The sequence below is a fragment of the Lynx canadensis genome, chromosome D3 (genome assembly GCF_007474595.2).
Source record: "Lynx canadensis isolate LIC74 chromosome D3, mLynCan4.pri.v2, whole genome shotgun sequence".
NCBI lineage: Eukaryota > Metazoa > Chordata > Mammalia > Carnivora > Felidae > Lynx > Lynx canadensis.
This window is the reverse complement of record NC_044314.2, coordinates 21,485,801-21,557,889: the sequence shown is the minus strand read 5'-3', so window position 1 is coordinate 21,557,889 and position 72,089 is coordinate 21,485,801.

Below are 72,089 nucleotides of genomic sequence, written 5' to 3'. Positions count from 1 at the left end.
ATGTACACCACTTTTGCACCATTGTGAAGTCGAAAATTCGTAAGTTTAATTGTTTTAAGCTGGGGAGCATCTGTATATCCAAGAGTAAATGTTTAGAGAAGTCATAGAGACATGTGATTTAAAGACAGTAACCATCTTAATTGTTCAGGGACATGGATTAAAGAGAAGAGGGAAAATGTATTGCTGCACGTATAATTATAGACATTCTTTTCTTCTATTCCTTTCTATACAGAAATAAAAATATCTTGAAAAGATAGAAGAAAAATGTTTATTGCCATGTTCATTATATCAGGTACTTGAATGCATCATTAAATAAACAAAGCCCTAGCTATAGTTAAGAAATGACTTAGAACCACTAGTTATGTTTGGATAGGATCAATGTCTTCCAAGTTACCTGGACACATTTAGGACAACTGAAATTCAATATACATTTCCCAACAATATGTTAATTCATAATCTCCCACTGTCTTTACTCTGCTGTAGAAGTTCTATTAATTGCAGAGTTCCCTCAAGAACTGAAGAAACAGAAAACACAGTATCGTAGGATGTCTTTTTACCTTACTTCAGTCAATTAATACAGTCTACAGATATGGGAAATTCTAAAAATTAAAACAAATGTAATACTGTAAAGTTAAAACATCGGCATCTAAAATTAAAAATAAAAAATTAGGGTCGACACATTTTCTGAAGAGTTATTTGATCCTTCATAGGACATTTCAAGGATTGACAGTGTAGTGAGCTAATTATACATGATATGAAGAAAAACAAAATGCCCACCCTTCCTACCAGTGAAAAAAGTGTTATAAGATTTCAAAGGTTCAAGTTAAAGCACTATAATAAGGCAAATGTTTGTTACATTTCACCTATAATTAATATTTTAGTTGACATTAATTAAGAAAACAGTTGTATCTATCAGATACAGTAGGAGGTCACAAGGCAGGCAGGCTTTGAAAGGAGAAGTGGTTCATGGCATACAGTAATAAGCTTGAAACATTTTGCTCCTATACATCGTCTTGAGAATGTAACTTCCAGCATATTCTAAGTATTAAGGCTTTGAAGTCATTGTATCACTTCTCTAAATGTATTCAATAGAATGGAAATAGCATAGTAACTTGATACTCACCATCAACCATTTTAAATAAATGCAGGAACAATTTTATATTTTATTTGTACATTTCAAAATCATATTTTTGGGGGTGCCTGGGTGGTTCAGTCAGTTAATCGTCTGACCCCTGATTTCAGCTCAAGTCATATCTCGCTATCAATGAGATGAAGCCCTGTGTCAGGCTTTGTGTTGACAGTATGGAGCCTGCTTGGGATTCTCTCTTTCTCTCCCTCTGGCCCTCTCCCTCTGGCTCTCGCCCACTCTCTTCTTGCTCTCTCTCTCTCTCTCTCTCTCTCTCAAAATAAATAAATAAACATTTTTAAAAAATCATATCTTCATTTTACTTCTTCCACAAAATTCTGTTCTAATATACTATTTATACTTGAAAGTGTTTGGGGCACCTACAATATCATATTTCTTTGCAACAACAACTATATATATATCTTTTTTTCCTGTGACCGGAGGCTCTGTGATGTTATAAAAAATTTCATCTGGATTGAGTTTTATTATAATTATTGTTAGTATACTATTATTCAAAACAAATAAATGATACATACTTTTTAAGCCAAAAATAGAATCGGAAATGCTTTTCTTAATGATGTGAGTGCAAGTAGAGATTAGATTAAGGGGGGAGGGTTAAATTATCCCTTTATTTTGTACTTTTTTTTAAGTATCTTTGGGCAATGAACCATAGTAAGATTCTGGACAGGTGAGATGAAAGGGGAAAAGTAAGACGGAATGTGGAGAAGAATTGATTGACATCTCAATTGCAGATACTTTGGGCAAATCATATGGAAACTGAAATTCTGGAAATTGATTGACTTAATATTATTCATGCCAGAGTACCTCTAAGAGAGTTTTCATGCACTCTCAGAGATAAGAATACCTCAGTTTGAACTGTTGGCATAGCGTGCAGTCTAGGAAAGCATTCTGGAGATTTTTTTGTTGTTGGGAATATTTGATAGCAAGGGAAGACTATGTTAAATACAAAAAGATTGAGGAAGGAGAGTGGTGCTGAACAGGAAGAAGGTCTACCAACAAAGAACTCAACCATCATCACGACTTGATCACATATGACCGTAATTGCCATGACTTCCCTGCGTGTTTATCCATTTTGTACTCCTAAACAGGAAACAAATGAGTTCCTTGCAGTCTCTGAGAAGAGATTAAATGGAATAAGCCCAAATGTGAAAGGGGAAACACAAAATAAGGGAAAATTCTGTTAGGGAAGTACTCTGGAAACCTTGTTTAGAGAATCATTTATTAGATTTCATGTTTGCTATGCTAGCCTTATTTTTTCTCCAGCTAAAGAAATACCAGAGGGCTTCAAGTGAATCATCATTTATCTTATGTCTTGTCACAACTAGACTTAATTATCTTTCTGTCAATTATTTTAAAACCACTTTGCCCTCCAGCCTTGTATATAAGTTGTGTTGGCATGGTTACCCAACACATTATTCTGAGTGCATTGATTCTTTAACTCTTCAAAGCAATAAATTCCTTTTCTAATACCAGTCCAATCAAGGCTTAAAATTATAGACCATGATATCAGTTTCTGAGTATAGAAATTCATTAGCCTGATGAGCTTTTTGAAACTAATGGCTAATTTTTCTAAATGGCTATTAAAGATTCAACAGAAAATGTTGAAGAGGGAACATACAGAAAGCATCACGTCTTATAGACAGCTGAATTAATAATGGACCAAGGATGTCTCTTATAAACACATCCACTGTTAAGACCAACATCCCCTAAAAGCCTTGGGCTCGATTCTAAAGCAGATATTCCTTCAAGCAAGGAGTGCTGCCTCATTCTCTCCTTTTCCTAAATTTGCCCCCCACTCTCAGGACTTTCTCTTTTTAGAAAAAACATGTGTTAGAAGCATATCTCTTGAAAAAGGTATGGAATGTTGGGAGATAAAATTATTGCCAGGATCAGATATAAAATTAAGTAAAATAAAAATAAATTAAAATATAGAGAAAAGAAATGGTCCTTTTCAAATAGCACTGCACAGGTAAAGAACTGGGATGGGAACAAAGGTCCTAACTCAACAGCTGTATCATTGCAGTCCAGCCTCATAGTTTCTCTCCATCTCAATTATTTCATGTAGACCAATGGTTCTCACCTGGGAGTGGAGTAAAATGTTTGAAGACATTCTTGGTTGTTACAACTGGGAAGAGAAGTTACTACCAGTGTCTAGTGGGTAGAGACTAGGGATGCTGCTAAACATTCTACAATGAACAGAACAGTCCCTACAACAAAGAAAATTATCTAAACCAACATTTCTATTGTACCAAGACTGAGAAACCCTAATATGGAGGTTGGAGGGGTTCAACCAGCCTTACTTGTATTAAGGATTTACTAGAAGATAAAAGGGAAAAGAATGTGAGTATTTTAGGAATCCATAAAACTATATAATTTATGGTATTATTATTATCATGTTATTTATTCCCATTTCCCCTTAGAATTCCTTCCCTTGACAAAGAGGCCAAGCTTTCATATTTTACCCTTTGCAGAATGTCTCAGCCTTCATATTTTACACTTTGCAGAAGGTCTCAGCCTCTTCTACCCTGCTCCTTGCTCAGATCCTTCTCTTTAGAGCCTGGCCCTCCTTTCCTACTTTCTGTGCTTCATCGTAATATATTTATTAAATGTTCTAGTTTCTGTGGATATTTTTAGATGATTAAGTTTTCTGAGAAACTTCTTTGAATTGATGGCTCAAAATATAATTGTTATTAATAGTTTAATATGAATCCAACTGGAATACAATTTTTTAGACATGAAGAAAGTCTAGATTCCATTTTTTCCAGTAATTTTCTAAATGTGGGTGGTAGAATCCTAGGGTTCTCGGGAAACATGACAATGGAAACAGTGAGGGGGCAAGAGAAAAGGAGAACAGGCTTCTTTCTAAGTTCTCTGCCCTCTTTCTCATTAAAATGACTCAATTTTTGCTTATTTGACATATCATGACCTTTTGCAAGCTTTAGTTTGACAAAAGATTTCCACTAATAAGTAAATATTCCAGAAAGCCACTAATCTCATCTGTTCCCTTTTCATAAAGAAGCAACCTAAGGCTCCAAAAGTCTTAGAGACAGATAATAAGAGGTGAGAAATAAATCACAGTACCAGGTTTTCTGACTCCTAGTTCAATGACCTTTCCAATCTGCCATGTTGGCTCATAGATAATGATTGCATTTGAACATGAAGCTTTAATGGCTAATGCAAAAGGATGAGTGATGTGAGATTTGGGGGGGGTGAGAAGTGAGGGAGGCATTTTTGAGCAGGCTTTTAGCACCTTCAGATAATACAAAACATCTACTGACTTCTGCCAATAGTCTGGATTAGGAAGCCAAGCTACCTTAATAAAGAATAAATAAACCCCCACCTCTCCCTTCTTTTTTCCCAATCATTCCTTTTTGTGACAAAGGAATGAATGGACATAGTAAGGCCTCCCACGTTTGCGTAATGTGTCCCCCAACCAACCCAGTCATAAAAATCACCAGGGGAAGCTTGTTGTAGAGCTACCAGGATCTATGCTCCATGAGCAGAGTCAGACTCTCCAGACCCATGGCCTAGGAATCTGTATTTTGGCTTGCCAATCACCAGTACTACACACAATTGGTTAAAACCGGAAGTTTTTAAATTGGGAGACGTAAATGGCTGACTTGACCAGTATTTTATTGATATTGTCATTGAATCCACTAGTTGTTCTAGTATCCCATAGCCATATTATGCATTGACTGAACTATATAAAGGACAGATCTCACCCTGAAGAAATGTCCATAAAGCTGCCAGTGTGTCCTTCTCCACACCTGGCCCAGTCCCAGATGGAGCCTCAGGGCCATTCAGACCAGTGCACATGCCACCTCTCCTTTTGGCATGCCTCCTATGGAATTTAAAACCTATAACCACAAATGTTGAGCATCCATATGGCACTTTATATCTGCACCGTGTTTAATATTCATTTTTATTGATCATTTCTGAAAACAATTCTCCAGGGTACATTCATGTTATCACCTTAGATGACAGTTGAAGAAACAGAACCACATGGAAGGTCTGGGTCACAGAGCAGGGATAAGACCGATTCAGCTGCTTCCACATAATCTACTCTGCATTGCTTGATTGGGTAGCCTCATTTTGCCCATCTGGATCCATTCTCCTCTATCTGAGGATGCTGACCTACATCAGCGGATTCCTTTGCCTCGGTCTTACATTTGAATTTGGCTATTGCAGAGCAATAGACAGAAATCCAAGGGATGGAGGAGATGATGGTTGAAGCATTTATTTTCCCAGTTCTCTTTCTAGACGTCACATAAGAATAGCTGCAACTCCGGACCAAAATTCACCACTCCTTTCAAGGTCATGACTTTCTCCTTGGGATTTTAGTAACAGCTTTCTCCCATTGCCTCTTCAGGCTTAATAGAGGTAACAACTCCTCCTTACCTATTACTAGTCCCTGGGTGCTGCGTTACTTTTTTTACTTTCCTCAACTCTACCTACACGTTTGTAAATAGTTCCTTGTTACACATTCCAGAGTATGCCACCTGTTTCTTTCTGGAGCCCTACTGACTCAATATGTCCACCTAATGTCCACCTAAGGCTGCTATATGTTTGCAAATATAACCTGATTTAAGCCAATCTGATACATGAAAATTTATACTTATCAAATCATAAAACTTTAAAGGCAAAATGAATGCATCCTTTTTAGAATTTCATGAAAGCTATGCTGCTTTCATCCAAAGCTCCTATGTACAAGCATGCACGCGCACGCACACACACACACACACACACACACACACACACACACACATGCATTTTTGCTTAACAGTGGTTTCACAGACATTCTGAAGCCCATCTGAAAAAGTTTATGGACATAAACTTTTGAGATGGTCTTACATTCAACATCCCCATTTTATGAATGAGGAATCAGAGGGAACTGTCCCAAGTGAAATGGGTAGTTACCAGCAGAAATTGGACTAGAAATCAGACCTGCCCCTGAATTTCCAGTCTAAAATTTTTCTGCTACAATGGACATAAATGTTAAATTGAGACTTGTTATTTAAAAAAAATCACTGAGGGATTTATGTGAGTAGCATACTCCTTAGTATACATTTTAAAAACTTGCTCTTGGTGGAACAAGCTTCATAAAAGAAGGAACACTTGTAGGTATCCACTTTCAAAAGAAATAGATCAGGACTTGGAAGTAAGAATATAAAAATACAAAAAGTTGGCGTTTTAATTTCTGAGTTATTTGGTGATCAGCAAAAACTCAACTGTGATTTTTGTCTTTTTGAAAAGTTCAGGATTGCCCAAGAGCAAAGCACATTTATTTGCCAAAAAATGTGTGGATAAAGCTGACCATTTCTGAGAGCAGAGACCGAGGAAGAACAACAGTGAACTGCTGTCTCTGAAATCCAGTGGCAGCTTTATGATGATTTATAAGAGAGAGGGCCTGGGTAGGAGAAGGTCATCCTCTCCTGTTACACCTACTGTCACCTGGCCACCACCTGCAGCTCTGCATTCCCCAGGGGCCCAGGCCATGGAGGACGCTGGCACAGGGGAACCAGAACACGGAATAACTTTCCCAAGATGGCAGTTACAAGCCTTGTCACCAGACAAGGGCAGCTGCTATTAAGGACTGGCTGATTATCTGAGGCCAATATAAATAGGGTAGAGTAGTGGAGAATTTTCTTATCCATAATTTCAGAATCCAAAGATCTCAGAAAAACGATTATTACTATTTTTCTTTTTTGCAAGTTTGATGCAAACTCATTTGGAGGCAAAATCTGACCTGAATTGACTTGAGGCTATTTATATACTATTTAGATACTATGTTTATCCCACTTAGCATAACTGAGCATAATTTTCACTGTAAATATTATATTGATCCCTGGGTATTGGTTCAGACTCTACTAGTGATGTTATAATAGATATGGCTATTATACTGTATTACCTTTTTAAAAAATAGACTTTATTTTTTAGAGCAGCTTTAGGTTCATGGCAAAATTGAGTAAGAGGTAGAGATTTTCCATATATTCCCTATCTCCACACATTTATAGTTTCCCGTTATCAACATCCAGCACCAGAGTGGTACAATCAATGAACCTGCACTGACACATCATTGTTACCAACGTCTGTAGCTTTATGAGCGTTTACTCTTGGCGTTGTACATTCTTAGTTTGGACAAATACATAATGACAGGTATCCACCATGAAATGACCACGCAGAGTAGTTTCACTGCCTTAAAAATCCTCTGTGTTCCACCTGTTCATTGTATTATCTCTTTCAGAAAAATGAATTCTGAAAAACATCAGGCTCTGAGGTTTCAGATAAGGTACAGTAGACCTGTATTTTCTATGGAATACACAGGTAGAAGTCTCTGGAATGAAAAGGGAAAAGACTCACTGGTTAGCTAAATTTAGGAACAAAAGGTCAGTAATAGGAGCCTTAGAAAGCACCTTATAGTTCAACTATCCATTCTTTTTTTTTTAATTTTTATATGTTTTTATTTATTTTTGAGAGAAAGAGAGGCAGAGCATTGGTGGGGGAGGGGCAGAGAGAGAGAGGAAGACGCAGAATCTAGGCTCTGAGCTGTCAGCACAGAGCCCTACATGGAGCTCAAACTCATGAACCACAAGATCATGACCTGAGCCGAAGTTGAACGCTTAACCAGCTGAGCCACTCAGGTACCCCTCAACTGTTCATTCTTAATATCTGAAATTCGACAAATTTAACTCATGCTTAATTTATTTTAATTTTGCCTGCTACTAAACAGACTCTAAATGCCATAGAAAGGAAACTTTGAAAGCCCATAGGTCACTGACACCTTAATGTAAGTTTCAAAAAGGAGAGGTGTTCAAAAGTAAATCCACTGCTGAAAGGGGAAGCCAGCTCATCCTACCAGCTGAGGACTGGTAGATCTGTCCCAGGCAATCAAAACAATGCCCACTTGACCTTGTTCTGATCAGAATTTTACATGTTAAAACATATATATACATATATACACACACACACACACGTACACATATATATGTATACACATATATACATATGTACCACATATATGTATATATGTATATATGTATATATATGTGTGTGTATGTATATATACATATATTTATAGTATAATTACATAATTATGCTATAATTATAATTGTTATAATTACAATACAATTATTAATAATTATAAATAAACTATACACAATATGTAAAATCATTAATATTAATATATTTAAAGAATAATTTATATTCACAGGTGAACCCTTGAGTTGGAAACAGTATCCCCACCCCCATGAGCTGAGGATAATGAGCCATAAGCTGAAGGAAGTCAGGTGACTCACTAAACTAACAGAAAGACAGGTAAGTCACCTTTGATTGTTACATAAATTCAAATATAAACCTCCTGCATTCCTGGATAACATTTTCTAGGGCCCTCTGAAAATGAAAATCTACTACTAATGAAAGGGCGGGCCTACGCCGGCGGACTCCATCTTGTTCTGTGTCCTTCACCTTGACCACACCTCCTCCCCTTGAGTAACCCCCCCCTCACCTGCCTAACAGGACTCGGACCCTTCCCCAGGACCCTTCCCCAGCCAATCGGCTGAGGCCATAGCCATTACCTCACCAACTGCCCCCAGGCCCCAATAAAACCTTTGTCCTTTTGAAACTCGCTCTCCTTCCCTGGTATCTCACCGCTGCGTCGGTGCAGGTAGGGGATTGCACTCGAGCTAGCTAGAATAAAGGCTCTTTGCTTTTGCATCGGACTCGGCTCCCTAGTGGTCTTTGGGGATCACGAATTCTGGGCATAACACTAATAAAAAGAAAAAAAAAAGGAAAGAAAGAATTCACAGTACATTTCATACCTTTTCCTGTCTGGAACATTTGGTGGAAACAATTAGAGAAAAATCCGCTATGGAGAAGGGATGTCTAAACTGGAAATTTCGGGGTTTCTTCCTCTTGGTCTTTCCTAAGGCACTCATACACCACTGGATGATTCCCAAAAGCAGAAACACAAAGACCCAAGTATTCTTTTATTCTCCCTCTTCCCATCAACCTCAATCTATTGCCTTCTCTTTCCAGCCCACCAGAGAGTCGCATTCTCAAACAGCCTCACCCCTGCAGGCACCACCTCTGAATTTCCTTATTTCCAAACAAAACTCTTGAGCCCTTGAGGCCTCTTTCTGACTATGGAGATTCCTACTAACAGAGAATAACATTCATTCATTCTCAGGGACCATCTGCATTTCCAAGAAGAGCTTGCTAATCAGACTACACTTCTCAATTAGAGGTAGTTTGGAAAAGATTTTTAAGCAAGGGGATTTTCAGACATTTAGTCATTTTGAGCCTCTCTCTACTCTTCAAATTTTTTCTGACAGTGTGTGTCACCAGTAACAAATACAAAAAGAGCTTAACAGACAGAGAGAGCTCAGTCCCCTCCTTAACTTAGTTTCACTAAAAATTTGTGTGAATAGAGATCCATGAAAGAAGGTATTTCTTGGGGGAAGGTGGTTGGTATTGATCCTCTCCTTTATATTAATAAATCCATGGGAGAATTTCATAAATGAGACTATATTTCTTACTAATAAAATTTCCTTGGGGCGCCTGGGTGGCGCAGTCGGTTAAGCGTCCGACTTCAGCCAGGTCACGATCTCGCGGTCCGTGAGTTCGAGCCCCGCGTCAGGCTCTGGGCTGATGGCTAGGAGCCTGGAGCCTGTTTCCGATTCTGTGTCTCCCTCTCTCTCTGCCCCTCCCCGTTCATGCTCTGTCTCTCTCTGTCCCAAAAATAAATAAACGTTGAAAAAAAAAATTTAAAAAATTTAAAAATTTCCTTTCATGTTAATTATGCACCATGATTTGCTCTTTTTATTTAAAAAAAAAACCTCAAGGGGCGCCTGGGTGGCGCAGTCGGTTAAGCGTCCGACTTCAGCCAGGTCACGATCTCGCGGTCCCTGAGTTCGAGCCCCGCGTCAGGCTCTGGGCTGATGGCTCAGAGCCTGGAGCCTGTTTCCGATTCTGTGTCTCCCTCTCTCTCTGCCCCTCCCCCGTTCATGCTCTGTCTCTCTCTGTCCCAAAAATAAATAAACGTTGAAAAAAAAAAAAATTTAAAAAAAAACCTCAAAAGTTCAAATACTTTTTTTTAATTTTATTTAAATTTAGTTCATTAACATACAATGCAATACTGATTTCAAGAGTAGAATTCAGTGACTTATTACTTACATACAACACCCCGTGCTCATTACCATAAGTGCCCTCCTTAATACCCATCACCAATCCAGCCATCTCCCGCCCATCTCCCCCCATCAGCCCTCAGTTTTTTCTCTATCAAGAGTCTCTTGTGGTTTGTTACTTTAACTGAAACAATCAGAGCAGAGTGATAGATTTAAAAGATTAGGACTGTAAGAGAAAGAGTCTCAAGTGGGGATTTTTCCACCTTGACACTAATGACATTTGGAGATGGATAATTCTGTCTTGTGCATGGTAGGATGTTTAGCAGCATCCCTAGCCTTTACTAATGAGATGCCAGTATTACTGTCAGCAAGCCTTCTTGATCGATTATAGACCCCAACAGTTATTCTTATTGAACTTTCTTGAGGCTTTGACAATGACTGGAACATTCCAACTGCCAGTCTGATAGCAATAGAATTCCTAGAAGACCACACAACACAAATCCCCTCCCCTGTCTCTGATCTTAAGCTGAACACGTACCAACCCCCCACCAACCCATGATCATGCACTCCCTGCCGCTTTCTTCCCCAACCCCTCCCTGTACAACTCTCGGTTTCCATCTTGCAGGTAGAGAAGGCAGTTAAGTCTTGAGTCTACCACCTCCCCTGGTTGCCAACATCCGAAATAAATTTATCCCTTTCCCTTTTCCAAACTCTCATCTCCTGAGCTACTGGCTTCTCTTGCAATGAGTTTATCCAAGCTTGTTTGTCAACAGTGTTGGCCAACCCAGCCAGGAGATGTGCTCTGGATTTGTCCAGACCCCAGCAGGATTCCCCAGAATGGAACAGTTGGCCACAAAAGTGCCAGGGCTCACCTGCTGGTTTCCTGAGTTAGCAGCTCAGGAAGATGATAGATCATCTGGAAACATTGCCACCACTCCCACTTGTGACAACCAAAGTGTCTGCAGACATTGCCAACAGTACCCTAAGAGGAAAACTGCTCCAAGTTGAGACCGACTGATACAGACCAGACTCCTCATCTGAAGATAAGGTGTCTAAAATCCAGAAACAGAAGGGGACATCACCACATTTGTACCTATAGTTAGAAGCAGAGTCAGGAGTATATTATAGTTATTCCAGTTCTCAGTCGTGTTCATTCAAGTCCTTATTTCACTCATTATACCCTTGAGAATGATTTAAAAATTTTTTTAATGTTTATTTATTCTTGAGAGAGAGAGAGAGAGAGAGAGAGCAGGGGAGGGTCAGAGAGAGGGAGACACAGAATCCGAAGCAGACTCTAGGCTCTAAACTGTCAGCACAGAGACTGACACGGGGCTTGAACTCACAAACCGTGAGATCATGACCTGAGCTGATGTCGGATGTGCAACCAACTGAGCCACCCAGCCGCCCTGAGAATGATTTTATATTCTCCAATATATTCTCTCTGGCTTAAGCACATTTTATATTTATATCATAAGAGCTGAGAATTTAAAAATGCTTTTGATTTCTAAATTTTAAATGAAGATAAACATTGATTTATATTTGCTGCATAAGGGTGCTAGTTAGGGTTCAACAGAACCAATAGAGTACACACACATACACACACACACTCACACTCATGTGATTATGGAGCTTTTCGAAGTCCCACACTCTGTTGTCTACAAAGTAGAGACCCAGAAAAGCCCATGGTGTATTAAGAAGACCTGAGAGCAGAGAGAGCCCATGGTACAGATTCCGGTTTGAATTTGAAGGCTCGAGAACAAGCAGCACCAAGGGCAAGAGAAAAATCAATGGCCTAGCTCAACTAGTCAGGCAAAGAGCCAATCTTTCCTCCTTATTTTTGTTCTATTCACACTCTCAGGGGATTAGGTGAGGTCCACCCACACTGGGGAGGGCAGTTTGCTTTTTTTAATTCACTGATTCAAATGCTAATTTCACCTAGAAAGAGCCACACACACACACACACACACACACACACACACACACATACACACACCCAGAAAGGAGTTAGCCAATTATCTGGGCACCCTGTGTCCCAGTCAGGTTGACATATAAATTAACAATCACCATAAGTAAATCCAAGAAGCAAAAATGGGAAGAGAATAGGGCAGATACACTCAGTCACTTGTAACTCATCTCATTTCTAGATCCTCGTGTCACGTAATATGTAGTTACTATTCTATAAGAGCTTTGCTTTACTACTGAGCATTTCACATCCCCACACCCAAATCAAAGCATCAATCCCTAAGACATTTCTCTGAAAGAGTAACAGGTGATCATTTCTCTATTAAACTCCTCAAAACCAAAATGTCTTATCTAAATATACCAAAGAAGCTTCTATCAAGTCCAGAATACACCTTATAGAAGCTACTTTTCAGGTTGTTGGTTTGTTTGTTTGTTTGTTTTAATCTTAGGGACTTACCTAGCATGTATACAGGTTGTTCCATTTTTACCATCCAATGTTTTGCAGTGTTACCTGATGGGTAGTAGTGAAACAGACAGTGCTACTTCTCTGAGGTCATAATCCTGAAGTGCTCTTGACATTCATAAAGGCCAAATTTCTTCACTTGATAATACCAAGATATTGGTTCAAAAAAATGCCCACAGCTATGCACTATTGCCTGTAACCAAAGGGACATGCTCCACTCTCATGAACAGAAAACTGGGGTGAAAGACAATGAGGAGTGAGTAGTAGCTTCTTGTAGGCAGCACTGAACATGCACGACAGGACAAAGACTACCTGTAAACCAATTCAGGTGATCATGCCCTAACATTTTCTGAATTCTTTGACATGTAAAGAGGGGCTAAACAGACTAGTGACAATCATAAAACAGCACACTGATCTTCCAAGAGCTGCCAATCTAGTGGAAGAAATCAAGCCGAAATCCTTGGAAAGCAAGTAACTCATTCAGCAGGGACCCAACAAAAGCCAACAATCTTATCTCCATCAGTATTATGAGCATGAAAGTGAGGCAAGTCAGGTAGGATTAAATAAGAAAAATTCCTGCAGGAAAAAAAAATTCAGAACCAGCTCATTTAAGATATGAGAGAATAGCCTCATATTTTAATTCTTTTTGAAATAATTCCATTTGAAAGCTGCATATAAATGAAAATTGAAACCACACCAGAACAGTATATTGTCTACTTTTACATTTTTGAAGAAGAATCTTTCTTCTCTACTAAATTGAGCAATTCTTCTTTGTCATTGTAGTTTGTATTTCCCACAGTATTCCTCTTTATCTCATAATATAGTGTGAATCCTATAGCACTGAAAGGAAATAGATTTCCTGGAAGTATCCACTTATTTACTCTAAGTAGGTGGCAATCAAAAAGTGCCCAAGGATAAGTCCCTGTGAATTGCTGGGTTCTGACAGGGTTCTTACTTTAAGTCATAAGTCAAAACCTCATATAAAGAAGAAGAAAAAAAAGAACTAAATTGCTTTTTGTAAGTGTCTCAGATTTTCTTGTGAAAGATGAACAAATGAGTGGCATTTCTGCTCTCCTCTATCCCTTCCCCACCAGCTAAATGAAACCAGCTATCAAATAGACGCGTGAAGTGTGGGCACCATCTGAAATGCGTTATACATAATTTTCTACCAAATGAAAAGAGCTGAGAAAACATGTTTCATTCATTGTGTAAAATTTATAGTGTCTTCTATTCTGTTGAAGTCCCATAAATTTTTTTTGAAAACTTGCAGTATATCTATAAGAGCAATCTTATGCCCCATCAGCTGAATCAAGATGTATCAATTTTTTTATACACACCAAAGACTCTTGAAGCGTCAGACCCAAGACATATTAAGTGGCCAGATGAGACTGAGAAGAGATAGGAACAAGTTACAGATGGCCTAAGTTAACATTGTCAACGGAGAATCAAGCTTTTGGGAGCTGGAGTGACAGCTCGGATGTGCTCCTTTGAGATGATTTCTTTGCTGTTGTTTTTAGGAATTCTATTTTCAAGTCTATTATGGCAACCACTCAAAAGTATTTCTTAAAAGAGAGCATATATTGCTTCCTGTCAATCTAACATTCAGTGGGCCAATGTTTGATGAGCAAGGTATTAGGATATAATCCTGCAATTATGGTCAAAATTAGGCTCTCCTCCCTCCCAGCTGGTCTCAATAAAGGTAAATATATTGAAAAGGGCACATTTGCAGTTACTGCCACTAGGATTAGGTCTGCTTTAGAGCCACATTTGAGACTCTTGATGATGATCATTCAAGAAGAACCTTCAGGACTTTTGAGGAGGGCAGAGGCCAAGAATAGAAATACAAATAATAATGGAAAACAAACACATAGTAACATTATTTGTTTATTAGAGGAATAATAAAGAATTGGAAAAGCACATTTTTGTAATCTATTATTAAGGGACAATGTAGGCATGAGAAGAAGTCTGATTAAAGACACCATTTTAAGCACTGCTTGCTTTTCCTTCACCTCTCATTTAAACATAATAGTCTCCTGATATTTTTATTTGAATAGATGACAGTAAACCTCATCTCTAAAGAATTACTTTTCATTGTATTTTGTAAACAATCACAAATTTGGTTGTAACTGAGATTTTTTTGATCCCACAGTAGCTGGACTCCAGAAAATGCTTTTCCATTTCTTGAATTGCCCATTGTATTATGGGTTGTTGGAACATGTGACAGTGTGTCTGCATGTGGAATAAAAGCTAATAGCCACATGATATATTGATTTGACATCACAATTCTGAATCCTGGGATGTACAATCCAAGAAATGTTTACCTTTTTTTTTTTTTTTGCCTTATCTACCAAAAAAAAAAAAAAAAAGTCTCTAAAGCCTACAGATTAAGTGTATGAAAATGCAATTTAGGAAATATCTTGAGTGAGATATTATATAAATATAAAATAGAAAACAAGATATTTTGAACCGAGGGTGAGAAATAAAATACTTTATACACACACACACACACACACACACACACATATATAAAACAATATTTCTCAAATCTGAGTATATACACACCCCTTATAAAGGGAAAATATAGTAGACTAATATTGGTAGTATAAATTAAATATACACAAACATAAAACTAAACTTATATTTTTAATTCCTATGCAATTGTAAACATAAATTTATAAGTTAAAAACAGAGCAACAAAACAAATAAAAATCAAATAAATAACAATTTAATGTTATATGCAATACTTTGCTATATCTACATTACCATCTACAATGTAAATATTGTATTGAGTAGGAAATTGTACGGAATATTTTGGGTTTGATCTATTCTACGCTGCATCATTTGATGACTCATTTTTTAAAAGTGGTATTTCCCATTTAATTTATTGCAAAACTTTTTCATATGGAATTCATTTAGTGAACCATTAAATATTATCAGACCTACCCTTTAATTTTGTCTTACTGGCAGGTGATAATAAATTAATCCATTAAAAGTTTCATCATGATCATAAATACAAATGAAAATACAGACACTTTGAGCTGTATTCTCTTTTAAGATAGTTTTCCATGTGATTGTGTATATGCTTGTATTGAGTCTGATTATTGATCTAAACATTCAAAACTTAAATATTCTCATGGACAACTTGAGGATTTTTAAGAATAAGCTAACAAAGTGTTTATATGTGTGTGTGATTGCTTCACTTAAGGTTCTACCTAAGTGTTCTTATTATTTTCTTATTCAGATTGTGGTCTTTTTCAGCAATTACATTTCACTATTGTGGATACTATGCAAGCAGCTTTTTCTTTCTTTTTCTTTTCTGGTCATTAGATCTCAGGTTGATTAATAAAAGTTTTCTGAGTGGTGGTTGCCCTACAAATAGGGGAAAATAAACTTGTATGTTATTCTAGAAGGCTGGCAGTATAGAAACAAATAGCCAGCCACCTCCTTGCTAAACTACCTAAAAGAATTTTCTCCAATTTCAGGTAATTAATTTTTGTCTCAGTTTCCAAGAGAAAAGAATTTGGCTTGTCCAGTTTGCTTCTCTGGACACTTGGGATCCAGAAAGATCATATATTTATCCATTGTCAATCTTCTCCCAGAGAGCCTCAGTTATATGTGGATAAAGCTCTAGAATCCAACCACCTTTGCTCCTGGGGTTTCTGAAAAAAGGGTGCAGATACTCATCCAGCCTTTGGATTAGAAAGCTGTGAGCCAGTGCTTCTGGTGGGAACTTCCTACAACAGTCTAAGGTCCCACTTGTACCCAGTTATCTATAGGTCCCAGAAGATATTTGCCTCTGAAGGAGCAATAAGTCAGAATTAGATGGGAACAGAAGGGAGAAGAATCTTTGAATCCCTCTTTCCCTCAGCCACTTTCTGAGATCTTACAAATTACACATGGGATAATGTATATACTCATCACATTAAGCTCTAGCAGTCAACTCAATCACCTACTGTTTTCATACTACAATACACAATACAAATCAAAATAATCACTCTTTCAGTTAAATCAAGTTTTAGTTGATAGTCAACAGAACAAAATTGTTTATTCTTTTTCTAGTTTATTCCCTATTAATTAACACACTTTACATCTCAAAGAAAAATGACAAAAACATTTACTCCAATGCCTTTTCTATATCTTATTTAATTATTTCTCCAAGTAATGTCATTAAAACTTGAAAATCTTTTTTTTTTCTTTTTTTGGTTGGTTGATTCTATAGCTTAAGTATATTTTTCCCCTAACTGCCTTATAAAAATATTATGCTTGTTGTAATATATATCTTGTAATTCAAGATTTACTTTTGTTTCAAAGCTGTAACCAGTAATAAATCATTAATGTATTAATATGCTACTATTAATATATTATTGAAAGTATTAATGAGGATGATCTATTATTCATGAGAGGGATCTGAGTGCTCGGTCCGTAGATACTCTAATCTTTAAAAAAATGGACTTGTAAATAAATTATATAAATGATAGAAAGTAATATTTCCCCTGATTCTTATAAAACAATATTTAAACCCACCATTTCTATTGCAACTGATATGTTCTGTGAAGCTGACATTACCCAATAATTTTTAGCTCTGATGACCCACCTGAGCTAAACTAGAAATAGAACATTTTTATCAGATGAATATAATCAAAATACTGACCTAAAATAAAAAAGAATACGAGAAGACAGGATTTTTTTCAAAAACTGGACATCAAGTGAATGATCATAATAAACTTGAAACTAAAACTTAGCAGTATTTGATGAGGTATACAACTTTGACAAGAATTGCCTGTTTTCACATTACTCAGCTTTTAATCTATTCATCACCATTGTCATTAAGCATTTGTCACATCTTGAATATTGTATAATGTGATAGAGCACAAAAGACATGATACTGTGTATTAGGGTATAGTAAACTATCAAAGATATATCAACCCCTCAGTGTGAGGGTTCAAATACTATTACGCTTATTTTCTCTTCACATACATTTTAGAGCATCTCAGGTTGGCAAGTAGTTATGCTCCATGCAGTCTGTCAGGGAACCGGGCTAGTAGTGTCTCCACCATACTTAACACTACTACTACCATTTTGGCACATAGAGAGGGGGAAAGATCATGCTGAAGCACTCGTGGAAATTATTATGGCTTAGCCCTGGAAGAGGCATATTAAACTTCCAGTCCATTAGAAGAACTTTTGGTTCAAAGTCACACTGAAGTGCAAGGGCAGCTGAGAATTTAGTCTCAGTAACTAGGAAGAAAGAGAAAATGGATTTTGGTGGTTAGCTAAGAGACCGTCACAAAATGTTAAGTCACGACCACAAGGAATTTACAATCCAGGGGAGACAGAATACAGCAACACAAAGGAACATATGCTGAGCAATAATTTAACATTAGAGACAATAAATACTATAGGCATCCAAAGGAAGGGAAAAGCATCAAAGTTAAAGCTTCATAGAAAAAAAATGTATGTAATCTAAAGGAGGTTAGATGGGTTTTCAACAGAGCCAAGGGAGCCATTACACATTCATGGGAATTGATTAGTGTTTATATGCATACTTCGGAGGCAGAGCAAGAAAGTAGAACACAGAAGACAAATGGCCCTAAGTAATACATCAACTCTTTCTAGCTGTGTGACCTTGGGCAGGTCATTTAACCACTGATTCTAGCAAGTTTGGGTAAAACTACATTATCTACTTTAATTTTTATATCAACCTATATTTAGCTTGTAGCTACGAGATTTTAAAAAAAAAGGAATTTCATTTAATCAGAAGAAGGATTAGAAAATCTGCTTTTTAATAAAAATGCCAGGAGACACTTCTAACCTGTTAATTTGGAAAACCTTGAGAGTATGTGGTGCTCAATTATTCTCACTGTTTTCAGAAAGAAAGCTTGTAGATCAATAAGAATAGAAGTGTCCAAGTCAGACAAATTGAGTTTGAATCTCAATTCTACCATTTGTTAGCTGATTAGCTTCTGAGTCTATTAAATAGTGGTCCACATGTTTTGGTTTCATTTTTCTCTGGCCACTTCTGGTTATCGTTCTCCAGTATTTTTCCCCTAAACCTATAAATGCCATAACTTCTCAGAAATGGGTTATGGGCGTTTCTACTTCTCTCTTATATATACAGCCCCAAATGAACTCATTCTGTCATGCATTGTAAAATATTAATTCTGTGCATTTTCTTCCTAAATATATCTTCAGTTCAGCCTTCTGAGATCTGAAATTCAGATTCATAGGCAACCATCTATTGCTACTCCACTGAAAGAGTTAGGAGTCATGACAAACTTGTCATGTGGTTTTTATATGGGATCCTCAATTTCCACCTCATCCACCCCTATTACGTGCATAAACACACACACATGCACACACACATGTTCCTCCCTCAGACTTCCCCATGTGAGCACATGGCATCATCATCATCTGACTAATTATTTAAGCCAAAGTCCTTCAAGTTGCTTTTCTGATTCTCTCACTTCACCCTTACACATATAATCAATCCATCACCAAAATATATCTTAAACCTGCCTGGTTTTCTCCATCTTTACAGCCATCACCCTAGACCTAGCCACCATCAACATATCTTTTTTGATCTATTAAAATAACCTCTTAACTCCTTCCTTTATTATTATCCATCTTATATCCATTCTCCACAGCTGCCAAAGTGAATTTTACATACATGAAAGGAATCATGTCACTCCCTTGCTTAAAACCCTTCAATATCTTTCCATTGTCCTGGAAAAATGATTCAAACTCCATAACCCACAGAACCTTGAAATAATCTGACTTCTCCTTCCTTCTTCAATTTCACGTTGTACCAATCTCTCCTACGTTTTATCTGCTGTAGTTTTCTTTCCATTCTCTTAGAAACCAAGATGACTCCTGTCTAAGGGCTTTTGAGCTTTTTACTTGGTTGGATCCTTCATTTCCTTCAGGTCATAGTTCAGATATTACCTCTTCGGAAAATCTCTTCTGACCTCCAATCTGAAGTAGACAACCATATGTTAGAGTTGTATGCTCTGGTTTTCACCCACAGCATTGTCACTATTTGTAATTATATACCCATATGTTTATTTACTTGTTTATTTTCTGTCTCTACACTTTGTCTATTATAACTTATTTTATCAACATATATACCCAATGCTTGCAATTGCTTAGCATGGTATGGGTGCTCCAAATATACATATTTGATGTATGAATGAATTCAGTTAGCAGTAGATGTGACTTTCTTGCCCCACCACCCACAGTGTAGTAGAGTGGTAAAATGGAAAGAATCCAAACCTGGATTCTAAACCTGGTTTCACCACTTTCAAGCCAAACTACTATTCTGAAATAGTGCATTGATATAAAAAAAACTTGAGGTATTGTAAAGCCAACAGATCAGAAGATGATAGCCATTAAAAAGATTGCTTATTACTCAAAGTTCCCGAGGGGAGAGGCAAGACATGCCATGGGGATCCACACTGGGATGCACCAAGGTTGGTGAGGAGGTACAAGGAGAAGGAAAAGCTGTGGGCAGGACCCTTTATTGTGGTTTCTGCAGGAAGGAATGGGGAGATAGGGTACACAGGCTTACGACTGGTTAGTGTGAACAATTTCAACAGGCCCTGGAACATAGGGGCTATTTCTAGTTTTCTGGTACCTGGCCCTGGGGTCATTAGGGCTGGAGGATAGTAGCATTGAGTATGAGAGCCTGATAGAGGTGGTGCCTGGGGTGTGGGCTCTGGATGGGCTGGTTTGTATTTGAAGGGCACACTCACAAGTGAGTTATTTCCTGTCTCTAGGAATTGTTAATACCTTGGAGGGCCTCCAAGGTCAGCAAGGCCCCAGATTTCAAAACATCAGCAATACAGAAAATGAAACACATGGTTAATACAGCTGCTTTGATGGTAAGCCCTTGACATCACTGAATCTCAGATTTCACTTCTGAAAAATGGAGATAATAATGTTCTTTTCTCAGGACGTCTGGATGGCTCAGTCAGTTAAGTGTCTGACTTTTGATTTCAGCACAGGTCATGATCTCATGGTTTGTGGGTTCGAGCCCCACATCAGGCTCTACACTGATGCTGCAAAGCCTGCTTGTGATTCTCCCTCTTCCTTTCTATTTGCCCTTCCCTCACTCATGCACTCTCTCTCTCTTGCTTTCTCAAAATAAATAAATAAACCTAAAAATTTTGGCAGATAATAGATGTGAAGGCACTTTGAAAACAATAAATCCATTTATGAAGATATTTTATCCTTTTATAAGGAACAGTCCATCCAGAAAGCATGAAAGCTGTATTTTTCTTACCCTACTGTTGATGTGATTATGGTCACATTTGTTCCACTCTCCCCCCCCACCCCCATTCACTTTGTGGGACTAATGATCTCTTTCTGTGAGATTGTCGAGTAGAACAGCAGAAAGTAGAGAGGTCAGTTTGAAGCCAGGGAGGAAGACACTAAGCAAACCTCATTAGCATCATTCTGTAAACATGTGAGCTATGCAGCCACTGTCATGACTCTAGGACATGGCGGGGGGGGGGAGGGGGGGTCCAAACCATTAGTAGCTATTTGGAAGCATTCTTTATTCACCATGAAAATTCATTACAAGAAGTCAGTGAAAGATCAAATAAAACAAATAGAAATAATAGTAGAGGAATTTTCTAATTATTTACAGCAATGGGATATTTATATTAAAAAGAATTTATAGAAATTTGATGAGGTTATGAATATTTATGTAAAACAAATTGGACAATGGGAACTCCAATCCATCAGTCCCTCTCATTTCTTCACTCTTCTCTTTATGAAGCTCATATTCCATGGGAATCTCTAACTCGAATGTTTGGTCTCAGGGAAATGGGAAATTTCTCTTAGTAGGAGGGGCTTTTATCTTCTGAGCTGGTAGTGGAAGGAAGAGATGGATTAGAACTTTGTGGGGGGGGGGGGAATTCTGAAATAAGCATAATTTCTTGTATAAGCACAATTTCCTCAAAGCTCATTCCTTTTCCCCTCCAACCCTGGGTGAGTTCAACTCTGCCCTGAACAGCTGAGCTTTGTGGACATTACACAGTATGAGATTAGAACTTCTGATAAAATAGCAACCTTACTTGAGGCCTTCATGATACCTAGAAGTCCTATTGTGTTTGTCCGGTTCTGGTTGACTCAGTCTCTCCTTTTAAACTCTCTACATGCCTGTTGCAAATCTCCCCCTCTTCTCAAAATTCTGACCATTTTCTTTCTACTACCCATTCAGTAGATGAATTTGTAAGGAAAATAGAAACTTTTCCTGAGACCAAGCATGCAAACTTACTTCATCTGCATTCATCCTAGTCTCTCTCCTGTTTCAGATGAGAACTAGCTCCTACCCAAGACCAATCTAGTTCCTTCTCAGAAACATGCACTGCTACTCTTATAATTCACCCTCTCCTTCCCATGGAGTTCCTTTTCACTGTTGTTAAATGACTTCAATTTGTCCCATTAAAACAAACAGAAAGTATAGCAAAAATCCCTCAATCTTTGAATGTCATTTGGAAACAGTCTCTTTTCACAACTGTATTTCTCAAAACACTCATCTACACCCTACATTTTAATTTCTTATTTTCCATGCACTGTTCAGTAATTCAATCCGGTTTTATGTTTTGTTTTGTTTTTTTTTTATTTCCCTGTAGTGTTATTCCATGGATCACCAATGACCTCCATGTCATTAGAGCCTATGGATCTCACCTTACTTGTAATCAACATTCAAATTTGTTGAGTACAGTCTTGTTAAATATAATTACCTTTTTTTTGGGAGGGGGGTTCCTTGATAAATACTCTCTAGATATTTTCCCTACTGCTCTGATAATCTTTGCCAAATTTTCAAGTTTGTCTTCTTCTGCCTAGGCTAGGAGTTTTTCAGGAGTCAGCCTTGATTTCTCATATTTTCTCACCCAATGTTCTGTCCCTGAGAAATATCATCTATAACTGCAACTTTAATGACTGCTCATTTTCACATAATTCCCAAATATCTATCTTGATCCTAAGTTTCTTTCCTCAACTGTAGACCTGCATATCCAAATGCCATCTTGTGACTCCTCTTCAATAACTCATAGAAATGTCAAAGTAAACAAGGTCAACAACCAAATCTCCTGATCTTCCTCTCTGAACATGATTATCTTCTGGAGTTTTCCATCACAGTAAATAGTTCACCATTCACCCAACTGTACAAACCAGAAGCATAGGAGTCATCACTGGTTTCCTTCACACTCTTCCTCACCAAGCCCTATGAGTTTCATCACCCATTTCTTTAATCTAGCCATACCTTTCCATGTTGTCATCATCACTCTGAAGGAAGCCACCATAGTCTTTTACGTGACTGCTAATAGCACACTCACTCATTTATCTGCATCCACTCTGGCACATCTCCAAGTCCCAAGGTAACATACCAGCCTCATTTCCTGACTATCTCTGATCAAAACTCTTGGGTGGCTTTCCACTGTGTTCAGAATGAAGTCAGGATTCCTTAGTACAGGATTCCTGTGCTCTCTCACAGTCTGGGGTTTGCATATGCCCGTTTCTTTTCCCAGAGTGTTTTTCCTTCTTCATCTTCCTTCAATAACTCCTGCTCATCCTTCTTATCTCAGCTCTTTATCAGTGTTTATCACTTCGTTAGAGAAGTGGTTCAGAACATTTCTGACTGAGTAAAAACATTATAGAATTTTATAGCACTCTTTCTCCTCAATATCACATTTTGGGAGACTTTGTTTGATTAATGTCTTTTTTCCCCACTGTAGTAGAAGTTGCACATGGGCAGCAAATATGTTTGCTTTCCTCTTTATTTTATCACTATCATTTAACATGGTGTCACATTTAGTATAGTTCCTGACATTCATGTATTCATTTAACAAATATTATCCAATTTATATTATAAATGAATATGCATGTGTTAAGCATATTATAGATAAATATATGTGTATATATATACACATACACATATATAAATCTATATTAATTTACAATAAATCTAGGCACTAGAGTGTCTTGTCTGAAGTCCTATAGCTAGTAAATGTCAGATAAGATTCAAACTCCAGTTTCAAAGCCAGTGGTTTCCTTATATGACACAGGCCCATAAACCAACCATAATTTGTCCCCGTTTACTGACATAGTTCTTAACCTTGGCCTCATGTTGGAATCGCTTAAGAAGCTTTTAAAAATGTTGATGCCCAGGCCCCAGTTCCAGAGACTCTATTTTGATTAGTTTAAGGTTGGGCCTGTGTATTTGTGGTTTTATAAAGCTACCCAGGTGATTTTTATATGTAGCCAGAGTAGAAAACATTTGCTAGAATGACAAAACTAAATTAAGCAAAGAGGGTGGCTTGAGATTATGATGACAATGAAAATACAATTTTAAAAATAGGAAATTAAGAAAGGAGTGGAAATTGACATTGGTGGCCTATGACTTCCCCTATTATATCTTTTTAATTAGTTGCTGCTGTTACCCTTTCTCAACTGGTTACAAGCCACCCAACATCTTCAGATCCTTTTCCCTGAAACCTGTAAATGTTATCTAACAAGAAAAAAGAACCTTTACAGATGGGATTAAATTAAGGATCTCAATATGGGGAGATTCTCTTGGATTAGCCATATGAGCCCTCAATCCACTCATAAGTGTCCACAAGAGAGACAGAAGGAGATTTGACACAGACAGAAGAGGAGAAGATAATGCGAAGTGGGAGCATAGATTTCAGTGATGAGACCCCAAGAAGCAACCAGAGGCCAGAAGAGGTAAGGAACAGAGTCTCCACCAGAGCCTATGGAGGGAGTAAGACCCTGCCTGAGTCCATGTGAAACTGAGTTCAGGCTTCTGGCCTCCAGAAGTTGAGAGAAAAAATTTCTGTTGTTTTCACCTTTCAAGTTTGTGGAAATTTGCTATAGCAGCCCTAGGAATCTAATACACCTAGATTATGATAACTTCACTATAGTGTATTTTTTGCCTATAACAAACTTTTCTAAGGCCATATATTCTAAAGCAGTAAGAGAAAAGTGACAATAAGGATATTCCTCTGTCTCAGCCTTCTTCTTCTGCTTTCTAAGTCCAGCCTCTCAAACATTCTTCCCAAATAGTCCTGGGAGTCCCCTGGGGTATCTCACAAATGTCCTGAATTGGCTGCCTCCTCTCTTAGATTATGTTTTTCATTTCCCATGTTTCATGCTCATATCACTATGGCAATGTCTTTGACCATTGGCAACCACAGTCATGGCTGATATCTGCCTGTATGAATGAAGACTAGGCTACAACGAGAATCTATGATCTGGACCTGTCGGGGGCACATTGGATTGTTGCTTTTCAACTATCTCCTTGATTACACTTAAAATTATAGTTTAAAAGGGCAACATAAATTTGAGATAAGACAAGATAACTGGTTTCAGAATACTATTTACACATTTACAAAAATACTAGTGATTTCTCTGAGAACATAAAACCTAACTCTATTGTTAAACGACCCATTGTCTCATAATTCTAATGTCACTATCATCAAGATTTTGGATCTTCTCTTGGAATAGAAAAATCTACATATTTGAATCCATTATTATTTAATGGATTTTTTATTTTACAGCTCTTTATGGCCAATTGCAATCCAAAAACAAAGGATTATTTAGGTTTTACCTATAATCACAACTGAGGATCCATATATTGAAATGCCAGCTGTTACTGATAAGGCTTTTTCTTTTTAATTTTAAGGGCTGTGTTTATTTTCCTTCTGATTGTAAAAGAGATATATTTTTTCATTGATAAATTATCAGGTAGTCACTCAAGGAACTAAATTTACAGACTAAATGTGTCACCTGTCAGATTCATTTAGTCTTTCTCCACTGAAATGATTAATCCCCCTGGTTTACAGGACACACACATGAATATCCTAGAATTAGATCATTAAGAACACCATCATTAACATTTTTATATTTAATTCCAGTGGTAGGTGCAAGGCATTTTTTCCCTTAAGTTTAAACCTCAAATCACACTGATTCCTGTTTATCAATTTATTCTTAGACTTGATCACCTAAGTATTTATCTGACCCCATTCCCTGCCCAGGTCTGTAATATCTGGACAATATAATTAATTCTTACATTGATATTCTAGAAAACCATAACAATATTAAAAGCATTAGACAAATACACTGCTTCCATGTACCTTAATAATTATAACATTTTGTAGACATTAGAGTTTCCAATAGTTGAGAGAAGTGCTTATTAAGAAAAAAAATCTACAAATACAAAATAAAAAACAAAATATAAGATCAAGCCATTATTGTCACAACAAAAGGTTTTATTTTCCACCTCGTATTTGCTAATAAAAGACATATTCTGAGAAAATGAGAGTGAGCTGATCAATGGGAAAGTTTATCAAAATTCTGAAAAGAGAGCAAGTTCTGGAAACATAGGCCAGCATGGGCAGGATGCATAAGACAGATGAGAATCCTATATGTGGTCCAAGAAGTTTTGAAAATGATCCCTGATATGAAGATATCTAATGAGAGCAAAGGAGGAAATGTTCTGTCTTAAGGAGAATCCTGGGAAACTGAGAAGTGGACTGGAGGCAGGGAGAGATAATTCTTATCCTTAATGTCTGGTTTGTCTGATCAGATTGTTGATTATGAGAGGTACATTTACTCTCTAAACAAAGTTAGGGTTTGTAGGATCTTTTTTTATTTCTTTTTTTATGAATTTTTAAATGTTTATTTATTTTTGAGAGGGAGAGAGAGAGTCAGAGCAAGAGGGGTACACAGAATCTCAAGTAGGCTCCATGCTCTGAGATGTCAGTACAGAGCCCGATGAGGGGCTCAAACCCACGAACCTCAAGACCATGACCTGAGCCAAAGTCAGATGCTTACCAGACTGAGCCACTCAAATGCCCCTAATTATTTTTTTAATTTATTTTGAGAGAGAGAGTATGAGTGAGCAGGGGAGGTGCAGAGAAAGAGAGAGAGAGAATCCCAAGCAGGCTCTGTGCTGATACAGGGCTTGAACCCACAAGATCCATGAGATCATGACCTGGGATGAAACCAAAGTCTGATGCTTGACTGATTAAGCCACCCAGGCACGCCTGTAGGAACTTTTATAAATATGTCATCAATTAGGGCTGTGAATTGTTAAGACAACATTCACTAAGCATCTAGGAAGAATTAACCCAATCACAAGGGGGATTAATGAGAAGATTAGGAACTGGAATGATCTGGCTCAAGATTGCTGAGATAAAAGTAAAAGACAAGTCATATCATTTCTATTTCGGATGTACAAATGTTGAGCCCAAAGAAAATTAATTATCTTCCCTGGAGGATGCCAGAGAATTAAAATAGACTACAGATTTGACTTTTGCCCTTTGCTATTTTAAGAAATTTAAGGTAACTGACATATTGAGAAAATCTTTCACATTGTGTTTCATTCTACATTTCCTGATTTTTTTAAACTGAAGAGCTAATCAGTCTTAAATAATGATTCTCCAGCTCTCCCTTAGCTTGATTAATTTATGCAGCCAATTTTTTCTTTTTTTTTTTATGTTTATTTATTTTTGAGAGAGAGAGAGAGACAAAGCGTGAGCAGGGGAGGGGCAGAGAGAGAGGGAGACACAGAATCCAAAGTAGGCTCCAGGCTCTGAGCTGTCAGCACAGAGCCTGATGCGGGGCTCAAACTCACCAACCGTGAGATCATGACCTGAGACGAAGTTGGACGCTTAACCGACTGAGCCACCCAGGCACCCCAGTGCAGACATCTCTACCTAACTCTACCTAAATGTTATGTAGGAAACTCTATCTCACTATACTCAAACTGGAACTGTCCCCCAAAATAGATGCATTAGGGCACAAATGTCCTCTCTCTCTCTCTCTCTCTCACACACACACACACACACACACACACACACACACACACTGCAAAACCTTCTTTATATCTCCTTTATCAGTAGGGTTACCAATAGGACATCCATCCAGTCACTCAAGCCAGAAATCTAAGTCACCTTCACCTCTGGCTTCCTTTCCCACACTCTCCAACATCCAATTTCTCTCTAGGCTTCCTAGTTTTTCCCTTGAAATCATGGCCGGCAAATGCATGAAAAGCATCCTACCACATACACTCCTCTGCTAAGCCTTTGCAGACATAATTAAATAATCACAATACCCATTCCAGCTAATCCTGAATTCACCACCACATAATTCCTCAAAACAACGTCCCTCATCAACCACCAGGTGACTGGAGTTGATACACGAGACAAAACTTATTTGTCTTCCCAGTCCTTGAATTTGTTTCTTCCTCTCCGACATGACTTCCTCACTTCTGGATTACCTTATTTCTTTTCTGAACAAACTCAATGACCTCTTTGTTGTTCTTCCTGCTCCTGGTCTCAACCCTGTATGATTTTCTCTCAGTCCTGCAGCCAGAAGGATCCTTCTACAAATGCAAATATGTCTGTGCCAGTTTCCTCAAAAAAAAAAAATCCCTATGCCTCATTTCTCATTTGTAGAATCTAAAGTCTTTGGTTGCAGGTGGGAGGATGGGTTAAGTGAGTGATGGGGATTAAGGGCACTTGTGATGGGCCCTGGGTATTGTATGGAAGTGTCGAATCACTACATTGTACACCTAAAACTAATATTACTCTGTATGTTAAGTAACCAGAATTTAAATAATAACTTAAAGCCTTTAGCACAGTTTACAAAGTTCTTCATATCCTGCATATGCCTACCTGCTCATTCCCAAACTCACAACTTCCTGCATTCTTCCTGTAATGTTTTAGTGAAACCAAACTATTTTCAGTACCTTAACTTTTTCATGCTGCTTCTCCCATCATGCCTCTTCTTATGCATTTCCCATTGCCAGAAAGATCCTTTTTGCTCTTACAAATTTACTCTTTCTTTACCTTTAAATCTCAACTAAAACATTGATTTCTCATAAAATCAGTCTCTGATGCTTTGTACTCCCTCACTCGTATGCTCACTGCTTTTAGATTGGGAGCTTCTGTGTGTGCTTCTATTATACCCATTCATGCTTCTATCACGCCACTGAAAATATGTTTTTGTGGTTATTTTCTTAGTATTGATATCTCCCTGGCTGCCCTCATAAGAATAATGTTGAGTGCATATGGACTTCTGAATCTATAAATCACTAGAGTCTATTTATCATGGACCCAATAAATGTTAGTTGAAGTAAATAGGGTGGAAGCTGACCTACGTATTCTTCCCATGTAGAGGTTGCCTGCATAGAAATTATTCAAGTGATGCCTGGGTGGCTCAGTCAGTTAAGTGTCCAACTCTTGATTTCAGCTCAGGTCATGATGTCATGGTTCATGGGTTTGACCTCTGCTCTGTGCTGACAGCTCAGATCCTGCTTGGGATTCTCTCTCCCTCTCTCTCTGACCCTCCCCCTCTTGTGCACGCTCTCTCTCACTGTCTCTCTCTCTCTCCCTGTCTCTCTCAAAACAAATAAATAAACATATTTTTCTAAAAAAGAAATTATTCAATAGACTGGATAAGAAAGATGTGTTATATACAATATGGAATATTGTACAGCCATAAAAAAGGATGAGATCAGGCCATTTGCAACAATATGGATGGACCTAGAGGGTATTATGTTAAGTGAAATAAAGCAAACTGAGAAAGATGAACACATTATTCCACTCATATGTTGAATCTAAAAAAAGGAATTAATAAACAAACAAACAAAAAACAGAATCACACCTATAAATACATAGAACAAGCTGATGGTTGCCAGAGGGGAGGCAGAGTGGGGGAATGGGAAACATGGTTGAAGGGGAGTGGGAGATACAGGCTTCCAGTTATGGAATAAGTAAGTCACAGGAATAAAAGGTACAACATAAAAATTTAATCAGTGATATTGTAATAGTGTTGTATGATGACAGATACTGGCTGCACTTGTGGTGAGCACAGCATAACGTATATACTTGGTGAATCACTATGTTGTACACCTGAAAGTAATATAACATTGTGTGTTAACTATACCTAAATAAAAATAACTTTTAAAAAATAAATTACTCAGGCATAAAGAAAAAAAGAAGGAAACCTTGCCATTTGTGATAACATAGATGGACCTTGAGGGCGTTATGCTAACTGAAATAATTCAGACAGAGAAAGACAAATACCATATCTCTCTTATGCGTGCAGTCTAAAAAGCAAACAATAACAACAACAACAAACAAACAAACTCATAAATACAGACAACAGATTGGTGGTTGCCAGAGGTGAAGGGCTGGGGTTGGAAAATGGGTAAAGGAGGTCAAGAGGCAAAAAAAATTTCATAGTGAGAAATAAGCATTTCTGGAAGACAGGAAATGAGGAAAGGAGAGAACAAAGGTTTATTTACTACCAAATCCTATTGTAATCATCTGTTTATAAGTCTTCAAAAAAAGTAGAACTTTCAAATCTATTTGTACTTGCTTAACATTATTTGTAACCATGGAAGTAACTCTTATTTTTCTATTTCTTTCTAAGCAAAGTCTTCATAGCAGAAGCTCAGGCTGTGATATTTCACTTTCTACCAGGAAGTGGAAACAGTCCTCCATGGTGACAAATGTATTACTTTGCTAGGGCCGCCATAACAAACTGCCACAGACTGGGTAGCTTGAGCAGTAGAGGTTACATCTCACTGTTATAGAGGCCAGAAGTCCAAGATCGAATGTTGGCAGGTTTGGTTTCTTCTGAAGCTTCTCTCCTTGGCTTGCTTATAACCACCTTCCAGCTGTGTCCTCTCATGGTCACCTAATTTCTACATGTATATCCTAATCTCCTCTATGTATATAGACACCAGTCATATTAGACTAGGACCTGCCCTATGATCTCATTAAATTTTAAATACCCCTTTAAAGTCCCTATCTCCAAATACCATCACATTCTGAGAAACTGAGGGCTAGGTTTTCAACATATGAATTTTGGAAAAACCCAAGAAGGCAATGTATGTCAGGAATTTTCTTTAACAAGGAGCCCCCTACTCCCTAAAAGTAAAAATGTGGTGGGAATACATAAGGTAAATGTCTTAAATTAACCTTATTACTATAGTATCTATAAATCAAAGGGGTCAGGTGCCTTGAGATCCCCTCCCACACGTATATTTACAGGAGAAGCAATCTGACAGAGTTGGGTGCTGAAAAACTTTATCAACTTCTATTTAAGTTCTCTGAACTTGAACTTCCATTTCTGTTCATAATTATTTTTTTTTCCTTGGAGAAATCACCCAATGGCTATTTACACGATGCTTAAACATCTAAAGAGTGCTTTCCTGTCATTGGTCCATATAACCAATTATTTAATTGACTTAAATGCTTTCAAATTTCTGTAACCAGTCAAGTCAGAGACGTTGGCAAACCTGGTTAATAAGTGAATTCTTCAGATATAAACATGGGACAATAGCATTAGCAGAAAGCTTTAATGAGCAAAATGTTCCAACAGTTAGGCAGTTTGTGTCTATAAACTCAAAACAGACTTGAGAAACTGCTACTTGAAATTAGTTACAAAATCTAAAAAGTATTAAAGTAATTAAGTGAGCTACTTAAATTAGAGTTATTTTTTAATTGGAGCTGATTAATGTTTGCTATTGTTTTCTTCTTTAGTAGATAGATAATACATAATTCATTTTAGAAAATTATAATAAAGAAAGGAACAGAAATTAAACTCACACCTCTCTTAACACCATGGAATATTTCTGGGCATTGACAGAGGTACTAGAGTCTGAGTTACATCCTCTCTGGAGAAGTATGTTTGTGGAGTGTGTTTGTGTGTGCTTTTGATGCTAATATTAAATAATACTCAAAATATATTAGGTTAAAAGTCATATGCACCCACTCCTAGGTATTTGCCCACGTGAAATAAAAACCCAGGTTCCCACAAAAATTTATTCATGAAATATTTACAGTAGCTTTGTTCTTAATCACCAAATCTGGAAACAGCCCAGCTGTCCCTCAGCTGGGAAATAGAAAAACTGTGATACATCCATACAATGGAATACTATTTAGCAATCAAATGAAGTGAACTATCAACATATACAACACAGAGGAATCTCAAATATATATTGCTAGGTGAAAGAAGTCAGACTAAAAAGGTTACATGCTATGATTCCATTTATATGATATTCTGGAAAAGGCAAAACTAGAGAGGAAAACGAATTAGTGAACTCCACAAGTTAAAGAAAGGTTGAGGGAGGACTTGACAAACAAAGGGGAAAAAAAGAGGGAGACAAACCACAAAACAGACTCTTAAACTATAGAGAACAAACCGATGGTTACCAGAGGGGAGGTGGGTGGTGGATGGATGAAACAGGTGGTGGGGTTTAAGAGGACACTTATCCTGATGAGCACTGGTATACGGAATTGTTGAATCACTTGACTGTACCCCTGAAACTAATACAGCACTGTATGTTAACTCTACTGAAAATTACAATAAAGACAGAGAGAGATCTTAGGGGATCATTTTTGGGGAGAAGAATAATAGAATTGTTCTGTACTTTATGTTGTTTGCATGGCTCTATGCATTTGTCAAAAGTTATAGAACTGTACATCAAAAAGAGTGAATTTTATCACATGGAAATTAGGGGCGCCTGGGTGGCGCAGTCGGTTAAGTGTCCGACTTCAGCCAGGTCACGATCTCGCGGTCCGTGAGTTCGAGCCCCGCGTCAGGCTCTGGGCTGATGGCTCAGAGCCTGGAGCCTGTTTCCGATTCTGTGTCTCCCTCTCTCTCTGCCCCTCCCCCGTTCATGCTCTGTCTCTCTCTGTCCCAAAAATAAATAAACGTTGAAAAAAAAAAATTAAAAAAAAAAAAAAGAAATTAAAAATAAATTTAAAACATATTATGCGGAGGAGTATATATATCATATGTTTCCCTTAGTGTTTTATTTATACATATATGATACCTGTAATATATATATCATAAAATTTACACATGCTCATACATGTATATGAACCATTTCCAGCAGTATGCAAGAAACTGTTCAGTGAGGACCACTAAAGATTAGAGGTCCCACGGTGTGGGAGAGTTTTGATTTTCATTGTGCATATTCTTATACTGTTCGAGTTTTTTACCATATCAGTATAGCTCTCTTCAATTAAAGAAACACTAAACTAAAAGAATATATAAACATTTCGGTGTTGCAATTTTGGAGTCTATTTAGGTAAATTTTCCTTTCTTACCAAAAGAACAAAATATCTTCTTTCCTCGAAAATGAGTACAATTAGGTTATAAAAAGTTTCTGCAAGTTACTTGGGCAATAGAAGCTGTGTGAACTGGGCTTGAAGTTCCCTGGTCCACAAGAGACTCTAACAATTACTCTCTGGTGAGCAGCACAATTCAAAAATCAATGAAGGTAAAAGCAGTCGGTTGTTCCATGGTGAGAATGGCCTCTGTTTCATCAACAGCAGTTAGCACAATCTTTGGAAGCAAAAAGGACTCAGAAAAAACATAGGAGTGTACAGGATGCTCAATATGGTTATCAGCCAAAACCTTATGTAAACAGGGATATCTATTAAATTTTCCTTTTAAACTGCCAATGAAACATAATAGATCCATAGAATTCACTTGTAATCAAGAAACCTTTAAACAGTATGCCATGAAACAAGGCTCTCCTGAGTCTTAAATGACTGGACACAGTAATGGCCTTCTCCTCCAGGGTTATGGAGGATGCAAGAAAATTGTGGGCACCTCACAGTGATGCATCTCAGACATCCCATAGGCTTATCATGTTCTGAGAAGGAGTTACTACAACAGCGTCTTCATAAAAAGTAACACAAAGATTGGAACTTTAGGAAAAAATCTGTATGCCTGTGTATATGTATATAAGAATGAATATATATTTCCAGCTTGTTCTATGCTCCCTGATTATTTTCTATGAAATAATTTCTCTGGGAAATTTCTATTTTATTCTACTGTTTTGTAAAGGGAGGCTGTGTTTATATAGTAGGTATGAAGGAAAACAGCTGATGAATCCAGCATGAAAGGGTACTGTTTTTGTGCAGAAACACATTTGTGTATCATGCCAGAAGCTCTCTTTAAAATATTTGCTAGTTTAGGGGGCACCTGGGTGGCTCAGCTGGTTAAGCATCTGACTTTGGCTCAGGTCATGATCTTGCAGTCCATGGGTTCGAGCCCTGTATCGGGCTCTGTGCTGACAGCTCATAGCCTGGAGCCTACTTCGGATTCTGTGTCTCCCTCTCTCTCTGCCCCTCTCCTGCTCGTGCTGTGTCTCTTTCTCTGTCTCAAAAATAAATAAACGTTAAAAAAATTTTTTAAATATTTGCCAGCTTAAACATGTGCTGGAAACTTGTAAGATTTTTGCCATTTTTGTTTGTTTGTTTTAACCTTTCATTAGGAACTTGAATTCTCAGAATAGTGCATGGACTATAAATGTAGAACTCCATATTATTATAATTTTTGAGGATATAAATGCTTTATCAGATATATGTACTGTAAATATTTCTCCTAGTTCTTCACTTGCCTTTTCATTTTTTAAATGTCTTTCAAAAAGCATCATTGTTGATCTCCACTAAAAACCACCTATCCATTTTTATGTTTCGTGCATTTTTACTCAAGTCTAATAAATATTTGCCTATTTCATGTTTACAGAGATAATCTATGTTTTCATCTAGAAACATAATTTTAGATATTAGGTTGAAGGTTATCAAATTTGTGGGTGTTGTTCAGAGTACCACTTTATTATCATTTCCATGTACATGAAATCTGCAATGATATTCTTTCTTTCATTTCTAATATTAGTTATTTGTGTCCTCTCTTTTTTATCAGATGTGTCTAGAGGCTTATCAATTTATTGGCCTTTTCAAAGAACCAGCTTTTGGTTTTATTGATTTTATTGATTTTCTCTATTGATTTCCTATTTTTAATTTCATTAATTTCTGCTCCACTTTTTATTCTGCCTTCTTCTTTCTCTTCCTCTTCTTCTTTTGCTTACTTTGAATGCAATTTGCTCTCCTTCTAGTTCCTAAGGTAGAACCTTGCTTATTGATTTTAGATCTTTATTCTTTTAAATACAGTAAAACCTTGGTGTGCGGGTATAATTTGTTCTAGAAACATGCTTCTAGTTCAAACTACTTGTATATCAAAGTGAATTTCAAGAACCATTGGCTCAATTCTGACTATGTGACATTCAGCGTCAGGTACTACTTGTATTTCATGACATTGCTCATTTATCAAGTTAAAATGTATTAGAAATGTTTGCTTGTCTTGTGGAACACTCACAGGACAAGTTACTAATAATCCAAGGTTTTACTTTATATGTATTCAAATCCCACAAATATTGATGTTACATTTTCATTTTATTTAAAATATTTTTTTTAATTTGAGATTTCTCCTTTGATTCATGCATTATTTAAAAATGTGTTCTTTAGGGGCACCTGGATGGCACAGTGGGTTAAGCGTCTGACTTCTGCTAAGGTCATGATCTCATGGTTTGTGGGTTCGAGCCCTGTCTCAGGCTCTGTGCCAACAGTTCAGAGCCTGGAAACTGTTTCAGATTCTGTCTCCCTCTCTTTCTGCCCCTCCCCCACTCACTCTGTTTCTCTCTCCCTCTCTCTCAAAAATGAATAAACATTAAAAAAAATTTAATATGTTGTTTAATATCCAAATATTTTTGTATTTTCTAGATATCTTTATTTTATTGAGATCTAACTTAATTCCACTGTCGTCTGAGAAAAGACATTGTATGATTTCTATTCCTTTAAATTTGTTATGGTGTGTTTTATGGCCCACAATGTGGTCTATTTTGGTAAATTCTCCATGTTAGCTTGAGAAGAGTGTGTATTTTGCCGTTGTTGGATGAATCAGCCTATAAGTGGCCATTATATTCAGTTGATTGATGGTATTGTTAAGTTAAACTATGTTCTACCTATTAGATCTCTCCATATCTGAAAGGGTGTTGACATATCCAGAAATAATACTGGATTCATCTGTTTCTCCTTGTAGTTCTAATGCACTTTTATTCACATATTTTGATGCTTCTTTTAGGCACATGCATATTATACTGTCTTGAAGAATTGACCACTTTATCATTATGTAATGCCCCACTTTATCCTATATATATGTGTGCGCATGAATTCATCCATGTGATCAAGGAATATACTATTCCATATGATTCTAATTCTTGGAAGTCTGTTGAGATTTGCTTTATGACCCAATCTGTGGTCAGTTTTTATAAATATCCTCTGGGTGTCTCTTGCACTGTTGGTGGGAATGCAAATTGGTGCAGCCGCTCTGGAAAGCAGTGTGGAGGTTCCTCAGAAAATTAAAAATAGACCTACCCTATGACCCAGCAATAGCACTGCTAGGAATTTATCCAAGGGATACAGGAGTACTGATGCATAGGGGCACTTGTACCCCAATGTCCATAGCAGCACTCTCAACAATAGCCAAATTATGGAAAGAGCCTAAATGTCCATCAACTGATGAATGGATAAAGAAATTGTGGTATATATACACAATGGAATACTATGTGGCAATGAGAAAAAATGAAATATGGCCTTTTGTAGCAACGTGGATGGAACTGGAGAGTGTAATGCTAAGTGAAATAAGCCATACAGAGAAAGACAGATACCATATGGTTTCACTCCTATGTGGATCCTGAGAAACTTAACAGGAACCCATGGGGGAGGGGAAGGAAAAAAAAAAAAAAAGAGGTTAGAGTGGGAGAGAGCCAAAGCATAAGAGACGGTTAAAAACTGAGAACAAACTGAGGGTTGATGGGGGGTGGGAGGGAGGGGAGGGTGGGTGATGGGTATTGAGGAGGGCACCTTTTGGGATGAGCACTGGGTGTTGTATGGAAACCAATTTGTCAATAAATTTCATATATATAAAAAAATAAAAAATAAAAAAATAAATATCCTCTGGGTGTTTGGGGGAAAAAAACCAGCCTTCTGCAGTTGAGTGGAATATTCTAGTAAGTTGGTTTTGATAATCATTTTTTTGGTAATTTTGTTCTTCAAATGATAAGTAACTCTTAACTATTGAAAGTAGAGTGTTTAAAGCATCTCATTATAATTAATTTACTACCATTTTTGTTTTTTATATATTTTAAGGACATGTTATTTAGTACATATAAGTAGACAGTTGTATTTTTCTGATAATCCATTAAATGAAAGAATAATATTTTTTGTCAGATTCACTTCCTTAAGTTTGGTGTCTAGCTTTCTCCTTATTCTCCTGGATTTAATATGTGGTCACATGTTTCAAAATCATTTAATATCACCAAGGAAATACTGAGGGAAGAGAGTACAAAGCCACATACTTATTATGATAATATATAGCTAACAAGTACCTCAATTACATGCTTCATCCCTTTATTATTTAGTTATTACTATATAACAATCCACAGCAAAATGCACTGTCATAAAATAAGCATCTGTTATTAATTATGGATATGTAAATCATGTGCACAATTATTAAGATTTCAGATGGGCTAACTCATGCATCTACTATCAGCTGGCTGATCATCTGTGAGCTAGTTAGCCTTGAAGATGATCAGTTTCTCTCTACGCGGCCTCTCATGTTCCGGCAGGCTTGTTCTTGTGTCAGTGGCTGAGGTTCAAAAAGAAGTTTGAAATACTGCCATTCCATACCTGGAATTGGCACACCATCATTTCTGTTGAATTTATTGGCCAAAGCTAGTAACAAGACCAGACTAAACAAGAGTTAGGGAAATAGACCACGCTTTGATTGGAAGAACTGCAAATTACATTGCAAAGGGTAGAAGTAGAGGTAAAGATAAAGAACTTGGGACAGTTTTGCAAACAGTTGATCACATACTCAAATCTTTGGGGACTTGAAATATAACAGAAATGGAAATGGTCAAAATTATTTCTTTTCAGTCATGTTACATGATTCCTTCCCCTTTATTCTTACTTGTAAAATGTAATTATATCTGAATTACTTCTACAATTAAGTATAATATTAATGGAGGAAATTAGGGAGAAAAAATATGCAAACAAGAATGGAGAGGTAATCTCAAACCTACATTTCTTTTTACAAAAGGAACTCTAGGAATGATTTTCTATCTTCCTAGATAGATAATGGAATTCATTAATTAGGATGAGATCATCTAGTACTACTTTAGGTTTAACCTGGAGTAGCTACTGTGTTTCCTGGGGACCAGACCAAACACTCAAATATATATAAAGTCCCAGAGAATGAGGTATCTAAGGCTTCTGTTTAAGAATGAAAGAATTGGGCAGAATCCTGGCTCTTAAAGTGCCCTACGGGACTTTTGCCTTTGCTGTGACATAATCCTCCCAAGACCTTCACCTTTAAATCTCTAATTGCCTTTAAATGACTGGCTATGGCTCAGTCATCCAGGGATTTATCTAAACCCTTATTTAACCCATTTAAACTTTCAGCCAGTACAATCTTTTGGGAGTATCGAGTTTCATCTGTATTTTGAGAGTTCTCAACTCTTCAGCTCTAATTATATTCCCTTGAATGCAGTATTTGGTACTTGTGGTGTTCAAATCCATTTACAGAAAAGACTACAGTCCTATAGCCTCTGTTAGATTTAAAAAAAAAAACTGTACGTATGTGTGACTGCTTGTCTGTCTACTGACTTTACTATTTTGTAATGTGAATTAAGATTAACATAATTTTCTATTTAAAATTCTTTGTTAACCCTCCTTGTTGCCCATATTCCAATAAAATTGGTAAAATGTTCTTTTCTCAAGCTATAAAAATGCAAAATTACTTGTCACTTAGGTTTCCCCATGTTCCTTCAGCTTTGGTACATGAACATAATACAGCAAGTTACCATATTATAATTTTATTTTTATTCCTCTTTTAGGATTATTTTCAATTTTTTTTCATATTAGAAATGTGCAAGAAAAAAGAAACTCATAACTTCCCCACTTCCTGTGGGAGTTTAACGGCTGCTAAAGATAATAACCAGAATACTATAAGGTATATTAATGTTTCTACAGTTGCCAGAATGAAACAATTTGATAGTCAAGAATATGAACTATAGAGTTTAAATGGTAAAAATTAAATAAAAATAAAAGTTTTAACAGCTGATGAAGACTGTTAGAATGGAGACAGACTGAGAGATGATAGATGATTGATAGATGATCGGTAGATAGAGAAATGTTTTTGTATTTTTTATATTTGTAAATAATAAAATCTAGGGATTAGCCTATTTTCAGAATTTGTCTTTCATTTCTGAGTTTTATTTCAAATATTGGTTATATTAACAAAACACCAGGGCTTCAGGTAATAGTGAAAGATTCCAGGAATAATTTACTCATGACTCTAAGACTTCGAAAGAAAGAACAATGATTCCATCTATCTCTCCTGTTGTTCTTCTCTACTATAAATTACGTTCACATGGAGGCGGGAAGTAAGTTATGATAAATTTGAGCTGGGATATCACAGAAAACATAATTTTGCCAAGTGTGTTTGATGGAAGTGCATTGGAAGATGCCTGTCCTTAAAATAAAACCTGTAGTGTGCAAGCGGTAAACATGGAAGAATTGAGAGTCTATGTGTGAGTCAGAGAGAGACCCTTCCCCACTCCCACCTCGCATTAGAACTCTCCCAGATTCAGAAAACATGTGCATTACAAACCACTGACAATTTGGCACAACTCTATAACATTCCCTATTTATTAGACCAGGTAAACATATCTGCAATGTTTCATACAACTCAAGATGGAAATGGCAACAATCAAGGGAAGAAGGGAATTCTAGGCTAAATTATTGCATTGCTATTTCCCATTGCCAGACTCATCTAATAGGTTGCTAACCGTTTGTGTTCTTCTGAAAATCTAAGTAATCTCTGTTAATAATGGAAGATTTGTTGTTAAAAGTCCAAACGGTTAAGCATCCTACTCTTGGTTTTGACTCAGGTCATGATCTCATGGTTTGTGGGACTGAGTCCCACGTTGGGCTCTGCACTGATAGCGTGGAGTCTGCTTGGGATTCTCTCTCTCCTGCTCTCTTTGCCCCTCCCCTACTTGCTCTCTCTCTCTCTCAAAATAAATATATAAACTCAAAAATAAGTCCAAATCTTCTCATGTATCATTTTGATGTATGCTATACTAGTATCCTGGAAAGATTAAGGCTGGGCTCTTTCCATTTCAAAATGAAAATAGAGAGGATACATTTAGTAGTAAATCTAGAAGGAAAAACAACTGAGAAAGTGATGAATACTTTATTGATCATCAATTCCAAATCCAAGCTGGAATGATTGGTAAGTGTTCGTGGCATTCCTTAAAAATGTGCCTTTGAAGGAAAAAGAAAAGGTCGATTTCTAAATCATTCAGAGCCATTTGTATTGATGAAATTAGTAAGGATAAGTACTAAAATTTTGAGTTCAATTTTTTGTGTGGTCATAGCTACAGGGTTGACCTTGATTAAGAATGTTAAGAATATTTTCACACAGTTTCCCACCCTAGGCCAAAACTGGGTATGTTGACGATGAAGACTTTATGTCCAAGTCTACACTGTAATGAACTCACATACTTCCAAATTCCCCTTGAGTGCAGTAGTTATGTGCAATCGATACTTGTGGTTTTAAGAAGTTCTCAGAGAAAAGAACCCATCCTTTACAACCCAAATGCAAAATTTACATGTACAACATCTCTATCATTTTTTCTTCCCTGAAATATGCAGGGATAAGGAGAATATAGTCAAGCGTGGCTACATTTGGCATTATTGTTGGCATAAATATAAAATATGACCTAGTGATAGTGAGAGGAATGGCAAAGGCAACACTATTTGAAAGGTGCTGATTCTCTGGATCTCGGGATCCAGTAAGATGTTTTCTTACCTAGATATTATGTGATTAATACAAACAAACAAATGGGCAAAAAATTTACTGGGAAGTAATTAACCTGTTGTAAAATAAGCCACATTCTATTTACCAATAAAACTAAGGGTAAACATAGATACCATACATGTGCACATATGTAAAAAGGTACAATCGCATGCCTATGTATATGTGTGTACTTGGGTCTGTATGCAGAGAGACAGAGACAGAGAGAGAGAAATATCTGAAACGGCAAAAAGAAAATTAAACTGGTAGTGACAGTATTAATTCAAATCCATCTTTAGGAATGGTTGTAGGAAGTATCTCTGTTGTGGATTTTCCTTGTTTTTTATTTTTTGGTGGTTTTTTTTTTTTTGGTACATCATCCACCTTTTGCACTGTGTATTGTGTCAACTCCACTAATCCTTATCATTCTGCATCTACATGTTCACCTTCATGCATTTAAGTATGTGGATTCATTCTAGGCATTTCTATCCTAAATCTTTTTGTGTAAAACTGTTTAAAGTTCATACATTATTCTCAGTGTCCTTCAAATATTCTTCTAAAGTTCTAGTTATTGATTTCCTAAATTGCCTCTCAAGCTAGAAATTCCTGTAATGAAAAAATGTAAAGATGTCCACTCTCCTCCACAATGCTCTCTAATTCTAAAAATGCTTCTCATATAGGTCTATTATTATATCACCCAGTTGACCTCTTTCACCACCTTGTGGTCAAACCTCCTTATAATATCTTAATTCATGACTCAAGCCTCTACCTGGCCAAGTTAGTTATCTGACAGCTCGCCCAAGTTAGTTATCTGACAGCTCGCTCTCTCTCTCTCTCTCTCTCTCTCTCAATCTCTTTTTCTTCCCCTTCTTCCTCCCACCTCCTCCCTCCTCTCTCTCTATTTCTATCTTTCCTTTGCCCACTGAAATTATTGAAGGACAAAGAAACTTATTTATAACAACAACAACAACAAACAACAACAAACAACAACAAAAATCATCCTTGTTTCTAAATGCCAAGGAAACAAATGAAGAATCTGATCCATCACCACTGGGCCCCATTTTAGGCTACAATTATTGTCATTGAAAACTAATCTCACAAAGATTTTAAGAGGTTCTTTCTGAACCTGGTGTGTGTTGTGTTTGTTTTGTTTTGAGGAAAAATAACCTCATTACTTTCAATATTATGATCAGTTAAGGGAGTATTCTACTTGGGCTCCCAAATATTCAGTTCCTAAGTAAGGATTCATACTTAATTTGTTTTGACATTAGCAGTGACTAGCATTTATTAAGCACTTACCATGGGCCATTAACTCTTCTAAGTATTTTATATGCACTATTCCACTTAGCCCCAAAATAGCCACATAAACTACAGATAAATTTGAAATCATACTTAGTTTTATTCACAAAATGTATTCATTATTCTGGCCTCCATGTCAGAGTATCTGGATTAGAAAGAGATCCCTCACTTTTGAAAAATGCTATTCCTAAATAATTCTTCCTTTCATGACATAGACAGCCATAAATCCAAGCTACCAATCAGAATTTTTCATTTCTTATAAGATGAATTTTTCTGGGGATCCCTGGGGGCATTAGTTGGAGCCATTCTAATCTACCACAGAGCTTCATTATGATAACAGTGAATCTCAAAAGGAAAATGGTTGGTGTCTTTATCACTTTCTTCCCAGGAAAATCCTTGTCATTTGTGCAGATTTATCTACTTCATTCCCATGCTCATTTCTGTATAATTGAGGAAAACTGGTGTCTTTGTCAAACCATATATAGATGCTGCTTCATATCTTCCCTAAAGCAATGGGTACCTACTTACCTTAAAATTATTTTTAAGAGGGATAATGCAATTGATTGTCCCATAATAGCACAAATCTGCTCTAAGGGGGTTTACTCTGCAGTTCTAGACATAGAAGTGGGGAGCATAATTTTATTTTACTTTAGTTTTAATTTTTTATGTTTATTTTTGAGAAAGAAAGAGAGAGGCAGAGAGAGAGGGAGACACAGAATCCAAAGCAGGATCCAGCCTCTGAGCTGTCAGCACAGAGCCCGACATGGGGCTCAAACCCACAAACTGAGATTATAACCTGAGCTGAAGTCAAATGCTTAACCAACTGAGCAACCCAGGCACCCTGGGGACATCATTTTAAATACTACTTGGCTGAGTCACATTCAGTGGGGACCATGGCAGTGTCTCCCAACCATTTTCAAGTTAGAGTAGACATACAAAATTATTATATTTGTATGAGAACTGGGATAAACTGGAATGGATTTGGGAATATCTATATAGCGCTTGGTGGGGAAAAAATTACATTCTTGATGTAAGATAACAATGTTAGAAAAGTCAAATAAAAGTGATAGAAAGAGTATTAACTATCGAATTTATATAAAACTTCAAAATAAAGACTTTTCATTTTTTTCTTTAATGAGAAACTTGAGTCCCTTTTATGAAAATAGATTTTTATGTTTGATTTTATGATTAAGCTGACTACAAGCATTTCCTAATCATGATTTTTATGGTGATCTTTCTTCAAATCCTTAAGAGTCACATCAAGTAAAAAACTTTGTTCACATATAGATAATAAAAAATTTTAAAACCATTTTCCCATTTTATAGCTGCTTAAAAACTAGCCAATTGAAGTTATACTTAAAAAAACCTAAAAGCACTTCCTTTACTCTCCTTTACCAATGTAATGTTGAAATTTCTTATAGCAATGCAAATGGATTTCAAATCCAAATAAACTTTTGTAGATGAGATATTCCAAAATAAGGGAGAACATCTAATTTGCAGAAAATGCATCCATTTTTAGAATGGTCATACTGAAGCTAGATTGTATGCACTAATGAAACATGTCACAAACAGCTTGAGGAGCCGAGTCCTAAAATAACACCCTCCAGGACCTTTCTTGTGGCCTCTCCGACCCTCACCCCTGTGCAATTCACCTTGAGCTGTATGCTATGTTCTGAATGTAAACTCTTCCAGCAGCAGCCTGGACTGGATTCTAAAGTAGATTTCCACAAGGTAGAGCATCTCCTCAGTGCTTAGCAGGCATGTGAGAGCAAGCACTGCCAGATGGGGCTCCTTGAGCCCTTGTTTGATGACTCAATTTAAGTGCCCCGAAGGCTAAAGCAATTCTGTAAATGTGGTCCCCAAAACAACAGCAGCAGCAACAGCACCTAAAAACTTACAAGAAATGTATATTCTCAGGCTCCGCTTGAGACAGAAACTCTGTATATTAACAAGGTTTCTAGGCTTTCTGATTCATGCTAAAGTTTGAGAGTCAACAGGATAAAGGGATCAATATTTCAGGGAACATCTGCAATCTATTCCCAACACAAAAGGTAGGAAGCCCCATGCAGGTTTTATTGTTGTTGCTGTTGCTGAAATAGTACATATTTCTCAACTTTTCATATGGAAAGTGTTCAAGATTGAGGGCCATATGAAGAAGTCTATGCACTGTGTAAAAGTCATTATCTGTATTACTCACTGTATAGCTACACTTTGAAACTTGGCTCAGTGGCCCAGAGTTTCATAGCTACACATTCCATGCCCATTTATATATGCACAATGTAAGCAGAGTACCCAGGTAATATTATCCAAGAAGGACTACGAAAACCTTTATTCCAGAATTGAATATTCCAGAATTGAAAATTCTAATTTAGGATATGGCATGCCACCTCCAGAATTACTCCTTTAAGATGCAAATATTTTTTGTGATATGGAAACTATAACAATTATCCAGCAATTCCTTAGTTTATAAGATTCATTCTGGACCCCAGAAACACTCTGAGAGAATGGAATATAGGACAAGAATGGTTGGTTTTGGGCATAGTAGGAAAGAAGATTTAAAAAAAGAAAAGGCAGAAAAGAGAAATCACAGCAAAAGACAGTGTGAAAATGAAGACGGCTCAGCATGGCATCCTAATGAGCTAAGAGGCAGCGTAAAGTCTTGGTTGTTCAGTGCATATTGAAGGGAAGAGAAGTTGAGAGAGAGAGAGAGAGGCTTTCACCTCTGAGTTCTCTTTAACACCAGCTCTTGGTTAAATTCTTAATTTTCCCTACTATTCACAATGGTAAGAGTCAACTTGCCACCATGTGTATCACCAATTATAAATTTGTTTTCACCTCAGAGAGCCTTTGCTTAAAAAAAAAGAAGAATTAGATCAAACAGCGTATCCCATAAAATATTTGCTATCCCTGGAGCATCGGGAGCTCTTCATCCTGTGAAGTTGAGGGTTCAGAGCACTGCTGCCTATTTGCTTGTTATCAAGCCACAAACTTCTCTCCAGAATTCTCAAAATGAATGGGAGAAATTTGAGTCCACAGGTGAAATGAAAACTAATGGAGAAGGTGAGGCATTCTAGTGGAGAACACATTGGAAGTTTCAGTGTTGTTTGACTTATTTACCAAAAAGCATTAACAGGATTTCTTTGCATGTATATGGGATTTGATGCTAGGGACATTTCTTTTGGTCTCAGGCACCTTGAAAACAAAAACATATTTCAGCTACTTTTAAAAATAAAGCGTCACCCAATAATGCATTTCCAACTCTCTGCTTCCGGTCTCCACAAGAAACCTATAGCCACCACTACCAAGGCCATCATCACTGCCACTAAACAGTGGTAGCCAACCAACCGTGTACAGCACTATCGGGAGAGACAAGTCAGTAGAACCAGGTCTGAACAACATCAGTTTTAAGTCTCCACTGGCTTGGGCACAGTTTTCATCAAACAAAACATATAAGAAGATGTGAATAAGATCAAAATGGAATTACAAAAAGTGACCTATCAATGAAACCTTATTCCCTGAAACAGATGCGGCTCATGAGTTACTGGAGCCACACCAAACACACTTACATGGTCACTCGTACTGAGAATTCCTTTTCCATCAAGTCTGCAGATGCCCTGGGCAAATGATATTTGAGAAGGAACCAGGAAAGGGATGAAAGAACGGTAGAAAACATTTCTCAGTTCTGCTTCCACAAGGCTGGCTGGCTGATCACATACCTTTTTACCTTCAGGCTCACGGTATCTCAACACCACCAGCAAGAGAGCAATTTCTTCTAAAAGCTCCCTTACAAGTCTTAACATTCAATCTGCTTCACTGGCAGATCGAATCGTGTGTTCTCTGATCTGTGGTGTGGAATACATGCATAAGCTTAGACCAAAGTTCCAGGGTTGAGTGGGCAGAGAGTGTCTCTCTACCGGCTTCACGTCATGCCCACAACTAGCTCTTTTGTAGGATAACCTAAGCCCTGATTTCATAGTTAGTTTCTCTTCGGGTCTAGGTGATTTTGCTGGGTGGCCTTTCCCATCTGCTGGTCTCTAAGGGTTTACTGTGCTCAGAATATTCCAACATTCAGTCTCCACCACCCCCACCTCCCTCAAAAAATTGTGTCAAGGTCTTAATCCTTTTCTTCCCACAGTCCTCTTGGTTTATTGTGAAAACTCACCTACCCTCTTTCCCAGCAGCCTTTGAGCTCCACACACCAAGGTATAAGGAGGGGATAGTCCCTAGTCATCAGGAAAAAAATGATCTAGTACCTTTTCCTCCAAAACCTGGGCTCATCTCAATACTGAAATGAAACTTGAGAGTTTTTTCCAAGTGAAAATAATAATTCCTTCAATGTGTTGATATCACCAACATAGAAACAAATGGTCTGGAAACTGTCAAATGGAAACTCGGTAGCTAAATTCTAGTGAAAACAGGCTTACCTTTCTAAGCACCTGATGACTAAGTGCTAGGTCTCTCTCTCTCTCTCTCTCTCTCTCTCTCTCTCTCTCTCTCTCACACACACACACACACACACACGCATACACGCGCGTGCGCGCAAAATGGGAGACAGAGCTGATTAGGGAGAGAAAAATATTTTGAGCACTGCTGAATGGCTGGTTGAGTTAAAATACTCAAGGCTAGGTTAGGGCGCCTGGATGGCTCAATCAACTGAGTGCCAGACTTTGGCTCAGGTCATGATCTCACAGTTAGTGAGTTCAAGCCCCACATAGGACTAGCCACTTATCAGCACAGAGCCAGCTTCAGATCTTCTGTCTCCTCAATTTCTCTGTCCTTCCCCTATTCATGCTCTCTCTTTCTCTCTCAAAAACAAATAGCATTAAAAAATAATAACAAAGGGGCGCCTGGGTGGCGCAGTCGGTTAAGCGTCCGACTTCAGCCAGGTCACGATCTCGCGGTCCGTGAGTTCGAGCCCCGCGTCGGGCTCTGGGCTGATGGCTCAGAGCCTGGAGCCTGTTTCCGATTCTGTGTCTCCCTCTCTCTCTGCCCCTCCCCCGTTCATGCTCTGTCTCTCTCTGTCCCAAAAATAAAAATAAAACGTTGAAAAAAAAATTAAAAAAAATAATAACAAATAAAATACTAAGGCTAGATTAAATTTTCAGGCTTTTTTAATAGGCAAAAGGCACATAGGTCACCTCTATTCAAAGGATTCTTTTGATACTATTTGCTTACACCAAATATCATACAACACATTGTTGGGCAAACTGCTTCTGCTCTCTGCATTTCTCATATGTTTTCAACTCTGTTTGTGGATTGAAATTTTCTCCACATGTATAATCTAAACTACACTTCCCCCAGTCTGTGAGTCAGACCCTTGAGGAGTTCTTGCCTCCTATTAGGCCATCTGATTCAAGAGCGTGTAGCTTCCAGACCCTTCTTCAGGCTTGTCCTATGATGGCAGTGATTGTAGTGATGACTTCCGATAGTAACTTCATTACCGCCTTTGAGGAGAAAAGAATGGACAGGCCATTCTTCAGCTGCAGCGGTAAACACTAATCTGGCACAGATTTTGCATATAGATTTGTCATCAGGACTTTGCAAACATTTTATAACTTCAGTTGTTTCAATACCATAAAAGTCATTTTTTTTTTCAGAAGCATTCACACAGATCACTGTCAGACCTGCTTGAGGACAAAAGTTTATCATTACTTTTTATTGCTATCATCTTCCCAAGAGAAACAAATTTATTACTAAATGTGCTAGAAATATTAGGGATCTTCAGGCCTTAAAGGCAATTTAAATAACGTTTACTGAAAAACTCCACATCAATATTTTTCTTATTAATTGGGAATCAATTATTAATATATTTCATAGTGATAGCATTTTCTTTGTTCTAGCTATTTTTTTCCTATCTGGAACACTTTTCCACTATATATATCTTCTCTCACCTACCCTCCTCTTTAACTTCCTTCCTCAAATGTCACCTTTTAATAAGATCCAACCTGACCACATCATGAAAATTTACCACCTGGTACCCAGAATTCCCAATCTGCCTTACCTTGATGTATTTTCCCCAAAACCCTTGTTATCTTTTAATATAGCCAACAGTACACTTATTTAATAAGTTTGATGATTATTGTCTGTCTCTATGTTCTGAAATGAATGCTCTGTGAAGGCAGGAATTAGGGAATTAGGGGAGCTTTGTTCAGTAATGGATCCCCACTTAATAGTACTGTGCTTGGCATATGGCACTCAATAAGAATGTGTTGTGTGAATGAATACGTGCATGAACAAATAAATAAACAAGCAAACTAAAACCAAAAAAGAATGGTGACAGATTACTGCTTTTTTGAAAGAGTTTGGTTGGATGGTAAATAATCTGCTGAAATAGTAAGATATGATTTCACAAGAAAAATAAATTCAAGCTGTGAAATGAAGCTACCTTTTACTTTTACAACTTGTATGTCACCATTTAAAAGTAAAAAGTGACCATTAATAGTATAATATACATTTGCCTTCTTGGTGGCCTTTTTGACATATAAAAATTGTATACATTTAAGGTATACAACTTGATATTTTGGTATATGTATACATTGGGAAAAGACTGGTACAATCAAGCTAAATAACATATCTGTCACCTTCACATGGTGTATAGAGAAGATTCCATTTAAGATACATTGGAAATCTATAATCAAAATATTTCCATAAAGATTTCAAGTATCTGACAACATCATTAACTACTCTCACTCATCATGCTGTATATTAGATCTCTATAACTTACTCATCTTGTGTAAATGATACTTCGTGACTTTTGACCTATAATTTTGAGTCTCTTTTTGTGCTCACATTTTAATATAAAGTCCAACATTTTATTTGTTTAATATTTTTAAGTTTATTTATTTTGAGAGAGACAGAGAGAGAGAGAGAGCAAGCACACAAGGAGGGGAAAGGCAGAGAGAGAGGGAGAGAGAGAATCCCAAGCAGACTCCACATTGTCAGTGCAGAGCTGATGTGAAACTCGAACTCACTAAGCATGAGATCATGCATGACCTGAGCCAAAATCAAGAGTTGGATGCTTAACTGACTGAGCCACCCAGGTGCCCAACATTTTAAATGTTTGAAAGTCCAACATGTTTAAATGTTTCTGTTTGCTGGGTCCAGGAAAGATATTCTTGGCCCTCATGACACTTGACTCACAAAAGGAGTGACTGTGTGTGTGTGTGTGTGTGTGTGTGTGTGTGTGTGTGTTTTAAGTAATAAGTGTTACTACTAATTAGGATCTTTGTATCCTGTGTTCTGAGACTCCCTTTCTTCTAATAGTTACCGATCTTGATTCACTTAAATGAACATACATGGTTATTTAACTCTATGCTATAATTTTAAATTTTCTTAGCTTTCTGGATTTGCCAAGGTGATTATAAATTATTTTGTTAATTATTTTTATTCAATTTCTCACCTAGATATGGGGCATGGGTAGCATGGAGGATAGCCTGTCTGGTTTTCAACAGCCTGAGCAGCATAAGTCAAAGCCACAAGCCTGTACATGGTCCCCACAGCCACACTATCTCTAGTCAGAAGTGACTATTTCTCTCAAATTGTTGTTTTAATCTACTATTATATCTGGGTTATCCTATCCTTATTTTTCAAAGCTTTATTTTTTGTAGATGGGGAGGAATTTATATGCTCAAATAGTCAACTTTTACATGTAAAGAATAGCCTTAGTGTTCAGTGAATGAAACTGTCATATCTTTTTTATTTTACCAATGCTACAAATCTGGTGACTTTACCTGGCTTTTACAGGTTTTAATTTCTGGGTAGGCAATGTATTTTAAATTCATTATTACATAACACTAACATAATACTTTTAATATAAGAGTGATGAAAGTAACAATAAGTATAGCATTTTTATTTTTTTTTTAATGCTTATTTAAGAGAGACAGAGCATGAGCAGGGGAGGGCCAGAGAGAGAGGGAGACACAGAATCCCAAGCAGGCTCCAGGCTTAAGCTGTCAGCACAGAGCCCAACATGGGGCTCGAAACCATGAGCGAGATCATGACCTGAGCTGAAGTCAGACGCTCAACCTACTGAGCCACCCAGGTGCCCCCAGTATAACATTTTTTAAAGATTTGTATATATCTTCTGTGTGTGTTACCCTAGGTGTCGCACAAATTTTAGTGTATGACTTATGGAATGACATGTAGCATTTTAGTAAATACTGCCAGAAACTCACATATTCGTTTCTTTTAGGACCTTTTGTAATACTTGTCCTTTTAGAGTATCATAGTGGGCAAACAGCCTTTACAGATTCCATCTGTTTCCTTTATCTACAGATCTAATAATTACTGCTTGGCCACTTAAAATCTCAAGTCTGTTTCTCTCCCTTTTATATTACCCTCAGATACTTTCAAAAGCATTTGGCCAGGAAAATAAAAATTCTTCTTGGATTGAAGTATACCCTGAAAAGCTCTAGTTTTAATTACTGGAAAATAATATTAAAAATCAAAATTTGAGTGATAGGGGTTCACTTCGTATTGTTTCACATGAACATAGGTAGGAAATCAATTGCTATTATTCTCATCTAACTATTGTATCCTTCAGTAAGAAAAAGAAATCCTCTCTCAGGAATACATCGGAAAATACAAAGACATGACATTTTAGACAGCATCAGCATACTCTTAATAGAGAAAAGAAATAAAAGGGAGAGTAAGTGTATTCAGTTCTTTGAAATACCTACATCTTCCATTAAGTTTTCACTTTGCCACAAAATATAGACTAGGATGCATATGTTAGTGTGTATGTGTGATTTAGAACACATATCAATTGTAAAATCAGTCCATTTTACACACACACACACACACACACACACACCCCCAATACTTCAACCAATTAAGGAAATGGTAAATTTCAGAATTTTGGTATAAAGGCTAGTTTAGGGAAATTTCAAAGTGACAACCATAGCATCTTTGATAACTTTAGTTTTTATGTAAGAGTCTGAGTCTTCAAGGATTAAAATATGTCATATTTGTTTTGCATTCAGTGACAAATGCCCCTTCAATAATGAAATGCAGATAATCTGGAAAAATTAAGAGTCCTCCAAAAAAATTAAATTACCAATGGAAATGTTATTGTTTTATGCTAGAAGCCTGAGTTAAGGAAATCTTCAATCAATAAGAAAAAATTTTTCAACTTTGTTAAATACATATATTTTTAATATTCATTTTAATGTCAATTTCCAAAAGTTTGGAACCAGAACTTTTGAACATAAATTTCCATTGTATTTACCAAAGAAGTGATTTGACAGTGGAGTCTCTCACTTAGGGCTCAAATACAATTAAAATTACACCTAAACTTTTGTTTCCTTCCTTACATTTAAAAAAAACTTTTTTAATGTTTATTTATTTTTGACAGACAGAGGCAGAGCATGAGCAGGGGAGAGGCAGAGAGAGAGGGAGACACAGAATCTGAAACAGGCTCCAGGCTCTGAGCTGTCGGCACAGGGCCCGACACGGGGCTTGAACTCACAAATCACGATATCATGACCTGAGCCAAAGTCGCACGCTCAAACGACTGAGCCACCCAGGCGCCCCCGCTTCCTAACATTTTAATCTTGGGGATGGGTGGAAAAAGCGTTAAAGTCAGGCATCATCTATATTCTAAGCACGCTGTCATAGTATGTATACTAACCAATTCAAAGTGACTGTCAATTTCCAGACTAGCTATTCAGAAATTAAATTTCATTTGGAGTGTAAAGTTATAGTGAAAAACAAAATTACTGGTTTAAAACACAGTTTAATTTCTTGACTCCATTCAAGTTGACTGATTGGAATCTATCTAAAATAAAGGTAACAATCCTTCAAAAATTTGCTTAGTCACCTTTACACATGTATTCATTCAGAACAGTAATATTTTTGCATTTTAAAAAAAGTTAAAGAAGGTTTTACACTTTTGCTGGAACAAGTTTTGGCCATTAGTGCATTAAAAAAATTAATAATTCCACTTAAAAAAGAATTACCTTTCCTAAAACATACCTTCTTCCTCAGCTAAAAGCAAAATGAAAGAAAACAAAGAGAGAGAGCAAAGCTAGCCAGGTTTTTCTCCCTGCCTTTGTCTGCCAGCAATTGTATGCAAGGTTCCACAAACCCCAGGAGAGGGAGGAGAAGGAGAAGGCTTCGATTTAATATTATTCCCTGTTTTTTGCCTCCCCAGAAAGTCCTGGACTGTTATCTGGGCAGCTCAATGCTATAAAATCTGCTGAGGCCCCCAAACTATAGTCTACCTGTTCCTGCCTTGTTACCACATTGTGGACAGCTGACTACTTTCTCTAGACTAGACTTGAATTTTAGGATATTTAATGTCAGCAATGTGGCAGCAATTTCAAGATACCAAGGGACCCAGAGACCAGTTAAATTGCTATTCTACTGGCCCTATATTCTCTACAAATACATTACAAAACATTTAGATAATCTTAATATCACTCCACCTATCTACAGAACTTGACAAAGTTATTTCCTCCTTCTTCAAACACTTCTCATGGTTTTTATGATACCCATTCACTCAGTTCTTCTTCAAGCTCTGCTGGTTTTCCTCATCTTCTCAAACTATAAAATTTTGAGTGCCCCAGGCTCATTATAAATTCATTCCTTAGGTAATCTAATAAATCCATGGCTGCAAAGCCTATCTATATGCAGTGACACAAATTTGCATTTGCAGTCCTAATGCTTCCTTTGAACCTCAGGCACCAGATCATTAAATAGCACCAACATCTCCATTTGGATGTCCAACAGCCACCTGGGCCTCAATAAGCTCAAATTTGAACTCCAGATCTCAACCATCAGCACACTTTGCCATAGCCCCTGGAACACCCCCAAGGAATTCCTGTTCTTAGGAAAGGACTTCTTGTTCTTAGGAAATGAAACTTCTTTCTTCCAGTTATTCAAGCCAAAGACACTGATTTCATCATTGACTCCTCTAGCTCTCCCATGACTCAATCTACCAGCAAATCTTACCAGCTCCACCTTCAAAATACACTGAAACCTTTACCACTTGTCACTACATCTTTCCCTACCTGAGTAGTCCAAATCACCACTATCTTAAAAGCTTCCTAGTTTGTCTCCCTTTTTCCACCCCTGCCCTCCCTCCATTCTAAACACATGCTAGATCACAACACTCCTCTGACCAAAAAGCATTTCAGTCAGCATCAAAGCCAAAAACTTTATAAGATCCTGTGTGATTTTTCCCTCCTTATCTTCTGACTTCATCTTCCACGACTCTCCTGATTCACTCTATTCCAGTCAGACTGGTAAGGCAAGCACCCCTCCATGCCAGAGCCATTTACTTCCTGTTTTTTTTTCGGGGGGGGGGGGGAATTGTGTCCCTACATGTGTAACTGACTCCTTCACTTCCTTCAGATCTTAACTTCAAATTCATCCTTTCAGAGAAGTCCCCCTGACTACTGTATCTAGAAATTCTCCCCAGAACCCTCTCCCTTTACCAACTTTTTCCCCATAGCCCTTATCACCATCTTGGCATATTTATATTCATATTTGCCTTACTGACTTTCTCTATCCCATCCCACCACTAGACTATAAAGTCTATAAAAACAGCACCTTTATTCAGGGTTGTATCCTCACACCTACAATAATGCCTGGCAGGTGGTAGATGTTTTTCACAAGTCTGAGCCAGAGGAAGATTGATTGTGAAGTTAATGGAGCATAATCTTCACTCCCCTCACTTGACGTGGATCCCTTGCAAGTACTGGGAATTGTTGGAGAGTGTTCAGTATTCTAGGTGCTGAGAGAGAGGCCAGGTTAGAATAATGAAAATACGTAGCATGAGTGGAAAAGGGCCTGAAGGAGGGTCAGATGAGACCTCAGTCTCTAAGCCTTCAGTGGGTGGTCATGATTTCCTCTCTCATTCTAAGTAAACAATTATTCTTTTCCCAAATTGTGTTTACATCATTTTGCATCCTCTTTCTTTAACTGAATCCCTCCGAATTATATAAAAGCCCCACAAAACCATCATCTGCCAAAATAGATCACCCAGCTTTTCAGCAAGCAGAGAGCAGAGGAGTTTGTTTGCATTCAAGTACCCTCTTCGCAGGAGGATCCCAGACCCCATATGACCACTCTCGGGTCAGAAATTACTTATCCTAGCAGCATTTCCATGGCAAAGTAGATTTAATTGGCAGGTCTTTCTCTCTTCTTTAGCACCAACATTAAAGAGTAAATTAGTATGCATCTTATACAAAATTTCCTCTAGGAAATTATAAATATTGCACGTATCTTTGGTTGCAGTAATGTGAATCACTTATGCAAGTCATGCAAGTCATGGTAGAACTTGAAGAACTTAAAAAAGGAGTGAACAGTCACAATTTTTATTTTCCAAGAAGATAGAGAAAGTAAATAATTAGAATATATTTAAGTATTAAAGGAATCTTCAGGCCCATAAAGGAAAATGTATCCAAATATATTTTCTTTAAATTATGGACTTGCCAGAATTATCTACATTTTATTGTTTGTATGTATATCTCAAACATTTCTAACCTTTGTTTTCTAAGTCATAAATTCTGCTTTGCTTTCCTTTGGCTGTCCGTAGGTCTCTGTGATTATTGTTTATTATGGTGAACATTAATGATTTGTTCCTCTATTTTCATTCTTTTATTATTACTAATGAAATCATGTAAGGCTAGACATTTGATTTCAAATAATATTTTGTGTTCCATAAGTTTTCACATGTAGGTTTTCTTTAGATGGAGTTTTTGTTTTGTTTTAAACATACCTTGAATTTCAAGTCAGTAAGCTTTGGGGTTATTTTTGACGAGAGTGACATGTAAGTATTTTTCTCCTACACTTTCATGAGCACTGTGTGCAAAAGGTCTAAGAAGCAAAGACACCAGTAGGAATGAATATGCTCAATGTGGAGATATAGGTCTTTGATGAAGAGAACCAGAGATCCCTGAAGAAATGGCTGATTCTAGAGGAGAACAAAATGAGCCCAGGACATATTGTGCCAGAAAGAGAGGAAGGGAGTAAAAAAAAAAGATGGAGGCATGTCCCAAAGTGACAAGAGCCAGTTTAATAACGGGGTTCCTACTGTCCAAATCTGGGACAATTTGAGGACCCAATTAATGTGCAATAATTGATTAAAGATATTTTTAAAAATTGGAATCCTTGACTTCATTTACAGCAGGTAAGTAAATGAATGAGGAGGAACAAAGGGACAGCCTTGCTTATAGTAGAATGCCAATTACTGACTGGTAAATACAAAGAGAATACTGGAAATGGAAAATCTTCATTTTGTAGCCATCATAGTAAAGATTAGTTATGAGATGATTCATCAATTTATGCTAAGTGTAGGGGGGAATTCTGATGAGCATAGGACATGTACACCATTTTAAAGTAAATCTCCCCAAAGATTACTTATTACCTACAGTGGAAAAAATAGGGGTGCCTGGGAGGCTCAGTGGGTTAAGCGTCTGGCTTCAGCTCAGTTCTGATCTCTCCATTCGTGAGTTCAAGCCCTGTCTCAGGCACTGTGCTGACAGCTCAGAGCCTGGAGCCTGCTTTGGATTCTGTGTCTCCCTCCCTCTGACCCTCTCACACTCACACTCTGTGTGTGTGTCTCTCTCAACAATGAATAAACATTAAAAATTTTTTTATTTTTTATTTTTTTATTTTTATTTTTTTCCAATATATGAAGTTTATTGTCAGATTGGTTTCCATACAACACCCAGTGCTCCTCCCAAAAGGTGCCCTCCTCAATACCCATCACCCACCCTCCCCTCCCTCCCACCCCCCATCAATCCTCAGTTTGTTCTCAGTTTTTAAGAGTCTCTTATGCTTTGGCTCTCTCCCACTCTAACCTCCTTTTTTTTCCCCTTCCCCTCCCCCATGGGTTTCTGTTAAGTTTCTCAGGATCCACGTAAGAGTAAAACCATATGGTATCTGTCTTTCTCTGTATGGCTTATTTCACTTAGCATAACACTCTCCAGTTCCATCCATGTTGCTACAAAGGGCCATATTTCATTTTTCTCATTGCCACGTAGTACTCCATTGTGTATATAAACCACAATTTCTTTATCCATTCATCAGTTGATGGACATTTAGGCTCTTTCCATAATTTGGCTATTGTTGAGAGTGCTGCTATAAACATTGGGGTACAAGTGCCCCTATGCATCAGTACTCCTGTATCCCTTGGGTAAATTCCTAGCAGTGCTATTCCTGGGTCATAGGGTAGATCTATTTTTAATTTTTTGAGGAACCTCCACACTGTTTTCCAGAGTGGCTGCACCAGTTTGCATTCCCACCAACAGTGCAAGAGGGTTCTCGTTTCTCCACATCCTTTCCAGCATCTATAGTCTCCTGATTTGTTCATTTTGGCCACTCACACTGGCGTGAGGTGATATCTGAGTGTGGTTTTGATTTGTATTTCCCTGATGAGAAGCGATGTTGAGCATCTTTTCATGTGCCTGTTGGCCATCCGGATGTCTTCTTTAGAGAAGTGTCTATTTATGTTTTCTGCCCATTTCTTCAATGCATTATTTGTTTTTCAGGTGTGGAGTTTGGTGAGCTCTTTATAGATTTTGGATACTAGCCCTTTGTCTGATATGTCATTTGCAAATACCTTTTCCTATTCCTTTGGCTGCCTTTTAGTTTTATTGGTTGTTTCCTTTGCTGTGCAGAAGCTTTTTATCTTCAAAAGGTCCCAGTAGTTCATTTTTGCTTTTAATTCCCTTGCCTTTGGGGATGTGTCAAGTAAGAAATTGCTATGGCTGAGGTCAGAGAGGTCTTTTCCTGCTTTCTCCTCTAGGGTTTTGATGGTTTCCTGTCTCACATTCAGGTCCTTTATCCATTTTAAGTTTATTTTTGTGAATGGTGTGAGAAAGTGGTCTAGTTTCAACTTTCTGCATGTTGCTGTCCAGTTCTCCCAGCACCATTTGTTAAACAGACTGTCTTTTTTCCATTGGATATTCTTTCCTGCTTTGTCAAAGATTAGTTGGCCATACGTTTGTGGGTCTGGTTCTGGGGTTTCTATTCTATTCCATTGGTCTATGTGTCTGTTTTTGTGCCAATATCATGCTGTCTTGATGATTACAGCTTTGTAGTAGAAGCTAAAGTCTGGGATTGTGATGCCTCCCGTTTTGGTCTTCTTCAAAATTCCTTTGGCTATTCGGGGCCTTTTGTGGTTCCATATGAATTTTAGGATTGCTTGTTCTAGCTTCGAGAAGAATGCTGGTGCAATTTTGATTGGGATTGCATTGAATGTGTAGATAGCTTTGGGTAGTATTGACATTTTGACAATATTTATTCTTCCAATCCATGAACACGGAATGTCTTTCCATTTCTTTATATCTTCTTCAATTTCCTTCATAATCTTTCTATAGTTTTCAGCATACAGATCTTTTACATCTTTGGTTAGATATATTCCTAGGTATTTTATGCTTCTTGGTGCAATTGTGAATGGGATCAGTTTCTTTATTTGTCTTTCTGTTGCTTCATTGTTAGTGTATAAGAATGCAACTGATTTCTGTACATTGATTTTGTATCCTGCACCTTTGCTGAAATCATGTATGAGTTCTAGCAGACTTTTGGTGGAGTCTATCGGATTTTCCATGTATAGTATCATGTCATCTGCAAAAAGCGAAAGCTTGACTTCATCTTTGCCAATTTTGATGCCTTTGATTTCCTTTTGTTGTCTGATTGCTGATGCTAGAACTTCCAACACTACGTTAAACAACAGCAGTGAGGGTGGACATCCCTGTCCTGTTCCTGATCTCGGGGAAAAAGCTCTCAGTTTCTCCCCATTGAGAATGATGTTAGCTGTGGGCTTTTCATAAATGGCTTTTATGATCTTTAAGTGTGTTCCTTCTATCCCGACTTTCTCGAGGGTTTTTATTAAGAAAGGTTGCTGAATTTTGTCAAATGTCTTTTCTGCATCGATTGACAGGATCATATGGTTCTTATCTTTTCTTTTATTAATGTGATGTGTCACGTTGATTGATTTGTGAATGTTGAACCAGCCCTGCATCCCAGGAATGAATCCCACTTGATCATGGTGAATAATTCTTTTTATATGCTGTTGAATTCGATTTGCTAGTATCTTATTGAGAATTTTTGCATCCATATTCATCAGGGATATTGGCCTGTAGTTCTCTTTTTTTACTGGGTCTCTGTCTGGTTTAGGAATCAAAGTAATACTGACTTCATAGAATGAGTCTGGAAGTTTTCCTTCCCTTTCTATTTCTTGGAATAGCTTGAGAAGGATAGGTATTATCTCTGCTTTAAACGTCTGGTAGAACTCCCCTGGGAAGCCATCTGGTCCTGGACTCTTATTTTTGGGAGATTTTTGATGACTGATTCAATTTCTTCGCTGGTTATGGGTCTGTTCAAGCTTTCTATTTCCTCCTGATTGAGTTTTGGGAGCGTGTGGGTGTTTAAATGGAATTTGTCCATTTCTTCCAGGTTGTCCAATTTGTTGGCATATAATTTTTCATAGTATTCCCTGATAATTGCTTGTATCTCTGAGGGATTGGTTGTAATAATTCTATTTTCATTCATGATTTTATCTATTTGGGTCATCTCCCTTTTCTTTTTGAGAAGCCTGGCTAGAGGTTTATCAATTTTGTTTATTTTTTCAAAAAACCAACTCTTGGTTTCATTGATCTGCTCTACAGTTTTTTTTAGATTCTATATTGTTTATTTCTGCTCTGATCTTTATTATTTCTCTTCTTCTGCTGGGTTTAGGCTGCCTTTGCTGTTCTGCTTCTATTTCCTTTAGGTGTGCTGTTAGATTTTGTATTTGGGATTTTTCTTGTTTCTTGACATAGCCCTGGATTGCTATGTATTTTCCTCTCAGGACTGCCTTCGCTGCATCCCAAAGCGTTTGGATTGTTCTATTTTCATTTTCATTTGTTTCCATATTTTTTAAATTGCTTCTCTAATTGCCTGGTTGACCCATTCATTCTTTAGTAGGCTGTTCTTTAACCTCCATACTTTTGGAGGTTTTCCAGACTTTTTCCTGTGGTTGATTTCAAGCTTCATAGCATTGTGGTCTGAAAGTATGCATGGTATGATTTCAATTCTTGTATACTTATGAAGGGCTGTTTTGTGAGCCAGTATGTGATCTATCTTGGAGAATGTTCCATGTGCACTCAAGAAGAAAGTATATTCTGTTGCTTTGGGATGCAGAGTTCTAAATATATCTATCAAGTCCATCTGATCCAATGTATATTCGGTCCTGGAATGTATCATCCAATGTTTCTTTATTGACCGTGTGTCTAGATGATCTATCCATTTCTGTAAGTGGAGTGTTAAAGTCCCCTGCAATTACCACATTCTTATCAATAAGGTTGCTTATGTTTGTGAGTAATTGTTTTATATATTTGGGGGCTCCTGTATTCGGCGCATAGACATTTATAATTGTTAGCTCTTCCTGATGGATAGACCCTGTGATTATTATATAATGCCCTTCTTTATCTCTTGTTACAGCCTTTAATTTAAAGTCTAGTTTGTCTGATATAAGTATGGCTACTCCAGCTTTCTTTTGACTTCCAGTGGCATGCTAAATAGTTCTCCAACCCCTCACTCTCAATCTGAAGGTGTCCTCAGGTCTAAAATGAGTCTCTTGTAGACAGCAAATAGATGGGTCTTGTTTTTTTATCCATTCTGATACCCTATGTCTTTTGGTTGGCGCATTTAGTCCATTTACATTCAGTGTTATTATAGAAAGATATGGGTTTAGAGTCATTGTGATGTCCGTAGGTTTCATGCTTGTAGCGAGGTCTCTGGTACTTTGTCTCACAGGATCCCCTTTAGGATCTCTTGTAGGGCTGGTTTAGTGGTGACGAATTCCTTCAGTTTTTGTTTGTTTGGGAAGACCTTTATCTCTCTTTCTATTCTAAATGACAGACTTGCTGGATAAAGGATTCTCGGCTGCATATTTTTTCTGTTCATCACATTGAAGATCTCCTGCCATTCCTTTCTGGCCTGCCAAGTTTCAGTAGAGAGATCGGTCACGAGTCTTATAGGTCTCCCTTTATATGTTAGAGCACGTTTATCTCTAGCTGGTTTCAGAATTTTCTCTTTATCCTTGTATTTTTCCAGTTTCACTCTGATATGTCGTGCAGAAGATTGATTCAAGTTACGTCTGAAGGGAGTTCTCTGTGCCTCTTGGATTTCAATGCCTTTTTCCTTCCCCAGATCCGGGAAGTTCTCAGCTATTATTTCTTCAAGTACACCTTCAGCACCTTTCCCTCTCTCTTCCTCCTCTGGAATACCAATTATGCGTATATTATTTCTCTTTAGTGCATCACTTAGTTCTCTAACTTTCCCCTCATACTCCTAGATTTTTTTTATCTCTCTTTTTCTCAGCTTCTTCTTTTTCCATAATTTTATCTTCTAGTTCACCTATTCTCTCCTCTGCCTCTTCAATCCGATCTGTGGTCACCTCCATTTTATTTTGCACTTCATTTATAGAATTTTTTAGCTCCTCATGACTATTTCTTAGTCCCTTGATCTCTGTAGCAAGATTCTCTGCTGTCCTCTATACTTTTTTCAAGCCCAGCGATTAATTTTATGACTATTATTCTAAATTCCTGTTCTGTTATATTGCTTAAATCATTTTTGATCAATTTGTTAGTTGTTGCTACTTCCTGGAGTTTCTTTTGAGGAGAATTATTCCATTTTGTTATTTTGGATAGTCCCTGGGGTGGCTCGAAACTGCAGGGCACTTCCCCTGTGCTGTCTGGAGTAACTTGTGTTGGTGGGCGGGGCCGCAGTCAGACCTGATGTCTATCTCCAGCCCACCACTGGGGCCATAGTCAGACTGGTGTGTACCTTATCTTCCCCTCTCCCAGGGGCGGGACTCATTGTGGGGTGGTGTGGCCCCTGTCTGGGCTACTTGCACACTGCCAGGCTTGTGGTGCTGGAGATCTGGCTTATTAGCTGGGGTGGATCAGCAAGATGCACAGGGGCGGGAGGGGCAGGCTCAGCTCGCTTTTCCTTGAGATCCACTTCCGGAGGGGCCCTGCGGCACTGGGAGGGAGTCAGACCCTCCAGAGGAATGGATCCCCAGAAGCACAGCGTTGGGTGTTTGCGCGGTGCAAGCAAGTTCCCTGGCAGGAACTGGTTCCCTTTGGGATTTTGGCTGGGGGATGGGCGAGGGAGATGGCGCTGGCGAGCGCCTTTGTTCCCCGCCAAGCTGAGCTCTGTCGTCCGGGGCTCAACAACTCTCCCTCCAGTTGTCCTCAGCCCTCCCGTTCTCCCAGCAGAGCTGTTAGCTTATAACCTTCCAGATGTCAAGTCCCCCTTGCTGTCGGAACACACTCCTCCGGCCCCTCCGCTTTTGCAAGCCAGACTCGGGGGCTCTGCTTGGCCAGCGGGCCGCCCCTCCACCCTGGCTGCCTCCCACCAGTCCGTGGAGCACGAACCGCCTCTCCGCCCTTCCTATCCTCTTCCGTGGGCCCTCTTCCGTGGGCCTCTTCCGTGGGCCTCTTCCGTGGGCCTCTGTGCTTGGCTCCGGAGACTCTTTCTGCTAGTCTCTGGCGGTTTTCTGGGTTATTTAGGCAGGTGTGGGTGGAACCTAAGTGATCAGCAGGACGAGGTGAGCCCAGCATCCTCCTACGCCGCCATCTTCCCAGGATCCCCCCCCAAAAAAATTTTTTAGGGGTGCCTGGGTGGCTCAGTCGGTTAAGCGGCCGACTTCGGCTCAGGTCATGATCACATGGTCCGTGAGTTCGAGCCCCGCGTCAGGCTCTGTGCTGACAGCTCAAAGCCTGGAGCCTGTTTCAGATTCTGTGTCTCCCTGTCTCCAACCCTCCCCCATTCATGCTCTGTCTCTGTCTTAAAAATAAATAAACCTAAAAAAAATTTTTTTTAATTTTTTTTAAATTACAATGGAAAAAAATAAACAGTAAATAGTGGGAAAATGTAGACCTTAATCAGGTGATTAAAATTAATATCACTAATGAAGAGCAAGTGGACACGGGCGTGCATCGGGATGCAGATGTCCTGAGAAGGACACCACATCCCTAATGTATTATTCGGTCCTGGAATGTATAATCTGAATCTAACCATGAGGAAACATCAAGCAGGCCAATAAAGATCATCACATTAAAAACAAAGGTGGAGAGAGACTACCCTTCAAAAGCAGCAATGTCATCAATGACAAAGACTGTGGAAACATTTCAGATTAAAGGAGGCAAAGGAGACATCCCAAACAAAAACAATGTTGGATCCTAGAATGAATCCTCCACTGGAGGGAAAAACATGCTGTAAAGGATAATATTTAGATACTTGACAAAATGGAAATATGGATGGTAGATTAGATAAAAACATTGTGTTAATATGACACTGAAGTTGATAATCGTACTGTGGAAACATCTGAGAATGCGCTTATTCTTAGGAAATACTGAGGTATTTGATGGTCACGTAAAAAAGTAAAGAGCCTTGATATATGAACTAACTCTCAAATGATCAGGAAAATATATATATATACCTGCATATGCGCACACATGCAGAACAAACACAAATGATGAAAAATAAAGCAAATAGGGAATATCTTCACTGTAGATGAATCTGGGTAGAAAAATGCATGAATATTCTCTGTGTTCTTACTTTTGCAGCTTTTTTGTAAGTTTCAGGTTGTTTTCAAATAAAATGTTAAAATTCCAAAGATGTTTTCACGAGGTTGGAGTTTCTCTTGTATTTATTTTATATGACAGTTTCTAGTCTATTATTTCGTGGTCACAAATTATAGTCTACAATCTGGTTTTTGAAATTTGTTGGCATTTTCTTTGTGAGTCGATTTTTATAAATATCTAGGGGCACTTGAAGAGCAGTTGTTCTTAGTTTGTAGAAATCATTTTTTTCTTTGTTTACAGAAGCTTTAAGAGTATTATGGTATGTTGTATGAAGAATATTTGCTCACAAATCTTATATTTTTAATGTGAATTTAACCATTACAAAGGACCATGCTTTGTCTTACTTAATACTTTTTTGGCTTGGCTGCCTGGTCTAATATCAACATCCTGAGCTCTGCTTTCTCTTGGTAATTTCCATCTTTGTTTTAGTTTAAAGATAAATATAGTCAAGATTTGCCCCTAGTCTTTTTTGCTAAAATTTGACTGTTTATCTCTTGATGACTATCCCTTAGCTGTTAGTAGATTTCTCATAAAGGATCCATGGGGATGTTTCCTCAGTTAACCTATGTTTAAAATTATTTGTCTATAGTCTTTTATTTAAGGGACAGCTTGGTGGAATCTAAAATGCTTGGTTCACACTCTCATGAGTATCTTATTAGTGTTTTTCCATTGTGTTCTGGCATTGAGTGGTAAGCTTATTCTGTTTGTTATGATCTTTTGGCCATACTTATATAAAATTTGGGGTTTATGAGTTTTCCTTTTTCTCTTACCTTCCATAGAGATGAATTCTTCAGGTTTATTTTTCTTTCTTTCTTTTTTTTGCTTCGGTAGTAGTAAGTGGTAAGAGGTAGGAATGGAGTCGCTATCCGGCTCCTATCAGAACCAGAAGTTTGGGCAATTTTCTCACCTCTCATCTTCAATTTCTGTAAAACCTAGACATCCACTTCAGAAAGTTACATGAGGATTAAATAAGATACCTATATTAGAAACTTAGTGTACTGCTTGGCACACAGAAAATACTCAATGCACATTTTTTCTGCTTAGTCACTGGTAACACAGTTAGGTTGAGGCCAAATCTTCCTTCATCAAGACATGATTCATAAAGAGAATCATTAGAAGCTATGCTATCTGTATATGGTCTGTCATATTTAGCAAAAGTCTTGGTCATTAAATATAGAAGATTTCTTCATGAAATTGCATACTTTGTGGTTGAGGCAGTGGGGAGGTTACTGAAACAGATGAACAATGAACAAATGAAGAATACCCATTTCCTTTAGTAAATGAATGTTTACTAATTCAGAGGTCACTTTCATTGCTTTTGACAGCTTGACTGCCACTGGACACAAAGGCCTTTCCATGCAGCAAAAGGCAGATTATACCTCACAAATCTAGATTAACTGTGACCAAGTGACAGTACCTTGCTAACATATTTTTTAAAACTCTAACTTCTTCAAGGAGATGATTAAATGACCGATTTCCCCACAACTTTCACATTTTATTTTAAAATAAATTTATTTTGGGGCACCTGGGTGGCGCAGTCGGTTAAGCGTCCGACTTCAGCCAGGTCACGATCTCGCGGTCCGTGAGTTCGAGCCCCGCGTCAGGCTCTGGGCTGACGGCTCGGAGCCTGGAGCCTGCTTCCGATTCTGTGTCTCCCTCTCTCTGCCCCTCCCCCGTTCATGCTCTGTCTCTCTCTGTCCCAAAAATAAATAAACGTTGAAAAAAAAATTTTTTAAATAAATTTATTTTTCCCACGAGGTATTATCAATTACTTTCTTCCCTCGATTCCTCTCTCATCTCTTCTCCTGAGGTTCCCATTAAGATTGTAGTTTTACTGAGAAGCAGAGAAGAACAGCGCGCGCACACACACACACACACACACACACACATACACACACAATGAGTATATAAAATTTTGTAAACTAGTATTAGTTCTTTCATCTTGTTATATGGGATGGCTGAAAAACCCCAACCCACTGAAACTGTCAAATTCATAAATATTTTTGGAACTCCCCTTTCAGAAGTTTCTTCAGTATAATTTTTGGAAGCCAACATCCTAAAGCCTGTGCTTTCAACCACAGAGTCATCATATTCATTTTCTAGGGCTGGAGAAACAAAGTACAGAAAACTCAGTGGCTCAGAACCACAGAAATTCATCATCTCACATCTCTGGTGACTAGACATCTGACATCAAGGTGTCAGCAGGACCACACAGTCTCTTTCTGATGGCTCTCAGAAAAAAAAAAAATCCCACCGTGTCTCTTACAGCAATGCTTGGCTTTCCCTGGCTCTGAGATGTATCATTCCAATCACATGAATATCTGCTCCCTGGGTGTCTTCATGTATGCATGTCTGTCTCTGTTTCTCTCCTTTTTTCTTTACTCCAGATGTATGACATTAAGACCCAACCTAATGACCTCATTTTAACTTGTTTACCTCTGTAAAAGATCCTATCACCAAATAAGATTATATTCAGAGGTACTAGGGATTAGGATCTTAACATATCTTTTTGGAAGAGATAAAATTCACCCCATAACAGCTGCCTTCCTTCTAATAAATATGATTTTTCTTTTTTAAAATATTGAAAACTGCATTTAAATGTGAAACATTCTTTTTTTTTTTTTTTTTTTTTTTTTTTTTTTTTTTGCTGCCGGGCTCGGGCTCAGCAGCCGAGTTTATTCAATCCCTAAACACGGGACCGAGTGTCTCCCCCTAGTAAATGTGAAACATTCTTAGAAATACCATTTGAAAATGTAATATCTTCAAATGCTTCCTTTTTAATAGTAGTTGAGGTATGTATGTATACAAATCTACCTAAGAATAAGAGCCTTTTAGCTTTTGTAAGACAGGAGAAGGGAAGGAGCGTGCATGTGAGTTGTCCTGATTATTAGCTAGTTCTTTCACATTCATTTAAGATTCCAGGAGCTGAGATCTGCATAACTACCATGTCTAAGCCTTCAGAATAATCCCTTTGCCTAAACTAAGTCTTGAGCTGGGACAGTTTCCTCATTAAAGGCCTCACAAACATAATTATCTCAGTGCCTGAAATAGTTTGTGCCAGAATTTGAGGACAGATATCATCAGTGCCTTCCTCATTAAAGTAAACTGATCCAACATGATTAATTCCAAGTTCGCTTAATATGCTCAACTAATGGGTGGATGGGGGAGTATGAGAAATTTCTCACTACCTGGTAGATTTTATTTATACCAGACAACATGTTACTGCAATGTCTTGGCCTTGGGGGAAAAAAACGTCTTCATAAAAAATGTCCTTGTTCAGTAATCTTTGCTGAGACTTTTAGGTACAAGTTTAGAATATATTATCCCAAAGGTTTTTGGATTATACTTAGTTGACGGGAAATAAAAAATAAATTTTTTTGTGAGAGAAAGTTGCAAGAGAAAGGACTGTCATATTGGGAAACTTCTCATGTCTATAATATTACACAAAACACACTTGGACTTCAGAACACTATCTCAACCTATTTTTTCTTAAATAACAAGGAGTGACCCACAATCTTAAGAGGACCTATCAGACTCTAGAAATAGTTCATTCTCTATTCCTAGAAGAGTTGCACACTAAAAGGATTCTTCACCCTCAAAGGGGAATTACAAAGTTTTACAGAAATATACACATTGACTGACTACATGTCAAGTTAAAACAATTCTCAACGTAGTACATCACTGAGGGAAAAATCCAAACATGCGGTGTTTCTTCCCGGTTGAAAAACACAAATTCAGTAAGAAGTTAACAGGGATTCTATGATAAAAGGGCTACATAGACAGTAAGTTTGGGAAAGGGGGCCCAGTCATCCCCACTGAGAGATTCACAAACTATTGGCATACTAAAGCTTTGGGAAACTCTACAGTGAAGAAATTCTCTCTCTCTCTCTCTCTCTCTCTCTCTCTCTCTCTCTCTCTCAATGCCTTTTAATTCTAGAATTTTGAAAATCATTTGTCTACAAAACCAAATATGCTCTTATTTAACACCCACTGATATCTCATATCCTATAAAAAGAATGAATCACAGTATTTCCTTTTTGTTTTTAAGCAGCTTCTAAGATGCATTCAGTCCAAGAATAAGCTGAGTGTGTGTAACTGTCTATACTCACTTCTGTTTCTGTCTGAATTTAAGCATCGGGTGATTTTGTTAGGCACTTTCTACATTAAGATGGGAAGCAATCTTACATTGCAATTTATACTTTGACTAAAACTCAGTACCGCCGGCACAAACTCTCCATGAGATTTGCATTTTAAAACCTTTGATCTCTTAGTAACTTATCAACTGTTTTGGAAAGTTCAGGCAATATCAGCAGGAACAGAAGATTTGATGTGTTTGGGGGCCAGGGAGGAGGCCTGGGAGAAGAGGAGGATGGGAAGAGTGCAGAGGGACACTTTGCCTCCGACTCCATCTGTGCTCTGATCGGATGCCCAGGAGCTGGCACTGGCTCTTACAGCTGCTGCATTCCTGCTTCTCTCCTGCACCCTCCATGGTACAGACCTCACCATTGCCCAGCTCATTTCAACCCACACTGTAGGTCTCTGTGAAAACATTTCTTCTGGGATGCCTTCCTGAAGCCCCCAAGTCTGAGTTAGATCCCCTCCCGTCCTATTCTTTCCAATGGCACGGAAGTAATTTCCCCCATTTGGATACTAACCACATCTTTTTCAACGTTCATTTACTTCTCTCCTTGAGCGACCTAGTTTTAACAGTGAGACCTATATCTCCATCACTGTTTATGGCAGGTACCTAGCACAGTGCTTGGCAAGTGAAATGTGCCCCGAAAATACCTGTTGAGCGTGATTGTCTTTGAACTTCTGCTATTAGCCCTAGCTGGCTCTAGAGTTAAATCTAGGAAATGGGTTAGAATTGCCAGCAGGAATGGCTCAGGTAGGCCCCTTTCTCTCTTTCATTCTCTCTCCTTCCAACCCTGAATTTTCTCTTCTCCTCCCTCTATTCCCTTTTCAAAAACAGTTATTGTTTTATCTCTTCTTCCAGGCTGGTCCATTTTCCCTCCCTCCTCCAGCCACTTCCAGAGTTATTGCCACTGCAAACAGGTCACTGTTTCCATCTCTCCGGTCTCCTAAACTACAGGCAATGGGTGGGGAAGGAGTCAATTACTCAAAAATCCCTCAAGTGAGAAATGAGAACTGTAAGGGCAAAACAGAGAAGTACTGAGCAAGAAGGCTCCAGGTGGAGAAAATTAAGGTGAGGCTCTTTACACTGTAATGTGTATGTGTGTGTGTTAGGGGTGGTGGGTGGCAAAGAGGAGTATAAATGGTACATTGAGTACCATTTATAGGAGAACAGTCAGTAGTAGCAGAAATTACATGTATTATAGGAATAACATAGACCAGAAAAACTCAAAATGTTGTTTGTCCATGTAAAAGTGATAATATACTATTTGCAATATTATGCTTATTGTGATAATGTATTGCTTAATTACCATACATTAATCATCATTAAATATTAGCATAAAGTGTTATTTTTACTTGATTCCACTTGTTCATGTATTTCACATATAAATATATAAATGCATGCAAACAAATTATACAGCTATATCATCATAGAATAATGTATTGTGTCTATATACAACAATGTATTATTTTCACACATTTGTTGGGCATTTTCATGTAGTGAACAGTTTATCTGAATTTAGGAAGGTACCAATGTATATGAGAAGCAAGAATTGAATCTTATAGGTGCCTCAAGAAAAGAAACTTTGAAACAGATAGTATCAGAAATCAGATATAGAGAGTGAAGGAAAAGCAAAAATCATACACATCTCCCAAGTATCTCTCCTGCAAGACTGGGTGTGTGGGCTTCACTCTCCACATTGGGTTGGGATTGTAATAGCAGAAACATCAGAAGGGAATTATATCTTGATGACAAGACACTTTCAGTTACCTCACTTATCTCACTAACACTCAAAAATAAGCCTTTATGAGATGACTCCTTGGCACGTGAAAATGGAGAAGCAAGAAAACAAAGGATCAAGTTCTTCTGGTCCATCCAAAGTAAGCTGCAGTGTATTCAGAGTATTATGATGCCCATTCACAATATGACCTCCAATAAGGATATTTTACTTACATCGATAGTCAGACGGAAAAGTAGAATTGATAAGAGATGGGGGGATATATATAAGATTTTGAGGGCTATTAACTTTGAGATGGAGGAAAATAAAGCATGTTGAGAAAAGCAATTTAGCAATCTTGACCACATAACATTGCTAGTTACTTTTAGGCCAAATACAGAAGATACTTATAAAAGGGAAGAGAAGGAAAGGGAGGGATAATTTAGATAGTTTTCATGAATAGAGTTCAGATAAGCAGAGAGTTTAGATAGCATATTAAAAGAGACGAAAAAAGAATAAATCAATGGATGATAGGTGAACATGTATGTCTACTATACATAATAGAAAAATTAGATTAATAATTGAAGATTAATGAAGTGTTGGTAGAAATACTGTACAGAAAATTTAAGATATGGATAGATACATAGGTAAATAAGAAGATGGGTAATACACTTAGGAAACCAAGTCTACAGCAAATCATTTTTATTTCCTCTTTAACAGACAAAAAAAAAATTGCATTGATGGGATCCAATTGCCACGTGGCACAGATTATAGCTTTCCCAGAATGCCAGAAGATACCTTTACAAAAGATGGAGTCTGCTGATATTTCCACTTGTCTGTTCAAAGACAGCCGCAGCTTCATGACGAAAAATCCCTTCCCTCTAACATTCGACTTGTGCTCTACTGGAAACTGCTCCAAATCATGGAAGAAAATCCAACTATTTGAAGAAATCTGCCTTGACATCCCAGAAACATTTCCACCTATAAATTCTGAGGTCTTAAAATTCGCATCTGCTACCAATTATGACTTTACAACACACATGTAAGTTCTAGGAGAGTGCCAGTAATGCATAAAATAACTACAGTGGCATAAGCTATATGTATTAATAAGTTTAAGTTCTGGGATAGATAGTAATAGCCAATGTTTTTAGGAAGCATATTTTGTTAATTTCTAGTAAAACCTGTATGACAAGAATAGGTGATCTTTAAAAAAAATTCTTTTCTAGAGTAGATAAATGGGAATGGGAGCAAAACAGTAAATGAGAAAAAAAAAACGTTTATTTGGATATGAGTCCTATATTTTGGCAAGCAACTAATCAGAAGTATAATATATTGCTTAAGAGTATTAATTACCTTACTTGGCTTTGACTACTCTACAGTAGAGTTGTTTTCTAACTTTCAAATCCTTGGAAATGAAAAGCAAAAAAAGATTTTTATAAAACCGTATTAATTACATTTGTGGATTATGACTACTTTTTTTTTAAGTTTTAGAAATACTTGGGACAATCCCATTTTCTTTTCTTTCCTGTTTTATATTTTTTTCCTTTTCTTCTTCTGAAGACAGGAAATCCAAACCACCAGATGAGACTCTTGGTATTGTTAGTTTTCACTTTTTTCTCTACAAAATTCAGAAAATAGATAAATCCTTGCCAGTTGCCCTCCAAAATAAAAAGTGGATTTCCCATATGTTTAGTTATTAAATTTAGATAATTATTTTTCAAAATTTGAAATATATACCAATTTGATCAATTCTATACTAATTATAGTTATAGAGATCACTCAATCAAGAAGAAAAATAACACTTAAAGACTTGTGTAGCAGTATTAGTAATATATAAGAAATATATATTTCAATGTATTTTCCTATTTGCCTTGTTGAGAAATATGTTAGGATGATTAGTAAAAGACTTACAAGCATAAATATATTTTACACTAGGATAAAATTCTCTGTGTGTAGTAGGATGAATAAACAATTTCAAGAGAAACGGAAAAAAATGAATATTTTATATTATTAAAGAATACTTCGGGGTTTTTTTCGTTTTAGTTTTATTGTTTTAACTTACATATAATAAAATGCACTCATTTAAAGTATACAGGTAATTGTGCACAAACATATATCCACCATTCTAATTAAGGTATAGAACACTTCATCACAGGAAAAGGTGTTCTTCTTTGATTTTCAGTCCATTATCTCCCCCATCCCCGAGCCCAGACAACCTCTGGTCTGCTTTACTCGCTCTGGTTTTATACTCTCTTGGACTTAATATAAATGAATCTTCAATGGAATATAGTTCTTGTGTTTGACTTTTTAACTTAACAAAATGTTTTTAGATCCAGCCATGTTTTATCGCTCCTTTGCAATTCTAAGTAGAATACCAGTATGTTTCTCCATTCCCCAACTGAAGACCATTTGAACTGTTTCCAACCAGGATATAATGGGCAGTGCTGCAGTATTCATTTTCAAATCTTTGGGTGAATATATGCTTTCATTTCTCTTAGGTAGATACCTAGGAGTAGTATTGCTAGGTCCAATATTAAGTGTATGTTTAACTTTATTAGATATTGCCATATCATTTTCCAAAATAGTTCTGCCATTTTGCATTCCCACCAATAATGGGATTTCCTGTTGCTTCACATTCTCACCAATACTTGGCATTGACAGCATTTTTAACTCTAGCCATTCTAGCAGGCATGTAGTAGCAACTGTTTTTGGCTTTAATTTGAATTTCCTTGATGCCTAGTGATGCTGACCATCTTTCTTTTTTTCCTGATGATCTGTGTATTCTATTTTATGAGAGTCTGTTCAAATCCTTTTGCCCTTCTTACATTGGTTTGTCTTTGTATTATTGAGTTGTTGGAGTCTTCTATGTATCTTAAATACAAGCCCATTATCTAATATGTTTTGCAAATATTCTTCCAAGTTATGGCTTGTCTTTTTATGTTCTTAACCATGAATTTTGAAGAGCAAAATTTTAATTTTGATGAAGTCCATTTTGCCAATTATTCTTCTATAGTTTATGCTTTTCACATCTTATTTAAGGAATTTTTGCCTAACCCAATGACACAAAGATGTTCTCCTAAAGCAGGAAAAAACCTCTCTGACCTCAGCCGCAGCAATTTCTTACTTGACATATCTCCAAAGGCAAGGGAATTAAAAGCAAAAATGACCTATTGGGACCTCATCAAGACAAAAAGCTACTGCACTGCAAAAGAAACAATCAACAAAACTAAAAGGCAACCAACGGAATGGGAAAAGGTATTTGCAAATGACATATCAGACAAAGGGCTAGTATCCAAAATCTATAACAAACTCACCAAACTCCACACCCGAAAAACAAATAATGCATTGAAGAAATGGGCAGAAAACATGAATAGACACTTCTCTAAAGAAGACATCCAGATAGCCAACAGGCACATGAAAAGATGCTTAACGTCGCTCCTCATCAGGGAAATACAAATCAAAACCACACTCAGATACCACCCCATGCCAGTCAAAGTGACTAAAATGAACAAATCAGGAGACTATAGATGCTGGAAAGGATGTGGAGGAATGGGCACCCTCTTGCACTGTTGATGGGAATGCAAACTGGTGCAGCCACTCTGGAAAACAGTGTGGAGGTTCCTCAAAACATTAAAAATAGATCTACCCTATGACCCACCAATAGCACTGCTAGGAATTTACCCAAGGGATACAGGAGTACTGATGCATAGGGGCACTTGTACCCCAATGTTTATAGCAGCACTTTCAACAATAGCCAAATTATGGAAAGAGCCTAAATGTCTATCAACTGATGAATGGATAAAGAAATTGTGGTTTATATACACAATGGAATACTACTTGGCAATGAGAAAGAATGAAATATGGCCTTTTATAGCAACGTGGATGGAATGGGAGAGTGTTATGCTAAGTGAAATAAGTCATACAGAG